Raw genomic sequence first — 69,692 nt, forward strand, 5'->3', positions numbered from 1 at the left:
GGTCGTGAGGGGAGAGCAGGCCGTTGGAGCTGGGGCTGAAGGTGGCGTCCTGGAGGGTCAGCGAGGAGGTGACGGGGAAGCTTCGGCCGCTGAAGGAGGCCGGGTGCTGGTAGGCCGACAGGGCCGAGGACGTGGGGAACGTTCCCGAACCCGGGATAGCGCCCGAGATGAACAACTCGGCCGGTCCGGGCGTGTGCATGGCTGAGGGGGTCGGAGGGAGAGAGAGAGAGAGAAAGGTGGGTGGGGGGGGTGGGGGTGTGGGTGGGGGGTGGGGGTGGGGGGGAGTGAGTAAGAGGTTGAAAGGTAAGCGACTAACAACGGCGTCAAACAGAGGCGTGTGCGCGTGCCTAACGTGTCGCCCTGTCCTGTCCCGCCCGGGAATCGAACCCGGGTCCTCCTCCTCCGAGCTACAGGGCTCGACTGCCCGGCCCTAATAATAGTAATAATAATAACAATAATAGTAATAATAATAGTAATAATAATAGTAATCGCATTCGACGCGGCGCCTCGCCACGTCGCCGAGACGTCTCAAAGCGCTTCGCAGGATGTACTGCCGAGTGTAGTGACCGTGTGTATTCGCCGGCGGTGGCTGCCGCGCCCCCTGCGCCCCCGCCCGCCCGCCAACCCCCCCCCCCACGCCCGGGTAACCAATTACCAACCTGTCTGCCAGGCCGGAGGCCGGAATTGGGAGAGGAGAGAGGAGGCGGTGGGCCCGGATTGCGGGGCCCGGGATTCCAGGGCGGAGATCAGGTTCATGACGGAGGCGTCGGGGGCGGCGGTGCCCGTGTGGTGCAGCCCAGTCTCAAACAGGCCGGAGAGACCTGGCAGGAGGGGCGAGGGGTGAGACGCCCGCTCTCGCTCGCTCGCCCGCCCGCGGGCGGGGGGCGCGCACGCACACGCTCGCTCACTCACACACACGCGCGCCCGCGCACTCTCGCGCTCACTCTCTCGCCCGCTCACGCCCACTCTCGCTCACTCACACACACGCGCTCGCTCACTCACACACACACACGCACTCGCGCGGGCGCACGCTCTGGCGCTCACTCTCTCACACGCACTCGCGCGCACGCACGCCCACTCTTGCTCACTCACACACGCACTCGCGCGCACGCGCGCACTCTCGCGCTCACTCTCCCGCTCGCTCACTCACTCTCGCGTAGACTCTCACTCACTCACTCTCTTTCTCACTCACTCTCGTTCACTCACACACACACTCTCTCTCACTCACTTTCTCACACACACACACACACTCTCTCTCACACACTCTCTCTCACTCTCGTTCACTCACACACTCTCTCACTCACTCTCACTCACTTTCACACACACACTCTCTCTCACTCTCACTCACTCCTCACACACACACACACACACACACACTCTCTCACTCACCTTCACACACACACTCTCTCGCACTCTCAACTCACTCCCGTTCACCTCTCACGCACTCTTCTCACTCACTCCCCCCTTCACACAGACACACACAAAGACCTCAGACGCGCACAGATGTGCACCCGCCCGAACAAGCCCGCGCGCGGGCACCCGTGCCAACGTAAACGCGCAAGGGCCCGCACGCGCGTTTGCACGTCCGCTTAACAATAGAACGTCAGGCGAATCAACACACGTGATAGGACTCGCGCACCGACGTGCGGCGTCTCAGACGCGGGCCTGCCTGCAGATTCGGGCAGACGGACGGACAGACACACCCGCGCGCACAAGCGCAACCGCGCGCGGCCGGACACGGGCGTGCGGGTAACGTGCGCGGTGGTTACCGGCGGGGTGGTGGTTGGTGGCGTAGCCCTGGAGGGGGTGAGCGGTGGCGTAGGCCTGGCGATGCAGGATGTCCGTGTCCGGGTGGGAACCTCGAGACCCTCCGTACACCAGGCTGGAGACAGAGAGATACGACACTGGGGGCAGTTAGTGGGGGGGGTGGTCCAGGCTGTTGGGTTCCCCCCCCTCCGACCCCCTGCCCGGCCCCACACGCACTCACACGCACTCACACGCGTCCCAGAGATGGGCAATACCGCGGCCTCATCGCGTCCTCGCGGACGCCTCGCAGAACAGACCCTCCAGTGAGCGCGTTTTGCGGGCGGAACGCGGCACCCGACTGCGTCCCGACAGGCAGCCGCGGATCGAAAAGGGACCAATTTATTATTATTATTTTTTGAGGGATTATTTACCGCCACTCCCCGGGAAAAGCGATCCGCCAATCGAGGGGACAACCGTGTTCCTACTTACTGCTGGTAAACAGGCGTGTGCGGGCGCGTGTGTGCGCGTGTGTGGGGGGTGGGGGGGGGGGGGAGTAAGGAAACTTGCGAGGATCATAATTATTATTATTACTACTATGGACTGTGTATTTCGTGGGCAGTACCACCCGTCGATACTATTGAGATCGACGAAGATAAGTCTCGCGTCAATTTTACTCTTCAGCGGCAGTTCAGCCGAGAGAACGGTTCTCCACCCGATCGATTGTCAATACAAATCCAACCCCACCCCACGCGCACAGGCGGCGCGCACACGCACACGCACACGCACGCGCTCCCCACCCCAGTCGCAACGCCGCTGTGCAAAGATCTCTCGTTTTTACGTTTGCGTCTGTGCGAACGGAGCAATCGGTGGGTCTCAGCGATCGTCTGAATCGTCGTGTACGTGTCCACATGTACAAAAGGTGCAACACGCGGAGAAACCCAGAGACGTACAGAGAAGTGCACACGTCCACAGAGGTACACAGGTCAGTATACACGTACACCGAGGTGCGTAATAAGAATAATTCTTGCATCTGATACAGCCTCATCACGGCATTGAGACTCTTCAGAGCGCTTCACGGAATATACTACAAAGTGGAGTGACTGTGTATCTTCTGGGCCAAGTGCACGTAGGCAGGTACACGCCTGGGCCACTCCGCGTGCGCTAGATCAAATGCAAGGATTATTATTATTATTAATATTATGTACCTCTTTGTATGTGTGTACCGACCTGTGTACTTCTCTGTGTGTGTGTGTGTGTGCATATGTAGACACAGATGTACACAGACAGACAGGCAGGCACACGCACACAGATACCCAGGCAATTACACACACACACACACACAGATACCCAGACAATTGCACACACATACACACACAGATACCCAGACAATTGCACACACACACAGATACCCAGACAATTACACACACACACACACACAGATACCCAGACAATTACACACACACACACACAGATACCCAGACAATTACACACACACACACACAGATACCCAGACAATTACACACACACAGACAGATACCCAGACAATTGCACCCACACACACACACAGATACCCAGACAATTGCACACACACACACACAGATACCCAGACAATTACACAACACACACACACAGATACCCAGACAATTGCACACACACACACAGATACCCAGACAATTACACACACACACACACAGATACCCAGACAATTGCACACACACACACACAGACAGATACCCAGACAATTACACACACACACACAGATACCCAGACAATTACACACACACACACACACAGATACCCAGACAATTGCACACACACACAGATACCCAGACAATTGCACAACACACACACACAGATACCCAGACAATTGCACACACACACACAGATACCCAGACAATTGCACAACACACACACACAGATACCCAGACAATTACACACACACACACACAGATACCCAGACAATTACACACACACACACACAGATACCCAGACAATTGCACACATACACACACAGATACCCAGACAATTGCACACACATACACACACAGATACCCAGACAATTACACACACACGCACACAGATACCCAGACAATTACACACACACACACACAGATACCCAGACAATTACACACACACACACACAGATACCCAGACAATTGCACACACACACACACACAGATACCCAGACAATTGCACACACACACACACACAGATACCCAGACAATTGCACACACACACACACAGATACCCAGACAATTACACACACACACGCGCACACAGACAGGTCACTGGCTTAGATATAGTGCGCAATGCTCTGGGCCTGACCGGCTGAACCGGCGCTTACCTGATGTTAAGATGAATTTGTTGCAGTGATTGCATTGGATTCAATGAGTGTATTAGTAAACCCGGAGCAGGAGATCCCACGTGAGCATTAATTGGATTTACACCAGAACTGTCCGACACAACAAAACAAACCCATTCACTTCCTACGACCCACTCCCTTCGACGCAGACTCCGGCGGACGAGGTGTTGAACCCACAGTCCAGGCTGATGCTCCAATGCAGCACTGGGGGGGGGGTGTGGGGGTGGGGGGTGGTGGGGGGTGTGGGGGTGTTGCACGGTTGGAGACGCCATCCTTCGGGCGGAGCGTTAAACCTCACTCCCCGTCTGCCGCGTTCGTTCGGGTGGACCTTCGAAAGATCTCCCGCGGCACTGATCGAAAAGAGGAGTCTCTCTCTCTCTCTCTCTCTCTCTCTCTCCCTCTCCTCGGAGCGTCCGGGCCGACGATCCCTCGGGAACCGAAACCGATTCGACTCAACTCCCGCGGCCGTCTGCGGGACGACGCCTCCGCCGCCGCCGCCGCCGCCGCGCGCAGAATCGGCCGCCGGGTGTCTCCCCACAAAAACACGCGGTCGCTTTCACCCCCGCGGCGTATCCTGTGAAGCGCTCTGGGACGTCCTCCTGACTAGAGAGGTGCTGTGTCGGCCGTAAGGATTATTATTATATTATATTATATTATTTTCTAGCGAACCAACTTTCTCCCTGGAACCCTCCCCCTCTCTCCCTCCCTCCCTTCCTCCCTCCCTCCCTCGACTCGTTGTCGGACCCCGACACTGTCGAGCTCTCCGGGGACCCCTCCCCGCCTCCTGATTCCCAACCCCCACCTCGGGTGAGGATCCCTGACTGCCCCCACATCCTCCTGACGCGAGAGGCGCTGTGCAAATGTCATTCGGCGCTGTTGCTGCTGTTGTAGCTGCTGTCGAACAGATAAAATCAGTCGGTCACTTCGCAGTGAGGAGGTCGCCGCGCGCAAACCGGCTGCGCGGCGCACGGTCACTACGCTTCAGGGTGAATTCCCGCGAAGCTCTTTTCGAGGCCTCCACCGGCTCGAACGCACAGGTCATGGTCGTCGCCTCTCAACGCCATCCGCGACTGAGCCAAACGTCTCTCATCCGCTCCAACGGCGGCAATAATAACCCGCGCCTTCGAACCCGGCGCCTCATCGCGTGGCCGCGGCGTCTCGGGAGCGCTCCGCGGGACGCGCCGCGAAGAGAGCCGACCCCGTACACGGTGTGGGCGAACGGCAATATATTCCTACGTACACCAACAGCGATCAGACTCCCCGGAACGACCTCCCGAAGCGCGCGGTCCGCGGGGACGACTGCGGAAACAAGACGGCGTGCGTCCACCGGCACCGCCGCGCGCCCGCCCTCCCCGCGCCCGCCCTCCCCTCCCGCGACGGTACCGCACGCTCGGAATAAAAGTATTTGGCAAAAAAACAAATAACCTCGCACGCACGCACGCGTGAATAAATCAATCCAACGAAAGCGAGATGCCTCCTACTCGCTGCCTCCCCGGAATAATACACACACGCACGCACACGCACCACACACACGCACACCACACACGCACACGCGCACGCACACGCCGACCAACAACACAGCTCGGCCGATTCAAACCATCTTCACATTCATTTTGAGTCGAAAGACGACGATGATAATAGTGACAATGATGAACCAGAAGGGCTTCCCGGACCGGGAACCCTCTCAGCGTTCATTTCCATTTGACACAGAGAGCCCCCACACACCCCCCCACCACCCCACACCCCCCCCGAGCGCGTCCTCGAGACGGCTCAAAAGCGCCGGCCCGGGCTACGTCCGGCGGGCGGCCAAAGTGGCTCGACCCGGGAGTGTTTTGTGGACGAAACGCGACCGCAAAATGGGGAGGGGGGTGTGTGGGGGGTGTGGGGGGGGGGGTGGGGGGGGGTGGGGGGAGAGAGAGAGAGAGAGGTGGGAAGGGGGAAAGGATAGTAATAATAAAAAGAAAATGCCCCTAAAAAAATATATCTCGCGGCGGAGATTTCCAGCCGGTGATCTGATTTGAGATTGGGGTGTGGGGGGGGGGGGGGGTGGGGGGTGGGGGGGGTCCCAAATAGAATAGAGAAAGGGGGTTTGGGGATGGGGGGTGTGGGGGGGGGTGCGCTGTGTGTGTGTGTGTGTGTCTGTGTCTGTGGGTGGGGGTGTGTGGGGTGTGGGTGGGGGGGGGGTGTGTGTATGTGGGGGGGTGGGGAGGGGGGGGAATCCCAAATAGAATAGATAAGGGGGTGGGGGGGGGGGTGCGCTGTGTGTGTGTCTGTGGGTGTGTGGTGTGGGGGTGTGTGTGTGGGGGGGGGTGGGGGGTGTGTGGGGGGGGTGTGTGTGTGGGGGGGGGTGTGTGGGGGTGTGTGTGTGGGGGGGGGGGGTGTGTGGGGGTGTGTGTGGGGGTGGGGGGGGGCGGGGTGTGGGGAGTGTGGGGAGTGGGAGGAATCCCAAATGGAATAGAGAAGAGGGTAGGGGGGGGATGCTCTGTGTGTGTGTGTGTGGGTGGGGTGGTGGTGTGGGTGGGGGTGTGTGTGGGTGTGTGGGTGGGGGGGGGTAGAGGAGGAAGAAGAGAGGTGGGTGGGGTGGGGGGGGGGAGAGGGAGAGAGAGAGAGAGAGAGGGGGTGAGAGGGTTTGGGAAAGTTCAGCAAATGGCAAATGCAAACACACACAGAGAGAGAGAGAGAGAAAAAAATATCTGGAGAGAGAGAGAGAGAGAGAGGAGAGGAGAGGAGAGGAAAGAGGAGAGAAGGAGAGGGAGAGAAGGAGAAGAAGGAGAGAAAGAAAGAGAGAAAGAAAGGAGAGAGAGAGAGAGAGAGAGAAAAAAGGACTTGAACAGCAGGATCATGCCATGGAGAGAGAGGAGTGTTAGCAGAGGGGAGGGGAGGGAGTGGGAGTGGGAGTGGGGAGGGTTTATTTTTATTTTTATTTTTCATTTGCAAAGGCATATTGAGGGGGTGAGTGAGTGAGAGAGTGAGAGGAGGAGAGAGAGAGGGAGAGAGAGAGAGGTTGCAATCTGGGCCTTATCAGTACACCAATCCCTGTAACATTTTGCTTTTTAAGGCCTTTGATCTATTTCAAACCCCAACAGAGAAGGAGAGAGAGAGAGAGAGAGAGAGGAATGGATTTTGCTACAATCCCTCACGACAATGTTTCCCCCTTTCTTTTTCTTTGCTACAACACACACACACACACACACACATATGTGTATATTATACACATATATATGCACTCACATATATATATTGTGCACAGATATATCATACACACACATATATGTTATACACACACACATATACATGTTATACACACACACACAACACACATACACTCACATATATATTATACACATATATATGTTATATATATTATACATATGTATGTTATACACATATATGTTATACATATTATACATATGTATGTTATACACATATATGTTATACATATTATACATATGTATGTCACACACAGATATGTTATGTTATACATATATAGTACATACATATACACTCATATATATATTATACACATATATACACTCACATATATATATATTATACACATATATACACACACAGACTCGTATATATAATATAAATATATGTGCATATGCATCAATAAAAAATAAGCATTTTTCTTCTCTCTCTCTCTCTCTCTCTCTCTCTAATCTCTCTTTCTTTCTCTCTAAAACCCCCTACACCCACATCTCTCTCTCTCTCTCTCTCCCTCACACACACTCACACACATCTGATCACTGTGTGTGTGACTGTCTGTGTTTTGCAGAGGACCCCCAAAAAAAACACAGGAACACTCACAAACCCAAACACAGGTCCCTGTGCATTTATTTATTGACCCCCAAAAAAATCTCTCTCTCTCTCTCTCTCTCTCAGCAAATCAATCCCACCCCCACACAACACCCCCCAACCCCCCCCAACCCCCCCCCCACACCCCCACCCCCAAAAAAATCTGCAACTTTGCAAATCCACTCCAAATGGAAAGGTAACCATTTTTCCTGTGAGAGAGAGAGAGAGTGAGAGAGAGAGAGAGTGAGAGAGAGAATACAGTGTTTCCACTTTACAGAGAGAGGAAACAAAGTGACTCTCTCTCTCTCTCTCTCTCCTCTCCACCACCATCACCACCATCATTATTATTATTATTATTATTGTTATTATGGTTATTAATTCCCTGGGGGGGTTACCTGGCTTTGACTCCTGATGCTGTCCTTTCGTAGCTCCATCCTTGTCCAGTGCCTAATGGGTCTCCAAAACCAGAGGCTGAATAATTCCTATCCATTAATTTCTGAAAAATTTGGGGCTTTTTTCTTCTCTTTCCTCCTCTTCTCTCTCTCTCTCTTCTTCTTCTTCTTCTTCTTCTTCTTCTCACATATATATATATATAATCAAAAAAAATATATATATATAAATCTACATATATATATATATAAATCAGATATATATATATATGTATATATATATATATAAATGAGATATATGTAAATATATATATAGATATATATTTATATATATATATATATGATTTTTTTTTCCCCCTCCAAAAAAAAAAGGGGGAAAGGGATCTTTCTTTCTTAATGGATTGCAGAGCCCAGGGGTTGGGGGGAGGGGTTGGGGGTCACTTGCCCTCAGGTGGGGGTCTGCAGAGGGCCCCTCTTGGCCCTGAGGCTGTGGTGGGTTTTGCAGCTATTTTTCCCCCTGTGTTGGGAGTCACAGTGCAGCCATTTCACTCTCTCTCTCTCTCTCTCTGTGTCTGTGATCTCAATACCCACAATACCTCTCAGATGCAGAGGGGGAGGGAGGGGGGGAGGGGGGAGTGAGGGGGGGGAGGGGGGGGGGGGAGGGGGAGTGAGGGGGGGGGAGGGGGAGGGACTCACTCACAGAGAGACAGAGAGAGACTCACACACACACACAGAGAAAGAGTCACAGAGAGAGAGACACAAACACACACTCACACACAGACTCACACACAGAGACACACAGAGAGACACAGACACACACACACACAGAAACTCACACACACAGAGACACACACAGACTGACACACACACAGAGACACACAGACTCAGAGACACACACACAGACTCACACACACAGAGACACAGACACACAGACTCACACACACAGAGAGACACAGACACACACAGACTCACACACACACAGAGACACAGACACACACAGACTCACACACACAGAGAGACACAGACACACACAGACTCACACACACAGAGAGACACAGACACACACAGACTCACACACACAGAGACACAGACACACAGACTCACACACACAGAGAGACACAGACACACACAGACTCACACACACAGAGAGACACAGACACACACAGACTCACACACACAGACACACACAGTGACACAGACACACACAGACTCACACACACAGAGAGACACAGACACACACAGACTCACACACACAGAGAGACACAGACACACACAGACTCACACACACAGAGACACAGACACACAGACTCACACACACAGAGAGACACAGACACACACACACTCACACACACAGAGAGACACAGACACACACAGACTCACACACACAGACACACACAGTGACACAGACACACACAGACTCACACACACAGACACACACACAGTGACACAGACACACACACAGAGACACAGACACACACAGACACACACACACACAGAGACTCACACAGACACACACACAGACTCACACACACAGACACACAGAGACACACACACACAGAGACTCACACACACAGACACAGAGACACACACACTCACACACACAGACACACAGAGACTCACACACACACAGACTGACACACAGACACACAGAGACTCACACACACAGAGACACACACAGACACACTCACACACAGAGACTCACACACACACAGAGACTCATACACACACACAGAGACTCACACACACACACAGACTCACACACAGACACACACAGAGACACACCCACAGACACACACAGAGACACCCACAGAGACACACACCCACACGCGCGCACACCGGGGGCGGAGGGAGGAAAGAGACATTTTAACATTGCAGCTTCAGTTCTTCGGAGAAATGCGCCCAAATTTGCCCACGAAAGACACAGTCACTACACTCCAGAGCGAAGCCTTCGAGACGTCCCCCCTGTATCGCGCGGCGCGGGTTGATTATCATTCCGGGCCGGACCGCGGGTGGGTGGGGGGTGCGGGTGGGTGGGGGGGGAGGGGGGGGTGGGGGGTGGGGGGGGGGGGTTGTGCGGTGGGAGAGCGAAGATTTGAGCTGAGGCCCATTGGGAGGGTCTTCCATTGGGTTACACGAGGGTTCTCCCTCCGTCCCCTCCGCTCGGCAGGCGCTGGCCTCGCCCCACCATCGGCAGTCAAGCCATCAACCTCTCTCCCCCCCCCACCCCCACACCCCCACCCCCACACCCCCCCACCCCCACACCCCCACCCGCCGCCGCCTCCCCTTCGGAACTCCATCCCAAAGTCCCTCGACCTCCTTCAAGGACCATCTCAAGACCCTCCTCTTCGACCCTCACCTTCCATCACCCTCCCGCCCCCCCCCCCCCCCCCCCCCCCCACCCCACCCCACCCCACCCCACCCTCCCGATTCCAACCCCCAGCTCAGGCCCTAATCCCTGACCGTCCGGCACTTTGGGACGTCCCACCCGACGGGAAAGGCGCTGCGTAGACGTCACGTGTCACGCGCGCGCTCTCTCTCTCTCTCTCTCTCTCGCTCTCTCGCTCGCTCTCTCTCGCTCTCTCTCGCTCGCTCCGTGGTGGGACAAGTCTCGCGAAGAGATTCCCGCGATCCGCGGAGAGCCCAAACCCCCAACGCGAAAAAAGAAGGTCCGCCGGTCAACCTCCACGACTCCCCTCTGATCTCCTTCCGGCCACGAGACCTCGCGCACCACGCACGCGCTTGCGCGCGCACCACACGCACGCACACGCGGGCGGCGCGCGCCCCCCCAGCAGCAAAGAAGCCATTGTAACCCCTTCCGGGAGATCCAGAGAGGAACTCTCTTTCCCAGTCCCTCCGAAACCTCATCCCAACCGCGCGGGGAAAGAAAATTCCACCTGCGTGTCGGCTGCTGGAGGGGCAACAATAATAATAATACTTCCACTTGATATCGGGGCCGTATCACACCGCCGAGACGTCGCAAAGCGCTTCGGGCGACACAACACCGTGAAGTGGAGTGACTCTCTTTGTTGGGCGGAACGGCACAGACCGGGAGGGCTGAGGGCCCGACCGCCGGTTGTGGAAGACCGTTCCCCGACTTCGCCTCTCGGACGTTGCCGCCGTCTCAACTTAAAAGCCAAAGCGAACGAGAGGGCGCCCCCGGCGCTCGCCGAGCGCGGCGGGGGGACGGGGGGCGGGGGACGGGGGACGGCGGGTTGAGGGAGAATGGGTTGACGGAGAGGGCGGAGAGACTTAAAGGCGTTATTGTCGTTCATTTTCTTAGCGTTGCGAAGCCCTTTGAAGAATAAATTGGGATTAAAAATACTTTTCTCTCTCTCTCTCTCTCTCTCTCACATTTCTCCGGACCGATTGCCACTCCTCGCTCGCCGTCAAGCGTCGCGGTTGGCGCGCTCGCAAGCGAGAGGACCCGGGTTCGATCCCCACCACCCCCCCTACCCCCCCCCACCCCACCCCACCACCCCCCAGACAGAGACCTCTCAAAGCGCTTCACGGGATATGCCGCAGAGTCGATCGAACGTACATTTCGTGGGCGAAAAAGAAATATCAACGTCAAATGTCGGGGCGGGTTCCCCCCCGACCCACACGAGGTGCGACCACGAGTTCTCACCCTCACCGTTCCGAACGGAATGAAATGTTTTGATTTTATTGCGAATTTGTTACGATACACGCAAACAACGTCCGTACCGGAGAGACGCACGGGCGAACTTGTCTTTCTTTTCCCCCTTAAAAGACATACCGAAAAAAAAATAAAACATGTCCCGACGCAGGGAAATCCGTTCGGGTCCTGAGTTTGGGCAGCGATCCTCCATCGCAGTGGTCTCCAACGTTGGCCGTTTCCCTGTTGGTGGGTGTGTGTATCGGGGGGTGCGCGCGTGTGTGTGTGTGTGGCGGTGGGGGGGTGTGTGTGTGCGCGCGGGTGGGGGTGTGTGTGGCGGTGGGAGTGTGTGTGGGAGTGTGGATGTGTCTGCGTCTGGGCGTGCGTGCGTGTGCGCGGGGGGTGGAGACGAGAGTTCCCCTTCTTAAACCGCGCACAGCAGCGATCGCCTTACAATTTCTCCCCCTCCCGCTGATCCCACACACCACCCGCACTCCCTCATCCATTCCACCCCTCCCTCCCTCCCTCCATCCCTCCCTCCGGCTTCCAACAAAAAAAAGGTGGACAAAAATAGCTGTCGGGGTCCCTTGTGTTCAGCGGCGCTGCTATACTCGTTGAGATCCACTAAAGAGAGAGAAGGAGAGAGAGAGAGAGAGAGAGAAAAAAAGAGTTGGTTACTCGCAGCTCAGGTTTGCTCTCTCACCACAGAGATACATTCATAAAAGATCCCCGAATTTATTCCTTTATTTATTTATGTGCCTCATTACGTCGTCGAGACGTCTTCGCATATATATATATATATACGGCAAAGTGAATTAACCGACGGGGTATCTCGTGGAGGGGAACCCGGGTCCTCTCGCTCGCGAGGCGAGTGCTCTAACCAATACCCTACAGGACTCCAGGGAAACAGAGGGGAGCGGAGTAAGGAAACTTGTCAAAGTTTTCCCCCCCTCCCACACCCCTGTCTGGGAATCGAACCCCGAGCCCTCTCGCTTGCGAGTCGAGCGCTCTAACCACCACTCTACTGGTCTCCACGGACGGTTGGACCCCGTTGCGATGCGGGGCTTTCGGGGGTCCGATAAAAAAGAACGCGGACCCCGATTTACAACGTGCTCTTTTTTTTTCCTATATAAAACGGACCCCAAAAGTGCTGCGTAAATCTACAGCGCACCGGAGAGGGTTACGCGGGCAGTGTCCTGAGAGAGTGCACGAGAGACACGGAGTGACACACACACACACACACACACACGCACAGGACTGAGAACGCGTGTGAGACACAGAGATGGAGACGTTCGCGCGCCCGCGCCCGCAGACACGCGTGCACAGGCAGCGACAGAGAGAGAGCGCGACAGAGAGCGATCCACAGAGACAGAGAGAGGGAGAGGAAGAGGGAGAGACAGACGAAGAGAGTTGATGAGGAGGTACTGACCCACGGTAAGGTGGGGGCATGGCATCGTGTTGGCCTGATCTCTCCAAGGCCTCCTCGTATGAGGGCAAACCGGGCGCGACGCTCTCCAGGGTAGTCAGTGGCACCTCTTCAGGCCTCGAGGCCACTGGCTGGTTCACTGGGGGAGGGCTGTGCTCCATGTAGACAGGCGGCCTGGGGCGCACAACACAGCACAACACGACACAGTCACACGAGGCTGTCACCATCACAGGCATCACCTCCCACAACAACAATAATAATAATTGCCACGTCTCGCCCCCGCTCGGGAATCGAACCCAGGTCCTCTGGCGTGCGAAGCGATTGCTGCAGGACTCCCACCCATCTCCCCCACTCCGCACCAAGACCGTTCCCCCCCCCCCCCACCCCAACCCCCAACCTTCCTCCCCACTAACTGGACACTAATGAGGATACTGACCTCGCCGACCGACTCACACACACACACACTCACACACACACAGGAGGGAGAACTGACCGACTCCCTCTGTCTCTCTCTCTCTCACACGCGCGCACCCACCCACCCACCCACCCACCCACTGACCGTCTCGGACACTAACCTCACTGACCGCTTTCCGCGTTGCTTGCAGAAGTAAATGACGACCAGGGTCATCAGGATGAGCAGGACAAAGGCCCCGATGAGCCCGGCCACCAGCCCGGCCACGTCAAAGGCCGGAGACTCTGTGGGTGGGGGGTGGGTGGGTGGGGGTGGGTGCAGAGATCGCAGACAGGTTAACACACATCACCTCTCGCTGCCCCCCCCCTCCTCACCCTGGCCTCCCCCTCATCCCAGCCCGTTCCTCCATCAGGACCAAGTGTACAGTCGTGTCATTTGACAGCAAAGCCCTTTGAGACGTCTCGAGGACGGGATAAGGCGCTACATCGAAATGCAAGGATTATTATTGTTGTTGTTGTGACTGATCTCAGCCCCACTCTGTGCTGAGGGGCTGATCTTTTACCCCAATCTCAGCCTGGAATCTTACTGATGGTCGGGACGATTGGGGAGAGAGAGGATTGCGGAAAGCGGAGGCACTGGGCGGAGTGGGGGAGAGAGGAGGGAGAAGAGGGAGGGAGAGAGGGAGGGAAAGAGAACCCACTGAAATAAAACTCACTCAGGAACACATCTGACACTTACCCGACTCGTGGTTGTTGGCCTTCACGTATTCGTTCTGCAACAAACACACTTGACCATCAGCAACAAACAACAGCAACGTGCACGCACGCAGCACCCCTCACGCGGGGCAGAGTCTCGGAGCGTTTAACGGTAGCGGAGCCGGGGGGGGGGGGCGCGGGGGTAGGAGGTGACCGTACGTACGGTCGAAGAGGATCGCCCTTCGGTCGCGATCGCCCACGAAACACAGTCAATTCACTTCACAGTATATTCCGTGAAGCGCTTTGAGACGTCTCAACGACGTGATAATAATAATAATAATAATAATATTATTAATAGTAATGCGTGCATTTGACCCGGCGCCTGATCACGTCTTCGAGACCTCTCAAAGCGCTTCACGGGATAGACGGTAAAGTGGAGTGACCGTGTGATTTGAGGAACGAAACGCGGCAGCCGATTGCGCACAGCAGCGTTCCCCCCCACAAACAGCAGTGGATCGAGTGAACGAGTTATAATTTGGTTTAAAATCAAACGCAAAGATGATTGTTACGAGGGTTTTGATTCCGGTGAAGACATGGGGAGGGTCCCGGGACGGTGGGTGGGAATTCGTTTCGGGAATCTCTCTCTCGGGTGTGAAACTTGCCGTCAATTCGACATTCTCGAAGCATTCGTTCGCTTCCTCGAAGTTGCAGACTTCCTCCTGACATTCCCGCTCCAGGTTACAAGGAATGAAGAGCTCAAAGTCCCAGTTATTGTAGAGAAGCTTTCGTTGCAGGAAACTCTTCGCCTGGTTCTCCTCCACAAACACTGAGACAGAGAGAGAGAGAGAGAGGGAGAGAGAGAGGGTCACAGAACGACTGGGTCAGAGAAAGAGAGCGAGAGAAGAGAGGGGGAGAAAGAAAAGAGAGAGGGTCAAAGAAAGACAGAGTGAGTCAGAGAGTCAAAGAGAGAGAGAGGGAGAGAGAGAGTGTGAGAGAGTCAGAGAAACACAGACAGAGTCGGGGAGACACGGAGAAAGAGAGAGAGAGAAAGAGAGAGAGAGACGTACGATAAGAGGGTACACGTAGCGATGTGGCAGATCGCTGTATGATAGGGACCCTGTGATGTACCTGAAGATGAGCTCCTCTCCACTGAGATCAGCGGTCGGGGGTTTGCACCCACAGCCCCTGCCCCAAATACCAGCAGCAGCCAGGGTCTCAGCATGGCGGGCGGACAGCACCTGGGTGGGGGGGGGGGGAGAGAGGGGAAAAGAGGGGGAAAGAGAGAAAAGAGGGAAAAAGAGAGAGGCGGGAGAGAGAGAGAGAGATGGGGGTAGGAGATAGATAGATATATATAGAGAGAGAGAGAGAGGGAAGTGAGAAATATAGGGGAGCGCGGTCGAGCAAGCGAGAAAGAGGGGGAGAGAAACAGAGAGAGAGAGAGAGAGAGAAGGAGGGAGGGGGGAAGAGAAAGAGGGGAGAGAGGGAAGAAGCACATATTTATCATCAGATCGTAGAATGAGACATTACAGCTCAGGAGACAGACACACTGTAAACCGCTGACCTTAAACAGTTTCCTCTCTCCATAGATGCTGCTTGACCCGCTGAGTGTGTCACCAGCGACTGCTGTACTCATTACGCAGCGCCCATCCCCAGACCTGGGGCTCACTCCCCCTCCCATACCCCATTCCTGTCTCAACCCCTTTAGCCTTCCTCCTCGAAAGCGGATCCAATCCCCGGTCAGTCCAACAACTACGACAGGTTGTAATCGCTGCTCTGTGGAGCGATATCAATCAATCAATCAATCAATCGATCGATCGATCGATCAATAAATAATCCTCGCATTTGATACAGAGCTCTTCACGTCTTCGAGGCGTCTCAAAGCGCTTCACGGAATAAGACTGTAAAGCGAATTCACTGTGTATTTTGTGGGCGAAACGCGGCGGCCGATTGCGCACAGTGACGTCCCCGCAAACAGTCGTGGATTGGAGTGACCGATTTACGGCAGTTTAGGAGACAAACCCCCTCCAGTCTCCTCGGGCTGAGGGCGGCTGCAGAAATCCCCCTATCCCCAACGTGTCTGTTCTTCCTCTCTCAGCCTCACACAAGATCAGTGTTGGCAGGAGATTCAGGTCGTGGTGGAGAAATCACAAGCGCACTCACACACACACACACACACACACACACAGTCAGACACCCAAACAGACACACAGATACTCACACCCAGACACACCCAGACACACAGACACACACAGACACCCACAGACACCCAGACACACACGGACACCCAGACACCCACAGACACCCAGACACACACACAGACACCCACGGACACCCATACACACACAGACACCCACAGACACCCAGACACACACACAGACACCCACGGACACCCATACACACACAGACACCCAGACACACACACAGACACCCACAGACACCCAGACACACACAGACACCCACAGACACCCAGACACACAGACACCCACAGACATCCAGACACACACCCAGACACACACATACACCCAGACACCCACAGACGAGACTGAGAGCGGGCAGTCAGTACAGAGTTGGGGGCGAGGGGGAGGGAGTCCTACCGGGGGAAAGGTGCAGCCTGTACCAACCGGGGGACCGACAGTGTGCGAGCGAGAATGGGGCTCAGACCCCGAGACCCAAGCCTCCGCTCAGCCCTGCTCAGTGCCACCAGCCACCGTACCTGTCAGTGAGTCACCCCCTCGCCCAGACCACGCCCCGACTGTGTAAACACCAGCGGAGTGACTCACACCACATTGAGTGCCCCAATTTGAGTGCTCCAGCACCCGCAGAGCCGGGGGCAAGAAATCCGGGCGACGGGAGAGGGGGAAGTTTGCGCTAAAAATGAGAGAGTCCAGGTTCGACCCCCCCCCCCCCCCCGCACACACACACGCATAGAACGCCACACACCCACCCACCCACCCACACACACACAGCGAATGGCAGCTTCTGCACGTTCAAGCTCCCACGCCAAGACCTGGAGTCACATAGTCTAAGCTGATGCTCCAGTGCAGCGCATGGGTGGGGGGGGGGGGGGGGGGTTGCACTGTCGGAGGTGCCGTCCTCTGGATGAGACATGAAACCAACAACGCATGGCATTTACTCGGCACCTTTCACGTCTCAGGAGGACGTCCCGGGGCGCTGGACAGTCAGGGACACGCACCCGAGCTGAGGGTAGAGATCAGGAGGGGGGTGGAGGGCAGGGGGTAGGAGGGTCACCGAAAGCACGGTCGAAGAGGAGGGTCTTGAGACAGGGTCGCGAAGGAAGCAAGAGGGAGGGGGGGGAGGTGGAGGGACTGCGGGATGGCGGCAGAGAGGGGCGGGCGAGGCTGGGCGACATGAAGCTGAGCGGAGGGAGTGGGCAGGGCGTTGGTAGAGGGTTAGGAGGTCACAGAGGTAGGGGCACGGAGGGCTTTGACGGTGAGGACCAGGATCTTGAGCGATGGGGAGCCAGTGGTGTCTGCTGTGGACCTTAAGGATCTGGTGTGTCATCACTTTGCGCACATCAGCTGTGTTTACCAACGATACGCGAGCCGTCGGACTTTCACGGTAAAAATCCTGCGAAGCCCTCTTTTGAGACGTTTAGGTGATGTGATAAATAACATAATCCCTGCGTTTAATTGTTATAATTATTATATTATATTCTATTCGCGGGTCTCGACGACCTGACAAGGAAAATTATTATTACGTGTAGCGCCGATGGCGTGGGCTGGCGGCGGCCAAAGGGATATCAGCCTCTCACTGAACTTTCAGGGTCTGGTGGAATAATAGCGGTGGCGGTGAACTTGTCAGTCGCACAATGAACATTTCCCCTTTAAGGAAATTCGTTAAAGGTTTCACCGACTCCTGGACTCTGCCCCAAAACCCACACACTCAACCTCACGCTCTCTCTCTCGCTCTCTCTCTCTCACACACACACACACGCGCACGCACACGCACGCACACGCTCACCCTCTCCCTCACGCTTCCCCAAACGTTCCACCCGCGCGCGCACCCCTCACAGTAATCAGATGCAAGGATTGCGTTATCCGGCGCCTTATCCACGTCCACTGGACGTCTCGAAAGACCTCACGGGATTTTTCGACCGTAAAGTCAATTGCAATAATAAAAGTGCAGTGAATTGTTACTGAAGCACCGACTTGGGCACTTGCAGCGGAAAGCAACAGCCGCGACCCGCGAACGGCCATGAGACGAACGAGCGATTTTACCTGGTGGGGATTGTCGGCCGGGACGCAGGAAGAGAAAACACCCTCCTCTTGTCCAATAGTGTTATGGGGGGGGGGTGCGGGGTGTTGGGTGGGGGGGGGGGGATCTTTAATGTTCACCTGAACGGGCACGGACCAGAACTCGGTTTAATATCTCACCCGAGGTGCCACCGGTCCCTCCGCACTTCGCTGGAGCGTCAGCTTACGGACTGAGGGCTCAAAGTCCCCGACATTGGGGCCCTCCGAACCTCCGTCTCAAAGGCGGGCGGGTGGGCGATTAAAAAAAAGAAAAGCCACAGAACCCACGGCTGTTCGCGGGGACGTGGCCGGGCGCACTCGCCCGCCCGCCCGCCCGCCCCGTTGCCCCCGCGAAGCGCACAGCCGCTCCGGTTTACGGTACAGCCTGAGACGGCTCGAAGACGCGATAAGGCGCTACGTCAAAAACGCGAGGATTATTATTATTATTATAAGTGACTCAACACCTTCACCTCCGCGTGCACAACCTCATTCCCCCCCTCACCCCCGCCCCCCCCCAACCACCCCACTTCATCAACCTCATCCTCCCCTCGCGTGCCCCTTTAATCCACGAGCGCCCGGCACTTTCCATCTTGCCTTGTGGTATCCCAGAGATATCTGTGTGTGTGTGTGTGTGTGAGTGTGTGAGTCTGTCTCTCACTCCATCTCTTCCGCCTCCTCCCACCAAATCCCGAGGGCCTCTCCACAACACCCTATCTGCGTCCGTTCAAAAAAAAAAACACTGCTCAAATCGGCAGCAGAATCAGGAGGGGAAGTGGAGTCCACACACACACACACAGAGAGAGAGAGAGAGATGATCCCTATCACCTCTTGAACGCCTCGAATAGAAGTAACGCTCAGGATTTATTTGTGTGCGTGTGTTCTTTTTAAAAAAAATAAAAAGGGAGTTCCTTTACAGCCTCGATTGCAAGTGACGTGAATGTGCAGTCTGCTGAAAAAAATCCCCTGCTCCCCCCACCCCTCTCTCTCTCTCTCTCTCTCTCTCTCGCTCGCTATCTCTCTCTCTCGTGTTGCCCCACGCGCGTCAAATTCACACTTTTCATGCCGTGTCCCGCGAAGCGCTTCGAGACCTCTCGGAAGTCTCAAGGAACGCGATGAGGCGCCGTACCAAGTGCATCAGCTAAACATTCTCACAATACCTCACAACAATCTATCCGGCAGACCGCCCGACCTGACCTACCTCCCTGTCCCGCCGCGGAGTCCTGCAGCATTTGTGGCGCGCACGCTCGCCTCGCTCGCCTCGCCTCGCAAGCGAGAGAACCTGGGTTCGATTCCCGGAAGGGGCAAAAATCATAGGCAGGTTTCCCCGACTGTGCGATCCCTCCGCCCGAGCCCAAAAAAAAAACCTCGGGTCGCTCGCTCGCTCAAAATTTTGGGGGCACTGCTGTGCGCGATGGGCTGCCGTGTTTCGCCCACAAACCACGCAGTCGACTCACTTCACAATGTATTCCACGAAGCGCTGTGAGACGAGGCGCTATGTCAAACGTAAGCCCTTCTCTCGCTCTCTCTCTCTGTCTGTCTGTCTGTCTCGTCCGGTTCCAGGGCTTGTGGGGGAAGGGGCAGCGGGGAAAGAAGAGTCAATTCAGAGCAGATATTTTTAAAAGTTAACTGGCTTTATTTCTGCATTCTGAAAGAAATAAAGAATGCAGAATGCAGAAATAAAGCCAGTTAACTTTTAATTGTCAGATTCCCTCCTTGTCAGATGTTACAACTCGTTGGCGACTTGACGCAATTGATTGAGAACCAGAATTTCTGGTTTAGCCGAAATCGACCCTGGGTGTGAATTTGGTTTCTCGGTTCACAGACTGACGTATATATATATATATATATATATATGTACATATGTGTATATATATATTTTGGGGGGTGTGTGTGAGAGAGAGAGAGAGAGAGAGAGAGGGAGAGAAAGAAAGAGAATAACATAAACAATTGCAAATATTACGTGGTAAAATTAATCCATATCTATGTATATATCAAATGCAAGGATTGTTATCATATATTATTATGTCTGTATAAATACTTGAATGCACGGAGGAAGGCGCGAGGAGTGGAAGAGAACAGAGCAGCGTTCCCGCCAGCGACCCGACTCCTGCTCTCTGCCCGGGGAAACGAACCGACCAGGAAGTTTTGATAGAAAACTCACCAACTCTGCGACCGTGTGGCTCCAGGTGAGGGCGAACACCGGTTAATCTGTATCCGCGGGCAAATCCGATCGACCCCGTCCCCCGTGACAAGCGTCCACGAGGAACCGCGCAACAGTGCTTTATTTTACCTTCCTGACAAGAGAGGAACACAGGTATATATATGTATACACACACACGCACGCACACATACACACAGGACAAAGCCAGACGCGAGCAAAAACACTCCCACAACCAATTCTCGGGCAATGGGCAAGTCACGTGCTGGAGAGCAGGTAACACACTTCAAAGCTTGCCAAGCAGACACTGTTAAAGGGGAAGCACACGCGCACACGCGCGCACACGCACGCACACGCGCGCAGAAACCGCCGGGCAGATTTTCCAACGCCGAGCCGCGTGCAATCGGCCGCCGCGTTTGGCCAACCCCGCGCGCGCGCGCGCGAAAAAACAAACAAAAAAAAAAACGCGCTCGGTTCCCCTTTGCGGCGCCGTTCCGAGCGAAGCGCTCCCGAGATGTTTCCGCCACGCGATAAGGCGCTGTGTCAAACGGAAAGGTATTTTCCTCCACCCCCTCAGGGCGCCTACGTCACCCCCCCCCACCCCCACCCGGCTCGACTCCGCAAACGCTCCGCCTTCCCGACCCCTCCCTCCACGGGCTGCGGATAATCCCGAACCCTGCAGCCCGTGTCCTCTCCCGCACCGAACTCCGTGACGCCATCTCCCCCACTCTCGCCCGACTCCACTGCCTCCCCGTCCTTCAGAGGATCCAGTTCAAGATCCTGGTCCTCGCCCACAAAGCCCTCCATGGCCCTCGCCCCCACCCTACCCCTGCCACCCCCTAACCCCCGTCAACCCGCCCGTTCCCTCCGCTCAGCCGGCTCCGGCTGCTCCGTGTCCCCCCGACCCACCCGTCCCACCATTGGCATTGGCGGGAGAGCCTTCAGCCACTCTGCCCCCGACCTCTGGAATTCCATCCCCCAGTCACTCCGCCTCGTCCCCTCCTTAGGCTCCGTCGAGTCCTGCCTCAAAACCCTCCTCTTCGACCGTGCCATCGGTCACCCCCTTCCCCTCCCCTCTCCCCCCCCCCCCCGAAATGCTGTACTCTGTCCAGCGCCTTGGGATGTCCTCCCGACGTGAAAGGTATTTTACGAATGTGATCTTATGGTTGTTTTATAGGGTACAGTATTATTATTATACATAATAAGATGGTTGACTGGTGGCACTCTCGCCTCTGAATCAGAGGGTTGTGGGTCCACGCCAGCGGGTTGAGCGACCAAACCATTATTTATTTGCTAAAAATGTCGTCGCTCACTCCGCGAGGCGTTTGTGGGGACGCCGCTGCGTGCCGTGGCCTCACCCGCAAAATACCCGGTCACTGCGCTTTACGGTATGTTCCGTGAAGTGCTTTTGAGACGTCTCACTGATCTGATATCAAACGCAAAGTGGTGTAAGCGCTATTCACGCCGAGGTGCGAATGAGCCTGGCGTGGTTAGTGTTAAGTGTTGGTGTTCATTCTCTCCCTCCCCCACCCCCCACACACACCCCCCAATTCCACAGCTCCAGGGGAGTTCATAAACTTGAAGTTCAATGGACAGAGTTTTACGGTCTTTAAACAGTTTGTTTAAACCCAACAGAACGAGGGTCAGAGTTTACAGGGTGAGGCGGTCGCTCCGGACACGCTCACCCGTGAGACAGTACCCTGCGCGAAAGGCGCTTGTATAAAATGCCAAGTTATTGTTGCTTTGCTTTACTCGAGTCTCTCGTGACGATGGGCCTGGTACTTCACTTGGTCAGCTGGGGGTCTTGACACACGTGGGAGCCGATCGCCTCGTGGAAGGGCTTCAAATACAACGTGCCACTCGCAGGTGGGAGTTTCCTCGCGTCAGGTTTTTTGCTACTCCTTCCTTCGCCGATCGCAAATGATTGCGATCCTTTCGCGGTTGACGCAGTCCTCGGGTCGTCGAGAGGCTCTCAAAGCGATTTGCTTCACTGCGCGTTCTGTGCAGTGAAGCCACTGTTGCGTCTTGCGGCCGAAACTGCAATCCAAATGAAGCGAAACTATAAATGAACCTGTAACCGAAAATGAAACGGGTGATTTTGACGGTACTGTGTGCAGTCGCGGTTGTACGGTGGTGGTGAGAGCACTCGCCTCGCAAGCAATTGGATCCAGGTTCGATTCCCGGCAAGTTTCCTCGTTCCCCTCACGCCTGTTTACATTGCAGTAAGTAGGAACCCGGTTGTTGGTCGATTGGCAAATTACTTTCCGGGGGTAATAATCCCTCTGCCTCACCCCCCCCCCACCACCCCAAAACAAAATGGTCACTCAATCCACGACTGCTATCCCCGTGTGCGCAATTGGCTGCCACGTTTCGCCCACGAAACACACAATCGATCCTCTTTACATTCTGTGAAGCGCTGTGAGACGTCGCGACGACGCGACGGGGCTCGACAGTAAATCAAGGTGGTTATCTTCACTCGCGACACGCGGGACAAGAACGACATACCAGCTGATGAGGTGTCTGCTCTGTTGCAGCCTGGATTGTGCCGACACATGCTGCAGCGTGTTTTGAGAGGCACGATACTGGGCGCAGCTACTTCCGGTGCTTCTTGCCTCTCTATCACCACACCGTCTGTCCTTAATAACAGTAATAAGCCTCGCATTTGATATGGCGCCTTATCACATCATTGAGACGTCTCAAAGCGCTTCACAGGATGTACAGTAAAGTGCGTTGACTGTATATTTTGGGGGTGAAACACAACAACCCACTGACTCGCTTAATAATAGACCCTTAATAATGATAATTACACCTGTTTTTGATACAGCACCTTGTCACGTAACACACGCCCAGCGCTGCTTCGGAGGGTCAGCTTAAGACCGTGTGATTCCATGTCCCGGTATGAAGGCTTGAACCCTGACTCGGAGGCGAGAGTTTTACTCTCTCCCCCCCCCCCAACCGGAGGGACGCACCTTCCTTCCTTCCTTCCCTAATTGAGGCTGACAGTGCCCACAGGTCAGGAGGGAATGACCATGTCTCACTAATCCCTTCCTCCTTGGTTGGGGGGTTAGCATTTTTGATTCAAACTGTCCACTCCCCACCTCACCTCACAAGTCCCCCCCACTTCCAGCCCCGTTATTCCACCCCTCCCCTCCTCAACCCCCTACAATCGCCAGTATCGCCAAGCGCTTTGACGCCTTCTCCCCGACGTGAAAAGGCGCGTTATGGAGGTGTACGTTCGCGGATCTGCAGCGGGAATCAGCAGCCGACTTTGGTGAAGTGAGTGGACCAGGTGGTGGCCTTCGGCGGAGCCGACACCGGACAAAGACGTCGCACGGTCACCGCTCTGAACGGCCTTCAAACCAAACGACTGGGAGTTCCGCACCGGAGGGACACCCTTCCCGTGTCTGGAATGGAATGGGATGTGCACACACTCTCCCCCCCCATTCACCCCCCCCCCCGCTCCCCGCTCCCTCCCCCCGGAATTCCAGAAACTATTAAGCGCGGGTTAGCGAGTGCGGGCGTCAGGGAGGGCGGTGTGGGGGGGGGTGGGGAGGTGTGGGGGGGGAGAATGGGAGGGGGAAGACGCGGATGCCAGGGTGACGGGGGATGTGGGGGTGGAGACGCAACGGGGAGGTGGGGGTGGGGCGGCGGACGGGAACGTGAGAGGAGTGCACGGAGCACGAGGGGGGGTGAGGGCTGGGGGGGAGGGGAGGGTGGGGGTGGGACTGGGGGGTTGGGGGCCTGAGTGGGGGGCTGAGGGGTGGGGGCGGAGGGGAGGGGGGGGCCTGGGGGGGGCTGAGGGGTGGGGGCTGAGGGGTGGGGGGGGAGGGGAGCGTGGGGGGGGTGAGGGATGGGGGCTGAGGGGTGGGGGGCCTGAGGGGGGGGGGGGGTGGGGGCTGAGGGATGGGGGCCTGGGGGGGGAGGGTGGGGGGGGCTGAGGGGTGGGGGTGGGGGGCCTGAGGGGGGAGGGAGAGGGTGGGGGAGTGTGGGGGGGGCTGAGGGGTGGGGGGCGGGTGAGGGGTGGTGGGGGCTGAGGCCTGGGGGTGGGGGAGGGGGAGGGTTCGAACAGCCGTTCAGGGTCAGACACACAGTCAGAGACGGGACCCAAACAAATACTCAGTCAGACAGACACCGGCGCACGTCACTGGGCGGGAAGACACGCACTTCCGGCGGTGCACCCGCTATCTCCTCCCCCCGAGCCCCGCCCCCCGAGCCCCGGAACTGCTGCTCTGACCCCGCGGAGGAGAGGGGGAGGGGTTTCGGTGCTGCGCACTTCCGGTGGAGTGAGATTACTGAGAGAGGTCAGTGAGAGAGAGAGAGAGTGAGGGGTTTAATACCCCGAACAGCGCTGTCACCCCCCAACTCCCCCCTGAACCCCCCAACTCCCCCCCAACTCCCCCCTGAACCCCCCAACTCCCCCCTGAACCCCCCAACTCCCCCCTGAACCCCCCAACTCCCCCCGAACTCCCCCCTGAACCCCCAACTCCCCCTGAATTCCCCAAATTCTTCCCTAAATCCCCCTGTTACCCCTGACCCCACCCCCTGACCCCACCCCTGACCCCACCCCAATTCTCCCTGTTACCCCCTAATTCTCCCCTAACTCCCCCCTTGAAACCCCCAACTCTCCCTAATTATCCCTGAACACCCCCCCCCCATCCCCCTGAAACCCATAACTATCCCTATTACCCCCTAATTCTCCCCCTAGCGCTCCCCTGGATACCCCCCCCCCAAAACCCCTAACCCTCTGTAATTCGCCCCCTCCCCCCCGTATCGGGTTTGATTCCCGGGTCGGGTTGGGGCGAAACCTCGGGCGAGTTTCCCTACTCCGCGCACACACAGACACACACACACACACACACAGGCGCCTCTGTCGACTGAGCAGTAAGTCGGAACCCGGTTGTTAGTCGATTGGCGGTTCGCTTTTCTGGGGGTAATAATCGCTTCAAAAACAATCACTCACTCACTCACTCAGTGTGTGTGTGCATAATGATTTGGTCACTCACCGCTAACTTGACTCCCTCGGCGAAGCGTCATCGCCATACACGGTTCTGGATTTCTTTCCTGACTGAACGAGATATTACGACTGTTGACAAGTGCGTAATCGGCTGCCCACAAAATACACAGTCACTCCACTGTGGAGTCCTGTGGCTCAGTGGTTAGAGCACTCGCTTTGCAAGTGAGATATCTGGGTTCAATTCCAGGCAGAGGGCGAAACCTCGGGCAAGTTTCCTTACTCCACACAGAGCCTAATAATAATCCCTTCAAAACCAAATTCACTTTACAGTGTGTTCTGTGAAGCGCTTTGGGACGTCCTCCCGACGTGAAAAGCGCTATATCAAATGCAAGGATTATTATTATTATTATTATTTACAGTGTGTATCCTGTGAGGCGCTTTGAGAGGTCTCGAGGGCGTGATCAGGCACTGTATCGAATGCCAGGATTATTTATACGTGAGGTGAATTAAAATACAGTGGACGAAATGACTGCCTGAATCAATGCAACTTTCTCCCTCCCCTGTTTTTCTCCCAATTCCTACAGGGATTCCTGCGCAATGACCCGGCACGGGAAGAACTGTACGGCCGGTGCGGTTTACACCTACTATGAGAAGAAGAAGGACACAGGTGCGAGAAAGAGAGCTTCTATCTTGGGATACAGTATATATTTATGTTTTACCTACCCTTCTATATCAGGGCATTTCACTCACATAGTACACAGTCAATTAACTTTACAGTATATTCTGTGAAGCGCTTTGAGACGTCACGACGACATGATCAGGCGCTGTATCAAACGCAAGGATTATTATTATTATTTCTATCCACGGATGAGCTGAGTTGCTTCTCTCTTCCAGCTGTCTCTGGATACGGCACACAGTCACTTCGCCTCAGCAAAGACGCCATCAAGGACTTCGACTGCTGCTGTCTGTCACTGCAGCCGTGCAAGAATCCCGTTGTGACGTGAGTCACTCTTAAAAATACTTCTCCTCTTTCCCACGTCGCTCCCCCCCCCCCCCCCACATCAACAACAACACTTGCAATTTATATAGCGCCCTTCGCTCGGGGTGAAATCCCCGGAACGCTTGTCAGAGGCGGAGTCCATGACTGTCGCGGGGAAGAGGGGAGAAATAAAGAAAAGGTTAACGGTCTGAGGTGACATTGTTTTTTCTTTCGTCCGTCTCCGTAGACCCGAAGGCTATTTGTACGAGAAAGAGGCAATTTTGGAATATATTTTGCACAAGAAAAACGAAATCATCAAGCAAGTGAAGGCAAGCGTTTTCAAAGTCTCCCCATCCTGCCCGCGCCTTTCCCTGCCCCCCCACCCCCCCCTTCTCTCCCCCCCCCCCCCACCCTCCGACTAATTACTCCGGAGGCACCTCAAAGCCCTTCATGGGACATACTGTGAAATGGAGCGACTGTGCGTATCTGTGGGCGAAACATAGCTGCACAATTGCGCACAGCACCGTGGGAAACCACACACAGTAACTTACAACAACAACAACAACTCACATTTATACACGGGGGCCCCCCGCGCAGTTTTACAGCGTCCCCAGAGCGCTTGAAGTTGGCGGAGCACTGTTTAACGTCCATCCGAACGACGGCGCCTGCAACAACGCGGCGATGATTGACAGCCTCTGTTGCCCTCTCTTCCAACCCAACTCTCCGCTTTTTTCCCCCTCCCGTCTCTCCCCCCCCCCCCACCCACCCACCCGGCGTGTGTGTTGCGTCAGGCTTACGAGAAGCAGAAGAACGTGAAGAAGACTGAGAAGGCGGAGTTGGCCAAGGCGGCGAAGGAGAGCAAGGTGGCGGCCTTCCTGGAGAAAGAATCGACCATCGTCAGCAAACCGCTGAATCCCTTCAGCAACAAAGCGGGTAAGAATCCCCCCCCCCCCCCCACTCCCCCCTGACCGTGAAGTGGCATACAATTGCGCGCAGCGACGTCCCACAAACAGCCGTGAAACGAGTGAGCGATTTTACTTTTCCTGTTCGATTTACCCCACTCCGACCCTCCCCCCCACCCCACACCCCTCCCCGCAGGTGAGCAACAGCCCGGCCCCAGCAAAGAGCCGCCCGCAGCAGTCAAGCCCAGGTCTCTGCCCAGTTTCTGGGTTCCCTCCCTCACCCCGGAGGCCAAGGCAGCCGACATCAAAAAACCCGTAAGCAACAAAATCGTAAATCGTGACAATAATGATGGTGTCAATAAGAGCAATTTATAATAATGGCAACAGTAATGGTACTAACGATTAATAATAGTAATTATTATTAACCATAGTCATTGTTAAGCCCATGCTCGGGGCCCCCCGACAGCTGACCGTTCAGCGCTTTGGGACGTCCTCCCGACGTGAAAGGCGCTCTATAAGCGTCATTTTGTTGTGGTGGTGGTTGTTATTAATAAGAATAATTATAACAAGTTAATAATAGTAATTATTAATAATGATGGCGATAATGATGATTAGTAAATACTAAAGTAATACTACGGATAAATAATAATCCTTGCACTTGATCAAGCGCCCTAGCACGTTGTTTCGACTTCTCAAAGCGCTTCACAGGATACTCTGTAAAGCGCAGTGACTGTGTATTTTGTGGGCGAAACACGGCAGCCACGTCCCACAAACAGGGCCAGGGGAACTTTAACGTCCACCTGAACAGGCAGATGAGGAGTGAAGTTTACCGTCTAATCCAAAGGACGGCACCTCCGACAATGCAGCACCTCCCCCAGCGCTGCTTGTGCTCTCAGCTGGTGGGGGTTCGAACCCACAACCTTCTGCCTGAGCGCTACCGACTGCGCCGGGCTGACAGGCGTAGGAAACTAGGAGCAGGACGAAAGGCATCGTGTCTCCGGCTGACACTGTCTGTCCCTGGCTCTGTGTGTGTGTAGAGTTCCCGTGTGTAGGGTTCCTATATAAATGCCGTTGGCTTGACGTGTCTCTCGCAGGACAAGACCGTCTACTGCCCGATGAGCGGGAAGCCCCTGAGGATGAAGGACCTGATCGCAGTCAGGTTCACGCCGGTGGATGAAAAGCTCGAGCGGATCCAGTTGATCACGAAACAGGAGCGTTACGTGTGTGCGGTCACCAGGGACGTCCTGGGCAATTCCCTGCCCTGTGCTGTGCTCCGACCCTCGTGAGTCCAGCCTTTTGAGTTATTCTTTATTCTCACCTTTATTCTCACCGAATCGCCTCGTGTTAATAATAATAACAATTATAATAATCCTCGCCTTGACGTCTGCCTCTGCGCCCTGCTCCCTCCTTGGCTAAGCATCTGTGCAGAGTTGCGCCGCTGAAAGGGGAAACTGTCCCCGGGCTGGAAGGATATCTCGGTCTCTCGGTCAAGGGGGCGGGGGTTGGGGAGGGAGGGGTTGTGGTTGCTGTTGCTCTGGCTCCCTGAAGCTGTGACTGGACCTGACCAGGCTGTTGTCTGGTTTACAGAGGGGCTGTGGTCACCATGGACTGTGTGGAGAGGCTGATCAAACCTGACATGCTGGATCCTATCACTGAGCAGAGGCTGACCGAGAAAGACATCATCCAACTGCAGAGGGTGAGAGACCATCAGTGTGTGTGTGTGTGTGTATATCCGTGTGTCCTTGTGTGTCTCTGTGTACGTGTGCGTATGTATCATTGTGTGTGTGCGTGTGGACTTGATTCCGACATTCCATTGCCAAGCACATTATCTCGGAGCCAGTTCAGCTCCGTGGAGACCCCCCGCTTCCCTGCCCGCACCCACCCCACGGAGGAGAGTCACTAACTCGTTGGTCGGGTGGGTGGTGGGGGGTGTGTGGTAGGGAGCAACAAATTAAGGAAAGCGAGTGACATGATTCGGATGTGCTGTGTTGCTTGGGAGTGGGGGTGGGTGGGGGTGGGGGGGGGGAGGGTGGTGGGGGGGTGGGGGAATTGAGGCTGCCATGATTTCAGACCGAACAATGTGCTGATGGCGCGCAGGGCGGAACTGGATTTGCGGGATCCGGAGTGAAACTGGAAGCAAAGGAATCGAGACCCGTGATGCAAGCGTGACGGACACCCCTCGTCACCCCCACTCGTGGCTGCGGAAACCTGTCCCTGTGGTCAAGGTGGGATAAAGTTTGTTCATATTCTGTCTCCCCCCCCCCCCCCCCATGCATTTGATATGATACTGCCTCCTTTTTAGTTGTAAATATCTGTGTGTTTAATAAACGGATCGCTTTCTGACATCTTCTACTGCTGTTGAAATAATCCTTGGATTTGACACGGCGCCTTATCACGCCTTCCAGAAGTTTCAAAGCGCTTCACAGGACACGCCGCAAAGCGAAGTGACTGGTGTATTTTGTGGGCAAAACGCGGCAGCCGTGGATTGAATGACTAAATTATTATTTTCTTAAGGTACCATTACCCCCTAGAAAAGCGACCCACCAATCGACTAACAACCGGGTTCCTACTAACTACTTGGTAAACAGAGGCACGTGTGTGGAGTAAGAAAACTTGCCTAACATTTTGCCCGGGAATCGAACCCGGGTCCTCTCGCTTGCGAGATGGTACGGGGTACGCCACGATTCCACGAACTAATCGGATCTGCAGAGGTGAGACATGACGCCGTTAATTTATCCTTTTAATACAAAGTTTTTTTTTATTATCAAATGAGCTTGATTGTTGCAGGCACAAAGACTGAGCTTATGGGCAATAAGTGGTCACAGACCCACAGACTCTTCTATCCGTTTCACAAGGTACGCAGTTTAGCAACAGAATTCAACCCAGCAGCAATGAACAGGGGGAATACATACGCATGATAGAACTCTTTTGTTTCACTTATAGCCCCAACGTTCTCAACCACACTCTCAGTTCAACTGCAGCGTGGGTTAGAGGCAGAGCAAAGCTCAATCTACCACCATGCGTTCACACTCCCAGGTCCAGGTGAGAGACAGAGTAAAGCTCCCTCTACATTGTGGGCTCGGAGGCCTTTGCAATCCTTCTGGGCTGATTCTTGAGGTAAGAGCACTATGCTTCCCTTTCCCTTTGCATCCCCTTGTTCGTTCACTGCCATCACCGTCCCTGATATTGAATCCAGATAGAGATCGTGTGTGTGAACGCAAAAAGGCACCTGGGTTGAATGCAAGCCTGACTATTGCACATTTAATCCTGCTCTGGATTGCCTGACAGATAGCGACAGCTGAGTGAGTGAGAGAGATGTCTCTCTCTTGCTCTCTCTCTAACCCTCTTGCTTTACGGAGGCATTGTAAAACACTGAGGGGTTGCACTGGAAAAATTATCTACCAATTCCCTCCCTCCCGCACACAAAAGAGTTGTCCAGCTCCTTTGCCCTTGAAAGTAGGGACCTTTCCACAACTTGCCCCGATATGACGCAAGAGCATTAACAGTGAGCATCAGCGGAGGGAATCAAAAGTCTAACTTGCCTACTTCGGGGGCCGGTGTGATGGGGTGGAGGGGGGAGAGGTAGGTGGGGGTTATTGCCGGCAGTGCGAGCAGGGCGTGGGGAGGTGGGAACCCAGCGAGTGAGCGAGCACGTGTGCTAAAACTCGTCGTGCGCGACCATCAGTTCTCCGAAATCGGTCAGTGAGCTGCTCGCAAACTTGGTGTAATTCTCCAAGAATTCCTCTTTATTGAGCTGCCCGTCCTGAGGGCGAGAGAGAAGGAGGGAGGGAGAGAGAGGAGTGAGAGAGAGAGAGAGAGAGAGAGTCGGGGTTCAGGTTAGAGAGAGGACAGGCCAGCTGCCCCCCCCCCCAAACACCAAACCCCACCCACTCTCCCACGATCGAGGCTAAACAGGTGCGTGGTTTGTTTTCAGGACAAACACTAAAGGCTTAAAGCCCTGGGAGGTGTAAGTACACTTTGCCCACAAAACACACAGTCACTCCACTTTATGCTGTGAAGGGCTTTGAGACGTCTCGACCAAGTGATAAGGCGCTGTATCAAATGCAAGGATTATTATTACTATTATTATTACTGAATTGACTGCGTGTTTTGTGGGCGAAACCCGGCAGCCAACAGCGACAGTCGTGGATTGAGTGACTTTTTTGTATAACAACAAGATTACATTTGTATAGCGCCTTTCACGTCGGGAGAATTATTATAATAAAGGGATTATTAACCTCTGAAAAGCGATCCCCCAATCGACTAACAAGCGGGTTCCTTGTTAGGTAAACAGAGGGGTGCCCGGGTATTGAACCCGGGTCCTCTGGCTTGCGAGTCGAACGCTCTTACCACTACGCCACGGGAAGTTCCACGCGTGACATTTGTCACGCCGTAAAGTGGAGTGACTTGTGCGTTTTGCGGTCGAAACGCGGCAGCCAGTTGCGCACGGCGGCGGATTACAGCGGGGAGTGGGTTCTCACGATGGGGTTCCTCTTAGCAAAGCGTGGCTCAGTGCTTTGCTGCGGCTTCTCCCAGGGTGGTCCCAGGTCGGCAAGACCCTCCCTCTCCCCCCTCTCCCCCCACCCCGGGGCTCCTAGACCCCGATGCAAGGTACAAAGCCTTCGCACGTCGGAGGCAAGAGGCAGTGAGTGAGTGTGCGCACACGTTCAATCTGTGGTTGTTTCCCTGTGTAACTCCTGTCCTTTCACTTAATATTAAAATCAAGACAAACCCCGACTTAGAATCTGATGACCAGTCGCTAAAGTGAATCAAAAGAGGACTGGGTTTCTGTCAATCTCTCTCTCCCTCTCTCCCATTCCCCCCCCCCCCTCTCTCGCTCTCTCTCTCATCCGGCCCTCGCAAGAAGAACAGCAAGAAAACACTCGGGTTTAACCCAGAGCTGCTGATGCTGTTGCTGCGCAGACATGTTACTCGGCTTTGAGCTGCTCTCACTCACTCTCTCACTGTAACACAGATGTGCAGCAACTCCTGCGAGCTTGTACTCATGGCTCTCTCTCTCTCTCTCTCTCCCTCAATATATCCCTCCCTCCCACCCTCTCTCCTTCCTTCCCTCCCTCTCTTCTTCCATCCCTCTCCTTCCTTCTCTTGCTCCCCTCTTTCTCGCACTCCCTCCACCGCCCTCCCATCTCTCCCTCCCTCTCCCCTCTCCCTATCTCCCATCTCTCTCCCTCTACCTACCTACCTCCCTCCCACTCCCTCTTCCCCTCCCTCCCACTGCCTCTCCCCCTCCCTTCCTCGCAGAAAAAATAGAATCATCCAAAGCTTAAAATAAATCCCTAAAACGAATCACAACCACCCCCCGCCCCCCCCCCCCCCCACAAACGCAGGCCCCCACGAGAGTCAAGAGATGCAACATGCAATTTCTCCGCACGTCTCCCAGAAACTCAGGTCTTGACGTGATCGAGTAAAGTTTCTCTCCTGGTTTTTGAAGAGATAATTCGACCGAAACAGCCGATCACGTCAAGACCCATCGCTCTGAGACGTCGTGGCAGGTTTTGAGGACTGAGGTACCCGCTCGGAATTTAGAAAACAAATTAGAAGAATCGGGTTACGGTGCGAAAATAACTCCCCCCCCCCCCCCCCCCACACCCCACCCCCCCTCCCCTCCCCACCCCGATCGAAAATTTTCTACCAAATCGTGATTCGGGATCTGCATGGTGTGTGTTTTCCGTGTTTAACGTGCATTGCGTGTGTGCTTAGCGTGTGTTCAGTATGTGTGTGGTGTGCACTTTGTGTGTGTGTGAGTGCGCACTGTGTGTGTGTGTGTGTGTGTACACACTGGAATATTTTCCCCATGACCTATGCTCTCCCCCCTCCCGTCCACACGGACTGTCAGACACTGTGACCCACACCCCACTGTATGTGTGTGTGAGTGTGTGTGTGTGTATGTATGTGTGGGGGGGAAGGGGGGGGGAAAAGGGAAGGACACATCTATCTGTACCCCAATCCTCAAAACAAAAATCGATTGATCTAAAATAAATACAATTAAAGTCATGATCACAATTAAGATAAAAGCGAATCATCCGTGATTTGTCGAGATTGGGGTCGGAGGATTCCTCGGTGATTTGGCGGAATTCGGGTGATTTTTGTCAGATTGCGGGTGATTTGGGCAAATTCGGGTGGATTCGGACGATTCGAGAATCACAGCTCGTCGTGTTTCCTGGTGAGATCTTCCCCGTAGTTGGTGACCTGGCTCCCCACAAACATACTCCAGTTCTCTAATATCTCAGCTTTCGTCATTTTGTTATCCTGTAATCACACACACACAGACACACATAGACGGACAGACACACACACACACACACGCACACAGACGCAGGTACACACACACATAGAGTGAGAGACACAGCATGAGCGAGGCGGAGAGCTACACACGCGCGTGCGCGCGCGCACTCGCTCGCAGCAATGTTAAACCAGCTGCTTTACGGTTTTCCTGCAAATCTCCCGCTGGGGATTAACGGGTTAAACCGGACAGCCGCCTGAACTAACAGAGGAGATAGTGCGGGATAAAGAGAGAGAGAGAGAGAGAGGGACACATACACACACACACACACACAGAATGAGACGCACACACACAGATTGAGACACACACACACAGAATGACAGAGAAAGACACACACAGAGGAGAGGAAGACAGACGGACAGACAGACAGACACACAGATGAGCACAGAATGAGAAAGACCGAGAGAGAATAATCCTCGGTTTGATAATAGCGCCTCATCATGTCGTCGAGTCGTCTCAAAGCGCTTCGCGGGGCTGCGTGGCTGTAAAGTGGAGTGACTGTATACTTTTGGGGCGCAACGCGGCAGCCAATTGCGCACAGCGGCGTCCCCAGAAACAGTCGAAGACGTGATGAGGCGCTGTGTCAAATCCAAGAACGATTAGGATTGTAAATAGACCAGTGGGAGTCTGACAGACACAGAAACCTCCGCTGCGTGTAAGTCCCTCAAGTCCTGAGCGCGTTCCTGACCTTGTTCATGTCCGACTCGTAGATTAGATGTCGAGATTCTGACTCCGCGTGATCGTATTCCCCCGGGAGGATCCACTGCGTGACCTCCTGCCTGTCCAGCTTCCCGTCCTTATTCGTATCCCGGATCTCCCGGAATTGCTGGCGTTCCGTCTTCACCCATTCCGGCTCCGGCTCCTCAGCCTCGGGATTGTACATGTCGTCTGTCGGGAAGAGAACAGGACAGAAATCGGACACAGCGGCAGCCACAGCTTTACTGCGCCTCTCGCCCTGACCTGGGAGTGTGGACGGACGAGATGGCCGGAGCAGTAAAGAAATATTTGATGAGAGAGAGAGATACATTCATTAACTCACAGATAAATTCATCCATATCCACAAAACCATCGCCATTCCTATCGATGTCCTCCATGGTTTCCTGTGGATAGAGACGGGATTAGAACCAGTACAAGGTTCCTATTAGTTACAGTCTACCCCTCTCCCCAAAGCCCACGATTGTGTGTGTGTGTGTGTGTGTGAGATAGATTCACCCCTTCAACCACCGACAACCCGTCTCAAACACAGTTACCTTTTTGCCTGCGCTGTGGCCCGTTATATTCATCATAATAATCCTGGCATTCGATACGGCGCCTTATCACGCTGTTGAGACGTCTCAAAGCGCCCCACGGGATATCTTGCAAAGTGCAGTGACTTGTGTATGTCGTGGGTGAAACTCGGCAGCACCGGAGCGACCCCTCAAACGTTTAACGGTGGATCGAGGGACCGAGTTCTTATTTTTTTGGAAGGATTATTACACCCGGAAAGCGATCCGCCAATTGACTTAACAACCGAGGTCCTACTTCCTGCTGCGTACACAGAGCCGTGTGTGTGTGTGTGTGTGGAGTAAGGAAACTTGCCTAAGGTTTTGCCCTGCCCGGCCGGGAATGGAATCGAACCCGGATCCTCTCTCTTTCGCGCGCTCTAACCACTACGCTAAGGGGCTTTGAACCCACACCCTTTCCGACTTGAGAGGTGAGAGCGCGCCGGGGTCGACGGGAGATTGCGCGGTGAGCTTTGGCCACCGACCGACCGTAACAATGACGTCCTTCATGTAGTCAAACTCCTCCGGGTGCAGGAAAGCGGTGAACTCCTCCCGGGTAGCGATCAGATCGCCGTCCTTGTCCGCCATCTTGAACCTGCGCTCGTCACGGGACTGCATCTTTACGTAGCTGGCCTTGTCGTCCACGTCGTTGAACTCCTCGTTCTCTGCAAACGCAAACGCAAACGCTCCCTGTGACGTCGTGGCCCTATTGCCGGAGCGCCCCGGAGCCCCATCCTTTTATGCGTCACACCCCATCACCGCACCGAAGAGTCTCCAAACCAAGACGTTGACCGGGAATTCCGTGCCTCCCTTCGGACATCCCAGAGATGACGATGGTATTGTAGTAAATACTAATGAATAACCCTTGCATCGGATACCGCGCCTTACCGCGTCTCAAGGCGCTTCGCGGAACATACCGTAGAGTGTAGTGACTGTGTGTTGGGCACAGCAACAGCAGCGGCACGATCACATTGCTCTCGCGCCTTCTCACGTCGGGAGGACGTCCCGCAAACAAACCGTCGCGGATTGAGCGGCCAAACTATCACCGGGTTCCTACTCGGCCCCGAGTCAGCGGGCGCGTGGGTTGGAGTGAGGAAACTCGCCCGAGGTTGCGCCCCGCCCCGGGCATCGGACCCAGGACCCCGCAAGCCCTCCGCCTCGGAGGCCAGAGATCTCGCGACCGAGCCCCACCCGTCTACGTCGGTCGCAACGAATGTCATCGATCGAATGGGTGGGAGGGTGGGGGGCGGCTGATCGGTTGCGCTATACCACTATCGGCCACGGGAGGACGACATTATCAGCCCCCAACCCCCCCCCATCCCCTCCCCAAGTGGCTGTTTCTGGCCACTGCAAGAGGTGAAACCGATTGATTTGGGGGAAAAAACATGTGGATTCTTAAACTGCGGCTTTTAAGTGTGAAATTTCGCAACAGCTCAAACGGTTATCACGAGGGGGCGTCAACCGCAAGATTTGTGCAACGAATGCTCCCCCTTCTCGCTCACAGTTTGGCCGTGGGGGGCCGGGGGCGGCGGGTGGGGGGGGTGGGTGGGGAGGGAGGTGTTGAATGTTTCTCCGGTGCAGGGGAGTGAGGCCAGTGTGTAGTTTCGCTCGAGTTAATTAATAACCCTCGCATTCGATACAGCGCCTTATCAATGTGGCTGCGCCGTCTCAAAGCGCTTCACGGGATACCCTGTAAGGAAGAGTGACCGTCTATTTGCGGGCGAAAGGCCGGAGCTGTCCCACAAACAGTCGTGGATCGATTGATCCAATTAGTATTAGTATTCTTATAATGTAATGTAATGCAATGAATTGAATGCAACATAATGAGTAAAATATAATGAGAACAACAACTTGCTACCACTCTGGGTGGGGTGGGGGGGGGGGCGCTGTGTAAATGCACGTTGTTGTTGATGTTGGTTGCCCGCTGCTCTCTGGGGACTTACCCTTATAGTAACCGTACGTGGTGTTCTTGTATTCCTCCCACGACACTTTGTCGTCTTTGTTCAGGTCGTATTCCTTCCAGTGCTTCTTCACGTTCTCGTCAATGAAACGGTTCTGCGTCCGCTTGATCCACTCCACCAGCTCCTCGTGGGTCACAAACCCGTCCTTGTTCTTGTCGATCCGGTCCACGATCTTCCTGAGAGAGCAGAGCCAGAGGAGGGGGTGAGAGAGGAGAGGCGGGAGAGAGCGAGAGCAGAGTACGGAGAGGGTGAGAGTGAGTGAGAGAGAGGGTGAGAGTGAGCGTGAGTGAGAAAATGGTGAGCAGGGAAAGGGGCAGAGGGTGAGAGAAAAGGTGAGAGTAGGAGAGGGTGGGAGGGGGGGAGTGAGAAGGTGAGAGCGTGTTTGTGGGATCACTGCGGCGTGCAATTAATTGGCTGTCGCGTTCCGCCCACAAACACGCACAGTCGCTCCACCTTACAGTATATTCTGCGAAGCGCTGTTGAGGTGTTGAGGATGGGACGGTAGTCGCACGCGACAGACTCCAGGTCCAGTCTCCCGTGAAAGGGAAAGACAATTTTTACAAAAATTGCTCATTAAGAGTTCCCTTCCCATTCCATTTAGAGACACAAGAACATGAGAACTTGCTCGATAAAAGGAGACCAAGGTCCACCCAGTTCGCCTTCCGCCCTCCTGGCAGTTGCTTGACATGTCGCGTCCCAGACTAGACACCGTTATTCCCCGAGATATTATTTCCTCAAAGAAACCTATCTGATTTAACTGGTCTCCACTGTTTAAACCAGATGTTAAACCGGGAAAAGTAAAGCGCCCTCCAAAACCCTTGACGCTAAATAAGGGTAACTTTTGAAAGGAAATAATAATAGTCGTTGCAGTTAACGTTACTCTTGTCGCCTACTCTATCTGTGCAGATCTCTCGTTGGGCAGTTAACTGTTACTTGTCTGTTTCTCTCACTCGCCACGTGTACAGATCAGCCACAAGGTTCTCATTTCAACCACATCGGGAGAGGAGGGGAGGTGGTGGGGGGGGGGGGGGAGTGGGATGTGTTGCCAGCTCAGCAAACAGAGCGAGAGAGAGAGAGAGAGTGAGAGAGCAATGTAGGGATGAGCAAGGGAGAAAAAACAATCTCGCAGTTTCTGCTGCGTTACAATTGCTAAACAAGTGGAGAGTGGCCCTTTTACGGCGACAAGTGACATTTACACAGCGTCTTTCACGTCGGGAGGACCTCCCAAGGCGCTGGACAGTCAAAGATTTGGACCTTAACCCATTCCACCCTTGCATTTGATAACAACCCCTCTCTCCCTCAACACTCACTCACTCTCACTCAGTCACCTCCCTCCTCTCTCTCACTCCCCCCCTCTCTCTCTCTCTCTCTCAAATAATCCATGACTGCCCACAAAATACAGTCAACTCACTTTTACAGTGTATCCTGTGAAGCGCTTTGAGACGTCTCAAGGACGCTGTATCAAATGCAAGCATTATCATTAGTAGTGATAATAGTAGTCCTTGCATTTGATAGATGAATATCTTATATTTTAGTCTATATTATTAATAGTAGTAGTGTCAGAGTTACGGGAGTGAGTGTTAGTGTCACAATTACCCCAGCCTCTTTTTGCTCTCCTCTGTGGACAACGTATCGAAGGTTTCGGCCGTCTCTTTGCCCAGGAAGGCTTCGTGGTCGTACTGAAATCCCTCCGTTTCCTCGGGGTGTCTCTCCTCCAGGTCCTTGGCGTGATGAACCCGGTCTTTCTTCTCCGAGGTGGGTTTGCCAGTGACCGCGAGCCAGGCACAGAGAGACAGCAGGCAGAGCGAGGTCAACAGCTTCATGGCTGGAAAATTAACAAGACCCTGTGCGGGGCGAGAATAACGACGACAACAAGAACAAGTTACACTCAACACAGCGACTTTCATGTTGGCAATAAAAAAAAATATCCCGAGGATATCCCAAGGCCCCGGACGGTAAGGGATTTGGAAATAACACCTGATCGGCGTTAAGCATCAAACTGAAGTTGACCAAACGTGCCCACGACGCGCGCCACCAGCGGAGATCATTTGAGCCACACCTCGGAAGCTTTTAACGCGAGGGTTTCAAGCAAATCTAGCGGCTACATCTGGAGCTTTACTCTGATCAGTCACAGCAGACGGGCAATCAAAGGTACCTTTAAATCTTTAAAGCCGAGCAAGCGAGACGGACAGAGAGAGAGAGCGAGAGAGAGAGAGAGAGAGAGAGAGAGAGACGCGCACACTGAATGCCAGTGGCTTTGAGTGTGGGTCTGTGTCAGTCAGTCTGTCGGTTAGTCGAACCTGGCTCGGTTTAGAGAGAAACGTGGCGTTAACACTGTTGGGAGGAGTTTGAGGGATGTCTCAACCACAGCTTTTCTCCTCGATGTTGCAAGGCTCGCTGTGTGTTTTTTTTATTTTGTGGCTTTTTAAAACTGCCTTCGGCTGCCATGTCTCGCCAACAAAACACACAGTCAGTTTGCTTTACAGTTCATCCTAGGAAGCGCTTTGAGACATCTCAACGATGTGCTGGTGACATTTACTACCCTTGCATTTGATATAGTGCTCGAAGGCGCTGTATCAAATGCAAGGATTATTACTAATGTTATTATTTAACCTTTTGAGAAATCAGCCGCTGTACAAAAAAATTCTGCCCAAACCTCAACTGCAACCAAAGAGTCGTTAACAACAATAATAAAATAATAACAATAATCCTTGCATTTGATATAGCGCTTTTCACGTCGGGAGGACGTCCCAAAGCGCTTCACAGAATATACTGTAAAGTGAATTGACTGTATATTCGTGGGCGAACGCGGCGGCCGATTGCGCACAGCGATGTCTCACAAACAGTCGTAGGGTAAGTGACTAGTTATCCAGAGTGGCGAGTCAGGCATACGTGTGACACACGCACAAAAGTAAGTGGAATATTGATGGCATTGCGACTTAAGTGGTCAGTGATAAGTTTAAGTCAAGGTTGAGTTATCAGCATTTCTCTCTCTCTGCTTCCTGAAAATTGTTAATTATTAGAAATTTTTTCAGGGCGGTTCTGTGGTTATGTTTCCCGGACTGAATCACTCACGGGAGGAAATTAAACTCGTCCCCAAACGAGGGAACAGCCTTATTTCAACCTTCAGAATCCGTCCCACGCGAGAACACAGTGTTTCCTCGGGGTGGGGAGGGGGAAAAAAAGGAAAACGTTTAAGTTTTAACACTCATAATATTGTTGTCCTTCCATCCTTTCATCGAGGTAAACGATCAACATTTGTGGGCGAACCATCAACAGTCTTTTGAATGTTTAAACAAATCACAGTAACCTTTGTTTTATTATATATATATATATATATTTATATAATAAAAAAAACACAATGTGGAAAACTCCCCAAACAAAATTCCTCAAATGTTACCAAACTGCTCTGTGGCCCCACGCAAAAAGTTTCTTCTCTTTTTGTGCGCGGGGGGTGGTGGTGGTGGGTGGGGGGGGTGGTGGGGGGCGGGAAAGCGGTCGCTCACACATATATTTAAACGGATCGACGAGATCACCGTTAGCATTTGAGGTGATCGATTGACACGGTTTGCGGAGCGCGCGACTGTCCGCCTCCTTTCGCCCGCAAAACGCACAACCGATTGGCTTTACGGTACAATACAATACAATAATATAGTAATAATATAGTAACAATAATCCTAGCGCTCTCTCTCTCTCTCTATATATATATGTAGATATATCCTGTGAAGCGCTTTGAGACGTCTCAACGACGCGATAAGGCTCTGCATTCAAAGGCAGGGACCGTGATTATTAAATAACAAAATGCACAATCAATTCGCTTTACGGTACAATACAATAATATAGTAATAATATAGTAACAATAATCCTAGCGCTCTCTCTCTCTCTATATAGATATATCCTGTGAAGCGCTTTGAGACGTCTCAACGAAGCGATAAGGCTCTACATTTCCATTAAATAACAATTATGAAGAATATCTATATATATATATCTATATATATAATCTCTATGTACACATTTAAAGTTGCTATTGACCCACTGAAACGATTAATGATCACACGTGTGAACAGAAGCAGCTCATCAACTGGATCCTGTGGTGTTCGGTCGAAGGCAATAAAAGATATAGGTCGTTATCTTGAGAAATAAATCGATAAATCACTCACTCACTCACTCACCATCAAAAAAAAAAGTTGCTCGAGATTTGTGAATGGGGGTCAGCGGTTGTGACAGTCACTGTATCGCTCTGTGGCCGATCCACCCACGTCACTCGGTTTGTTTTAAAAAAAAGAGGCGGGAAAGGTCACGCCCGTTCAAACCCGCCAATCGCGAGCCCGCTTTCATCCGCGGCCGACCGCCGCCCGGCTGCAACGAGCGCTCCGATTGGTCCTGGGCGGGCTGTGGCGCTCTCCCATTGGCACCCGAGCGCCACGTTGACAGGACGCGGCGGGGCGGGGCCACTGGAGGGTGGGGGAGAGTGCGCCTGCGCGCAGCGAGAGGCTGGGCGAGGGCTGGCAGTCTTGACGCGTGACGTCGACGGAGGCGTGCGTCCCTGATTGACAGCCGGCGCGCCCAATGGGAGTCGCGGTGCCGCGTCGATGACGTCGGCGGCCGCGCGTGGGACGGTGGCGCTGGTGCTGGTGGGCGGGGGCGGGGGGGGGAAGGGGGCGGCACCCTGTCTGTCGACCAATCAGAGGCCGGCGGCGGGCGCGCTGATTGGCTGCCCGGGGTTTGGGCGGGAAAGGGCTGGGGCCGGCGCGAGGGCTGCTGTCCGCCCGGAGCCTCGGCAGCGCGCGCGGCCCCGGAGAGGGCGTCGAGCGTCGCCTGGATGAGGCGTTTCTTCGGAGCTTTCTGCTAGGCCGTACCCCCCCCCCCCCCACACACACAGACACCCCCACACACAGACACCCCCACACACAGACACCCTCCCCCCCCCCCACACACACACCCCACACACCCCACAGACACCTCCCTCCCCCACACACCCCCACAGACACCCCCACACACACCCACAGACACCCCTCCCCCCACACAGACACCCTCCCCACAGACACCCCTCCCCCCCACACACCCCACAGACACCCCCTCCCCCCCACACAGACACCCTCCCCACAGACACCCCCCCCCCCACACACCCCCACAGACACCCCCTCCCCCCACACACCCCCACAGACACCCCCTCCCCCCCACACACCCCCACAGACACCCCCTCCCCCCACACAGACACCCTCCCCCACAGACACCCCTCCCCCACAGACACCCCACAGACACCCCTCCCCCCCACACAGACACCCTCCCTCCCCCCACACACACACATCCCCCCACACACCCTCACACCCCCCCACAGACACCCTCCCTCCCCCCCACACCCCACAGACACCCTCCCCCCACACACTCCCCCACAGACACTCCCTCCCCCCTCACACACACCCACAGACACCCCCACACACCCCCACACACACCCACAGACACCCCCCCCCCCCCTCAGCTGACCGAGGCCTGGAGGTGAGGGAGGGAGAGGCTGTGGCACCTCGAGGGCCTTTTGCGCCATCACAATCTTTACATTCGACGCAGCGCCGTATCCCGTCGTCGAGACGTTCTCGTGGCGCTTCGGGCAGGCGGCGGGGGGGGGGGGAGTGTAGTGACTGTGTGTGTGTCTGTCTGTGTGTGTCGGTGTGTGTGTCTGTCTCTGTGTGTGTCTCTGTGTGTGTGTGTGTCTGTCTCTGTGTCTGTCTCTCTGTGTGTCTCTGTGTCTCTGTGTGTGTGTCTGTCTCTGTGTGTCTTTGTGTGTGTCTGTCTGTCTGTGTGTGTGTGTCTGTGTCTCTGTGTGTGTCTGTCTCTGTGTGTGTCTGTGTGTCTGTCTCTGTGTGTGTCTGTCTCTGTGTGTGTCTGTCTGTGTGTCTCTGTGTGTCTGTGTGTGTGATTTGTGTTTTGTGTGTGATTTATATTCGCTTGTGAGGTGAATTATATACTGTATATACACTGCCTTTATAAATATATATATGTGTGTGTGTGTGTTGGGTGAATTTTATATAATAATTCTTGCATTCGATATCATGCCTTATAATGTTGTTGAGACGTTTCAAAATGCTTTACAGAATATACTGTGTATTGTGGGTGAAACGTGAATTATATACAATTGTGTGTGTATATATATACACACACACACCCACACACGCGCGGGACAAGTCTCGCAGACTTGCTCCTTTTTTTGGGGGGGGGAAAAAGTCAAATGTTACCATAATTTTAGGAAAGGGAGAAGGGAATAGAAGGCTATAGGGGAAGAAATGAGGAGCAGGAGAGGCTTATGTAGAGTTTAAACCCTGACTTGGCCTATTTGAGCCGTAAAAGTCGATGTACCTGACGTGAAAGGCACTATACAAATGTAATTTTGTTGTTGTTGTTGTGATTCTGTGTGTTGTTTTGCCCCCAGAATCCAATCCCCCTACACTTTCAAGCTTGATAGATTTTATTGAGCTGTAGGAATCTTTAACGCCTGTCTGATGTGTATATTTGACGTAAGTGCGCTTAACGTCTCTCGTTTGTTTTGTTTTTATCGGGAGTGTGTGTTTCCTTTGCAAACAATAGATGAAGCCAACGGAGGGAGACGAGACACCGCTGAGGATAAATGCGTTCACCGTCATTCCAAAACAGAAATATCGAAGAAGTTGCAGGCATCTGCCACCCAAGAAAGATGACGACGGGCTGGAAAGTCTCCACCTACAGAATAGCTGCGGCTACTTCCAGATAATGCCGCTGGAGATTTTTCACAAAGTCTTGTGCTATCTCTCAGGTGTGTAGTTTGTGCAACTTCTGTTGTCACAAGTAATCGGGAATGTTTTTAACCGGCGTAGCAATAAGTCATTCGCTCAGGTAGTAGGACTCTGTGAGTCAAATGGTGTGTGTTGAAGGCCGAGTTTAAGATCATAGCTGGCACACCGCATTGTGGGTTAAACACAGTGTTGTTCGAGGTGCTATGTTTTGGATGAGATGTTAAACCGAATGAGCAATGAATCAAGACACTGGGGAAGCNCCCCCCCAACCCCACTCCCTCTTTTCCAATAGCCTTGTTGTTTTGATAAAAGCGACTGACATTTTTGTCAACGTGTTGTTGTTTTTTTGTTTTTCAGTGAGCGATATCAGCGTTCTGAGCATGACGTCAAAAGTGGTCAGCACTCTCGTGGTGGGTTACATTGCCACTAACTCCGGGATCACACGACTTTTACTGCAGGGGTTTCACTCGACAGACATTTCGAAGAAATCGCTCGTCATCAAACACTACAGATCATTAGGTAACACCATGTTTTAGAGGGGCTTTTTTCCCCCTTCCACATTCCCTCCCCCTCCTTCCCCAATCTGCATGTCAAGTAGTTTTCTGCTCTTCCAGTTTCCGTGATGCTTTCCTCTTTTTCAAATCCCGCCTGAAAACCTTCCTCTTCAACTGTGTGGAGGGTGGTATATAAATGCAAGTTGTTGGTCAATACTTTTGCACTTAATCTGTGTGCGACTGGTTCAACAGCTTAACAACGTTTGGTTTCTTCCCCTTCAGGCTTGCTATTTAAGAGATGTACCCTCCTGTTGCCCACTAAGCAGAGACTAAAGTTTGCACATAACCAGTTGTTCAAGGTAAGACAGCACAACTGCAAAGATTTGCCCTCAAAATGCAGTCAGTTCACTTTACAGTGTATTCTGTGAAGAGTTTTGAGACTCACGAAGAAATGATAATGCGCTCTATCAAATGCAAGGATTATTATTTGTTAAGATACATTTTATTCTAATGTGTGATTTAAAAAGTGTATAAATTGAATTACAAACTAAAATCCTGGTATAAGCATTCTGAATTATCTGAGGAAATTCAGCATGTTATACCTCTAGTAGTAGTTGAGCAGAACAAATGCTAAGTAGGATAGCTCCGTTATTCTCGGGCTAATGAGCCTGGGTTTATATTTAAACATTCTGGATCGCTTGTTTGGTTGAGTGGGGGTATTGGCGTAGAAGGACATGTTTTCAAACCATAGCTTGAGTTATAGGATACTAAAGTCTCAGGTATTTTGTGTGTATTAATATTGTTTCTTAAATGCATTTTTTTTTGTTGCTATCAGAATCCATGCTTCAGGATAGGCGGCTGTACCACGCTTGTAGAATGTTCTGGATTTGCCTGTTTTGGAACATTATTACAGGTAAGGTTCATATTGGGATCAATAAGGCTGGTGGCGGGTTCTGGCCAACTGCTTGTCCCTTGTGCCCTCAGTTCCACCATGGTGGCCAGCCCCGAATTTCTTGAACTCTCTTCCTCTATCCCTCCGCCTTGCCCCATCCTTCCCCATCTTGCGCTTGAAGACCTTCCTCCTCGACCGTGCTTACGGTCACCTCCCCCTGGCGTGGAGTTGTGCTCCGCCACCGTCTTCAGTTGCTACCCAGCGTGAGAGGCGCGATATACATGCGAGTTGTTGTCGCAGTACACTCGGTGGCTGCGCTTGTGATACAGCAGATTACACTCGCTTCGTTTGGGGGTTCACAATTCCAATAGGGCGGGAAGGAAGGAGGGAAAATATGCAAACCCAATTTTTTTTTATTTATTTTTTTTGACAGACCCTGATCGCAGGCTGGGACGAGCTCGAATGCAATCGCGTGTTTAACTTTCTGAACGAAACCGCGAATCTACCACGGAAAATGCAAAGCGTCGTATGCAGCAGGCCAGGTAAATTGATAGAAGCACAACACAAAGCCATAGTGTGCCCGACCAGCTAAGTGAACGGAAACACAAGGTGAAACGTGGTGCACAGCACAGCACGTCAGGTAAATTGATATAAACTTAGAAGTGAAATTAAGTGTCTTAGTTTCGCAGGTCCGCTGCCGTCTGGAGTGAGGTAAGTCGGTTGTATGCCATTCCAAGCCACCACCGGTTGATGTTTCAGCAGTCACTGTGCGTGTGCGCGGAGAGACAGCTGACTCCGTCAGTGCTTCAAAACTCCCTTCACGCCCAGGGTGAGAAACCGATGACGTGCCACTCCTGCCAACATCTCTTCCACGGAATGCCCTATGGGGATAACAACAGCAAATACTCTTTGAAAACAAAATTTAACCTTCAGAAATGGAAAGGATAAAGACCCTGCACTGCATTCTTAATTGCTTGAAGCTTTTTTTTTAGGGAGGAGGTTCTGATGAAGAAAACATTCATTTCCTGAGCGTCTTGGGTCGAGACGCTTCTCTCTCTCTTTAAGTGGGGTCTCCAAACTAAATAGGTTTTGCTGTGTGGTTGTACACAGCTTCTAAACACTAAGCATTTTGCTTACGTTCCTGGGGAAGCTCATGAGCATACGAATACAGGATTTATATTTTTTAAATGGATCGCCATTTGGAGATGCACTGATTATATCCAACCACCAGAGGTTGCTGGTGGAGTGTCCGAAGTTTATTTGGTTTATTTAGCAAGCAATAAGAACTTCAGAGTCCTGTCGTGTGTGACCATGATAACGCGGTGCTCGTTCAGACAGAAAAGAGGTTGCGCTTGCCTTGATAATGTTGGGTGACATGGCAGCAACTTACCAGTCGCTTCCTGGGGTTAATAACCCCTTCAAAACAATAGATAAACATAATAATAATAATAATAATAATCCTTGCAGTTGGTATGGCACTTTTCACGTCTTCCAGACGTCTCAAAGCGCTTCACAGAATATGCTGTAATGTGAATCGACTATACTTGTGAGCAAAATACGTCTGTATAAAATGATAATAATTTGGTCGTTCAAAACACGACCGTTTGTCGGTCAGTGCTGTGCGCAATTGGCCGCCTCGTTTCGCCCAATCCTCAGTTTGGTTTGATACTCTTAAGCACCGCTTGCGTCGGACACCCGGTGGCCCCCTCCCCCAAAAAGGGAATACTGTGCGATCTTAAGTGGTAATTAAGAGAAAATTGTACTGTATAAAATAAGTTACAGTGTGGACTTAACGGACAAGCAAATGGTGAAATGGAGTACTGTTTGAGAGTTTAGGAAGCGAAGTATCATTCTGTTGCAGTGGCGTTTGCAGGGAGAGATAAAACAAGCTTGAGAGTTCCGATGTTCGTATTTCACAGGTGAAAAGAACATACCCACGCCTTTTTTTTTCCTTTGCAAGTGAAACGGGCTCTGTCCTCTAGGCTCCCAGTTATCATAGGCAGCTTCGCATTTCTCTGAACATTCGCAAGCCAGCGTGGTACTTGCACGCACGCGTTCCCGCAGTCTCGTTAATTTTCTTCGTGTCCATTCGTGTTTCATCACTTTGCTGCAGGAGTGTTTCCTTTTTTTTCACTTTGCTTCTCCCCAATTCTTCCCCCCCCCCCCCCCCCCGCCCTCCCGGCCCCCCCTCCCCCCCCCAAGCACGCAGACCGCCATTCTTATGTTATAATGTTATACATTATAAAATTTTCTCCCTATCTTTAGGTTTTCCCTGCGCCACACTCCTGGCCCAGAGGGTGTCAAGGTGGCTAGGCGACCTACTCCCAGGCTTCTGACAATGCTGCTCTTGAGCCGGATGTTAAGAGGTGAGGAGAGAGCAACTTGAGGGGGTTTGGGGGTAAGAAGCCCCTGCAAACTATTCCTCTCTTCCCTGCGGGGTCAGGAAGAGTTTGGTGTTATCTCTGCTAGTGGCGTGGCTTAGGTCAGCAGTTTATTAGGGAAACGCGCTCTTAATTTCCTCTCACCTCTAAAAGAGACCATGGGATTTTATATTATAGCCTCTCCCATTCATACCCCATGGACACGAGAATACTAATCACTGCAACCCTGTAGCACTATGGATATTTTTAAATCTAGACTGAACAGTAGGGGGCATTGGGTTGCTAAGTGAAGGTGATATAATGTTTAGAATGGTTAAATAGCTTCAAATGCTAAGAGAATTTGGTCCAGGATTGTGCAACAGAACCATTCTTTTGTGATGTTTATGAAGGTGTTTAAGCTGCTTTGACTTGCCATTTTCACTCGTTTGCATTTTTCCTTTTGCAAAAAATAATGTCATGTATAGATTACTTGTTTCGTCCACAATATGTACAGTCAATTTACTTTACAGAAGAATATTTTGTGAAAGCACTTTGAGACATCTCGACGACGTGATAAGGCGCTATATCAAATGCAAGGATTATTATTATTACAGCAAGGCTCCCGGCTAATGCTTGCTTCGTCTCGGTCTTTGTGTGCAACTTATGAAATCCTGCAGGTCCCCAAATTCAATGCAGTCTAACAAATAAGGCATTAGAAACCTCCTGATTGTGGTGTGACTTGTGTGAGGTTTATTGTACAGTGTATAGATTCTAGGGGTCTAGATTTCCCTCATAAAACATACACGATAGCGATGATCTGCAATTTTCTTTATGTGTTTGAAACAGGTGCGACCAAGAAACTGGAGTTGCAGGTCCGGCTATTCTACCGACGAGTTCTCTTAGATCACTGGGAGCATCAGCATGATACGGCTTTCTGGCTAACCCGCATCCTAAAGCCATGGCCAATAGTCAACCAAGCAAGACTGCTGTATTTACTCTATGGGCCTATGTTCATTACTGATGGTGGTAATAATACTGATAATAATCCTTGCACTCGATATGGCGCCTTATCACACCTTTGAGACGTATTGAAGCTCTTCACAGAATATACTGTAAAGCGGATATACCAATTTTTTTTTTTTTTGAAGGCGTTATTACCCCCCGGAAAAGCAATTCATCTGCCAATCGACTAACGACAAGGTTCCTACTTACTGCTAGGTAAACAGAGGCGGGTGGTTGCTCACTCGCTCACCGTTTTGCCCTGCCGGGAATCAAACCCAGGTTCTCTTGCTTGCAAGGCGAGTCCTCTAACAACTGAGCTTCAGGACTCCTTTGATCCACGTTTCCCTTGTGTATGAGAATTAGGTGAAAATCAACACACTTGACTGGTTCCGGCCTGCCTCTTGCTTGTCCCTCGTCCCTTCCTTTCTACCATTGTTAGCTGCGTTTTCAGCCAATACACTTCAAAACTATCCCTCCGCCTTGCCCCCTCTTTCCCCATCTTCAGGTCGTGTCTTTGACCTTACCTATTTGTCCATGAATTGTGTTCGATTGAGACTTGGAGCAGATCCAGTTGTTTTACATCATCCGTTTTTGCACACGTTAGCGTTGGATGGAAGGAACCGATTCAATTTTAACGTTTAAACTTACATTCTCAGGTCAGATTCAGTGGCATCAGATGACTCAAATACCCGCCAATGAGGAAAGCGTGAAGGATTTGGCGGTGGCAGTCAGACTGCTGCATGAACACAAAAAGGAATGGACAGCTGATGACATCTTCACCCTGTTGGAGGAATTAGCAGGTATTTGAGATTTCGGGACCTACAACTTTGAGCTGCACCCGATTTAGAATCATAGTATCTTACAGCACAGAAGGAGGTCATTCGGCCCATCGTGCCTATGCTGACTGTTTGAAAGCACTACCAACTAGTCCCATTTCCCCCTCTCGCCCCATAGCCCTGTACATGTTTTCCTCTTTAAGTACCATTGAAAGTATCTATTCCCTCTTTTGAAAGTTATCATTGAATCACCCTTCCAGGCAGTGCGTTCCAGGCCGTAACAACTCTGGGAGTAAAAAAAAGAAGTCTTCCCTCTGGTCCTTTTGCCAATTATCTTAATTCTGGTTACCACCCGCCAGAGGTATTAACAGATTCAAGCCCCCACGTCGCGTCTTGGAATCACATAGTCTTCGCTGATGCTCGAATGTGGTGCTGGGGATGGGTTGCAGTGTCAGAGGTTGAGTTAAACAGATTGGTTGGCTGTGATAGATTTTGTAGATTTTGTGTTAATTCTAGGTTTCCCTCAAGAGTGGCTCCTGGAGAATTGTGCCCGGCTTCTGATATGTTGTGGCAACAACATGTGTTTTACTTTTCTGGCCAATAAAGCTGTGAATGGGAGGCTAAATGAGCTGGCCACACTCATCGTTTTCCTGTCTTTGGTGAGTAGTAAGACAAAGAGCTGCATTTTGAGGTTCAGCCATCTCAGTCATGGGTGTACGTACCAAAGCTGATTGTTTAAATGTTCAAGCCTGGCTTGTCATGGAAATGTTGGCGGATTGCTTTTCCGGGAGTAATAATTCCTCCAAAAAAATAAATAATCTGGTCGCTCACTCCATGACTGTTTGTGGGACACTGCTGTGTGCAATTGGCTGCCACGTTTCGCCCAGCAAAACAGACACTTTACAGGATATTCTCTGAAGCGCTTTGTGACGTCTTGACGATGTGATATATCAAGTGCTGTTATTATTATGATTATTATCAACTCAATAACTTCGACATTGTGGTATTTTATATGGGTCAACGCTTTCACTTTGATTATTTTGGTGCAGGTATGTGAAAAGGATGGTTACTGCATGGACTGGGCTGTAAAAATGGTGCAGAGAATCTGTAAGGTGATAGCTAACAGTGAAAGCAGGTGGAACTTTCTACAGGCAATCGAGAAGGTCTATGCTCGGGTGACCATAGACATGATCGAGTCCATATTGTTTAGTGAGTAATGTTTGTGCGCTTAATGTTCGTGCGCTTCTGTGTGTTTTTAAGTCATGTTGGAAGAGGCTGACTGTGTCAAGATAAGTGCGTGCATGTGAGTGTGTGTGCAGTCAAGTAAGTGCGTTACACCTTTATTTTTAAGGAGGCCGTTGAAGCAGGTACCAAATATTATCTGTCTGTTGCGATAACCAAATCATATCTTGGTTTGAGACCAGAAAAGGAGCGGTATTTTTGGAGAGTTGCTATTTTGCGAGGGGGTTGGTTTGGGTGGGGAAAGTAAATAGATTCTGCAGGCGAAACAGGTTCCCAAAATCAGACAGTTCCCCTCCTTCATTCCCCCCCCCCCCACCTCCCGCCAGTTCTGCTGCAAAGGGGTATCCGGGGGAATTTAAAATGTAAGTAGACTGCTGGAAACCATACAATGGTAAGAATCCTGCCCCGAACGTATGTGTTTTTCGAAGTCTTGTTTCATTCTCGAACCCTTGTCATCTTACGCCCTCGAACGAGTGCAGAGTAGAAAAAGCCAGTTGCTGCCATGACAGTAATGTGTTGTGACAGCTCCCTCTCCCTCCAACGCAGCCTCCCAGCCTTCCCTTAACGTAAAACAAACGACAGAAAAATATGATAGCAATTATGACAATCGGCTTAATAAACTGTGTTCGAGGAGAAGTGGCACGATTCTTCAAGTGATTGCACACACGTAGAACATCTTTTACACTAGAATTCACCCAATGATTTATTGCTGGAACAGAGAAGATCAAAATGAACAAAGGCATCTTGAAGTTGATTGTTATTATTTGTTCTGTTTACTCCATACCCCCATCATACCAGGTCTGGTCAGGTTGAACCGGCTCCCTTTCCCCGAGCAAATCTTCGCACCCTGATACCTCCCTACCTCTCTGACCTGCTTACTCCCCAACCTCACTGCTCGCTGGCTCCGGCCTCCTGCATGTCCCTCGTGCCCTCCGTTCCACCATCGGTGGCCGCGCTTTCAGCCACTACGCCCTAAACTCTGGCGCACTCTTCCTCTCTCTCTCCGCCTTGCCACTTCCTTCCCCATCTTCAAGTCGCGCCTGAAGACCTTTCACTTCGACCGTCTGTGCGGTCACCCCCCCCCCCCCCCCCCGGATCGGCAGTGTGCTCAGCCACTCTCAAGCGTTCTGGGACGTTACCCTTTATGAGGGGCGCAATTTGTTGCTTATAATTGTATTAACAAGGGTTACTGATCGTGAAACAGCCAAGTTGCTGCTGTGCTGTTTGTGTGTTTCAGGTGGCCTCGAAGGGGATGAAGGCATCACCTACAACATGTACAACATGGTGAATGCCCAAGCTGAGTTTCACAAAGAGATCATGCTTCGTGCCTTCAACAACGTACTCACATGAAAGGCATTTTGGGAACAGCAATCACTGCCTTAATACACATGTACACACTCGCATATATTATACAGCACCTACGTTGTGGTCGAATTGAACCAGCTTCTGTTTTGTTTGCTTTTCACAAGAGATCGAATAACCAAAGATTATTGGGTTTATGGTCTTTTAGACGCAGAGAGAGAAAAACAATCCCCACACACTGACTGTTACAGAAACCGTGCTCGGGTTGACTACAGAAACAAAGTTTGTAGACTGAACAGACCACCAGCTGCTATACCCCCAGTAAACCCACACACAAGGTAGATACCAATTCACGGTCTCTAGAGGCACCGATTTATGCATTTATTCCTTTTGAAAGGAGCCTAGTTTTGATTAACTAATTTCCCTGTCCTATTTTTTATTAATTCTCACCATCTCTCCTTTGATACCACCCACACACGCCATTGCCTAGCTAAGAGTGGGAGAGAGAGAGAGGTGGTGGCGGTGTTTGCAACCTGCTTCTAGGCTCCCACCAATACATTGGCTCAAGATGTCCGATAGGAGCAAGTCCAGCTTGACTTTTCCCTCCCATCGTCCCTTGACTTCTGCTCACCATTTTTCCCATGAATTAATACGGCTGAAATCAGGACCTTGTTGGATGAGAAATCAAAGCCACGCAGTCTGTAGTAGAGCTTCAAAGCATCGCTTCACCACAACACCAAATACATTTATTAGTCCTGTCATTTTCCCAGTCAAATCAAATTTAATAATTAATGCTTTCACTTAACTGAGCCCCAGTTAACTCGTCTCTTGTTTGGGAGAAATTGCAACTGTGCTTTTGTCAGCAGTCTTTATTGTTTTTGCTGCTGTTGGTTTCCGTACATCGCGGGAAACTAGAAAACGTCAGAGGACTTATCCTGAAATTGTACTCTTCCAACAATATCGTTCAGCCACACCGCAGTTGGGTTCTCATTGCGTTAATTGCCAACTGGGATAAGAAAAATCTAAAATGTTTCTAGATTTTCATGTACTTGCAGTCGACCTGTAAATAAGTGACTTGACTTGCTGATCACAGCCGTCTCGTCTCGGGTAATTAATTAATAGCTTCTCTTAGGTGAGTGCGAAACTTGGTCTCTCATACACTGTACAAATGTTTTCGCGTTGAAACACCCAAGTAACACTGAATTCCCAGCGATATTCTCGGTTCCACGTACTGAGTCTGACATACCTCTTCTCTTCGCCCTCTCCCCACACCCCCCCCACCCCCCACCCTCCCACCCATCTCTCGCTATTCCATTCTTACGATCTAGAGTTGCAAAGAATTCCGATTCATTTGTGTTCCTGTTTACTTATTTCTGTTGGTTTTAAAGAGAAAGAATATTTTTTGTCGCACACTGAACGCCGGTGGCACGGGAAGGGATCGACAGGCAGCTGGGTGTCCGACACGGCAAGGGAAGTGAACGCACACAGTTTTGGGTGCAGTATTTCCTTCCGGCTGATGTACGTACGTACGCAAAATATTCCCACGAACAAATTCAATGATAAAGTTGACCATTATTCTTAGCAGCAGTTTAATTTTAGAGAGCTGTAGTAGATGAGTTTCCTCTGCAAAGAGATACACACACGAGGACTAATTGCACAAACGTATTATCCATAAAAATCCGCCTTGAAACCGAATATTTCAACGCCGCTGCATTATTTATTTGTTGGTGTCTTTCCACAAAGCAATGATCGCGCGCGATAATTCTGATAATTTATATTATTTAAAAGTGTTGGAAGGTGACGTGCCGAAATAAATTCAATAATTTAATTGTGAATAGATTTGAGATTGTGTTTCCGTGTTTGTTGCTGTGAGGGACATTAAAGCTTAAAGCCTTTGAGAGGACTTCAGTGTTCTGTCTCGGCTGTGCGGTTGCTGAAACGAAGCGCTTGCAATCTTCGGCTTCGTCTTCTTGCCTCAGAGCAGCCGAACCCTCTGCCTACGACTAACTCCCGATAAGCCATCGTACTACTGTTCAACTAACAGTGCGTTGGCAGTGTCGTATATGCAGTCAATTCACTTTACGGTGTGTTCTGTGAAGCGCTTTGGGACGTCCTCTCCCGACGTGAAAAGCGCTATATCAAATGCAAAGATTATTATTATTATGTCGGTGTCCCATGACAGTCTGAGCCCAACAAAACCTTTTTTCGCCCACGCCAGCACATAACAACCCTCCGGCGTGTAACCCTCGCCCCGGACGTATAATAATACTAATGTATTCCGATGCAGCGCCTTATCACGTCGTCTCAAAGCGCTCTACCGAATATATTCGGGCAGCGAGGTGTGCTTTGTTGACGTCCTCTCCTTGCTAACGATGTATTTCCAGTGGCTCGTTCTTCCTGATCGCTAGGCAAACATTGTGCGTGCCCCTTCCAAGACGGGACACTGGGCGAGGGCGGGTGACAAGGGGAGTTGAGGCACGGATCGCCCATGATGTTGTCGGATGAGCGGAACGGGCTCCGTGGGGCTGAATGGCCTCCTCCTGTTCCCGTTCCGTCGCAGTGCTGCGCGCCGACGCCTTACAGTTGCAGTTCCCTATCGACGCTTTTTTAGGTGAGAATGATCGAGCCGTCTGGCGCGAAGGGGGCGATATAAGTTGTTGATGTGAGTCGGTGTCTTCAGAACACACACACAGAGAGAGAGAGAGAGAGAGAGAGAGACGGGTGAATTGGATGGAAAATGTACAATCTGACGGCAGGACTCGCCATTCGTGTCGGCGCCGACGGGAGTCCTGCAATTCCGTCAGGCGAAGAGGTCGCGTCGGCCGCTTTTATCGATCGCTGGAGCCGACGAGAAAATAACGAGGGGAGTTAAAGAAAAAAAGGGGACTCGCGAGCATTTCGTTTTGTTTCCCGCGGCCCTCGATGCGGAGGAAGGGACTTGGGGTGCGCGTTAGCGCCGCCCGCCCGAGAATCGAAACGGTCACGCATCTGCAAAGCCCTCCTTCGGTCAGCCTCGTCCTTCCATCATTCATTGCCCTCTCGATTGGGTAGGACAGCCCCAATGTGCAGCCGTTATTCCTTCATCAATTCCCCCCCTCCACCCACCCACCCACCCCCTCGCACGCACACGCACACACGCACACGCACACACAGGCACACGCACGCGCGCGCACAAAAGCAGATTAAAAGCAGCCTTGACATGATTCCCTTAAGCAGCCAAAGATGGCATCTGACAGATTTTATTTGCAATTTGTATAACCATTTACGCAGCAGTTTCGATCGTCTTTAACGTATAGAGAGAGAGAGAGAGAGAGAGAGGGTAATAGAGGGTTAGCAGTGAGATGCGTGTCAGTAATTCTGACGCTACTGTTGTCGTACTCTGTTCGCAGGGACGGCTTAAGTGAACTGCACTGCGAGTGAACAGCGCGCAATACCCCACCGATTAAACCACAGCAATCAGGAGCTTAACGCAATGATCATTACTGCCTTAAAGTCACTCCCAGCTATTTATTATTCTTTAGAGTGTACGGTGCACTGGTTTTGAAAATAGATTTTGCCTTTTGTTTTGTTTTTTCTGAACTGCTACGCATCAGGGATTAGAGTACACTAGAGGCGATGCTGGTTCGTTTGAAAGAAGTGTTGTGGAATCATAAGGTACCTGTCACCGCTATGCAATAATGTACTATAAATATGAGTTTGTATGTAGAAAGCAGCAAATTGCCACGACATAAACACGCCTTAGCAGCACTGGAATCCACGTACATCGCTCAATCAGCACATAAACTGGAAAGCGTACAAAAAAAAATAGTACGCTTAGTACTAATAGTACCGAGCGATACCGAGAAATTAGATGGAAGCAAAGGATCCAACGTTTATTGGGGTTGAACCGTTGAGATGTCTCAAAGCTCTTCGCAGAATATAGCGTCAAGTAAATTGACTGCACTCCGCCGGCAAAACACAGCGGCCAACTGCTCACGGCGGCGTCCCACAAAGAGTCGCGGATCGAGTGGCCGCATTATGATTATTATTTTTTTTTGGAAGGGATGGTTACCCCCGGAAAAGCGATCTGCCGATCCACCAGCAACGGGGTTCCTGCTTAGCTAAGCAGAGGTGCGGAGTGAGAAAACTTGCCTTGGATTTCGCGCTGCGCGAGAATCGAACCCGGGGTCCTCCTCTCGCTTTGCGAGGCGAGTGCGCAAAACCACTGAGAGCTACAGGATTCCTTTCCGTCTTCCCTCTACCTCAGTAGACGTTCCTCTACAATAGAAGCATCGGCTTTTCTCCACAATCCACGTTTGGTAGCGGGTCGAGTGGACTTTGTTGGCGAAGGAAAAGGAAGTGGTGTCAATGAACTTTTTATTTTTTGCAGTCTTAACCGTTTTACTTTCTGCTCCGACGCTCTGCATCCTTCCTTATTTTAGACCAAAGCAGATCGGAGGTGACAGGCGTCCCGTTCCAACCAAATTAGAGGCCTGATCGGTTGTGAAATATTGTCGCTTTTTGTCGGTATAGCTGTTCAAAAGAGTTTATGGATGTGAATTTCCGTTACATTGCGTACAGGAGTGGTATGTAAGTGAGTAATGCGCTTTAAAGAAAGACGACACTTAACTGATAACCAGTGACCTCTTGTACAAAAGGAAAGATTTGCCCTGATAGAAAGCTTAGAACGAAACTAAGTTTTCCAGGTTTGGCACTGAGGAAACCTGAGTGCTTCCATTGACGCACTGTTTTTTTTTGCTTAAAGGATGAGATTTGCCATCTGTGTCCGCTTTTACAAATCAAAGAGGTTGAATAAGCATTGCCCTGCTGCTCGCGAGCTGTACCTTTTCATTCAGGGCGCGTCCTCCTTCCCGAAATGCTGCTGTCGTGTTATTTTTCGACCGCCGCTAAGCGTTACTTTCAGAATTATTTGTGGAGTCCTCAGTGGTTAGAGCACTCGCTTTGCGAGTGAGAGACCTGAGTTCAATTCCAGGCAGAGGGCGAAACCTCGGGCAAGTTTCCTTACTCCACACAGAGCCTAATAATAAACCCTCCAAAACCAAAAACAATGATAAATTGATCATTTTCAATCGACGACTGTCTGTGGGACATTGCTGTGCGCAATTGGCCGCCGCGTTCGCCCACAAATATACAGTCAATTCACTTTACAGTGTGTTCTGTGAAGCGCTTTGGGACGTCCTCCCGACGTGAAAAGCGCTATGTCAAATGCAAGGATTATTCTTATTATTATTATTACCTCGGAAACAATTAAAGTTAAATCTTTTCGGATTAAAGTGCGGCGCATTAGAGTTTCGGATCGTGCCCGCGGTGCCAGGTCTCGTTGATGTCGTTGCTCTTCTTCTGCGGCGTTCTGGGGCATCCTTTCCCGAGCCCTGTCGGTCTACGGTTTGACTCGTCCCGGCCGACCAGCCAGTGTGGGCCTGAGACAGAATGCGTTAGGGTCAGACTTTGTCTCTCGGACAGCGAGTCTCCCTGTTAATCCTGAAAACCCTAATGGGTCCCGGTGCGCCCTTTGCTGTGGAAACGGCCCGACGCAGTGACCATTGTGGGTCCGGCTTCACGCAAACAAAAGCGTAAGCGCGATGAGGATGAGGGCGAGGATGGGTCGCAAACGTGACCGGCCCAAATTGATCATGTATGGTCACTGTGGAATTCTGCTTCAGTCTCTGTGAGCTGCCCCCCCCCAGCGACCCTCGCTTTTTACTCAGCCGCTCGTTAGGCACGAACGATGTGCACGTTATCTTGCATTAGCGCACGACTGTCGTTTATCCGTCGCTCCGTCCTCTTTTCCTGCGTTACCTGGTGAGCTGTGGTCAATCGAGCTCTCCGCTCACGCGCCTCGCCAGCGAGAGGACCCGGGTTCGATTCCCGGGACAGGGCGAAACGTTGGGCAAGTTTCCTTACTCCACACACGCACACACGGCTCTGTATACCCAGCAGTAAATAGAAACCCGGTTGTTAGCCGATTGTCCGATCGCTTTGCCGAGGGTAATAATCCCTTCAAAACAAATAATAATTTGGTCACTCAACCCACGACTGTGTGTGGGGACGCTGCCGGGCGCCATTGGCCGTCGGGTTTCGCCCACAAAATATATTGTGGGCGAAATTTGGTTATGTCTGTGGTGAATCCGCGCACAGCACAGTAGTTTTTACAAATTATTGTCACGATGCCTCCAGAAATAATGAACTAATTTCGTGCCATTTCTTCAAACTCTGCTCCACACGCCACGGGCCAGGGTTCTGCTAAAGCGGTGGTAGCTTTTTTTTTTTGGAAGGACCAGTGGTCTGCAATATCGCTAGATATTGAGGTGGGCTCGAGATTTCCCAAGAGGAGAGTCTTGAGACGGACCTTGAAGGAGGCAAGGGAGGGAGTGGGGCGGAGGGACCGTGGGCTGGAGTTCCAAAGGGTTTTTATACGTCATAAATTAATCGACAGACACACCCACGTACGCACCGTCAGCAGAAGAAAGAGCACCAACTCTTTGACTGTTACCTTTCTCCGAACAAAACCCGGGCCAACGTCAGTCACCCGAATGGTTGTTGCAGTAGTACTAATAATCATAATAATAATCCTTGCATTTGATATAGCTCCTTATCCCGACATCTCGACGTCTCAAAGCACTTCACGGTATATACTGTAACGTGAATTGACTTGAGTGCTATTTTTTTTGTGGGAGTTAAATGTAATAAAAAAAATACATAACGCTGCTTCCTATTCCAGCGACGGAAAACTTGGGGCTCGGGATTTGGTGGGGGGTGGGGGGGGGGTTGAAAAGCTCGTTGGGTTGCGGAGAAAAAAACCACACACATAACGTACAACTTAAAATAAAAAGAACCACGACTCCCGGACCGATGTATTAGCTGTGACAGTAATGAAGTGTAGCCCGAGGCTGTTCACACATGAGTCAATCTGTGTAGGGTTTTGTTAATTGATACGATCTGATGTACAGTAGATTTCACTTTGGTGTTTTATGTACTCAATAAATATGCTAAAAAAGAGACCAGATCCTTTCCCCACCCCCCGCCGCCCCCAACGCAGACATTTTTTTTTGCCTTTAAACCTCTTTCACTCCCCACTCTTTCCCACCCCTTGTTGCGGGAAGCCACACATTGTTGTGGTGAAGAGTGTGGTGATGTGAAGGAGGCCTGGGATTTCCTTCCTACCTCATCACAACCTGACTGCTCCCTCAGCTCAGCGGGCTCGGGGCTAGTCCACGTCCTCCCCGCGCCCGACTCGCCCCACCATCTGCGGTCGGGCCTTCAGCCTCTCTGCCCCCACCCTTTGGAACTCCATCCTACCATTCCCTTCACCTCCCTCCCTCTCCTCCTTCAAGGCACGTCTCGAGATCCTCCTCTTTGACCACGACTTCGGCCACCCTCCTACCCCCCCCCCCCGGCCCTCCCCTGATCCCAAACCCCCCTTCCCACAACTTGGATCCAAATCCTTGACTGTCCAGCACCTTGGGATGTCCTCTCAAAGTGAGAGGCGCTATACAAATGTAATACTGCATTGTATTTTGAGCTGCGACACAATGGAGATGCCGATGAACGAACGTGGTCCACCAAATCATGTGGTAATGACTAGTTAGAGAGGGACCGACACTTCGTTCCGGTGGATAATAATAATAATAATCCTTGCATTTGACACAGCGCCTTATTCGAGACGCTGCAAAGTGAATTGACCGTATATTTTGTGGGCGAAACCCAGCAGCCAATTGCACACAGCAGTGTCCTACACACGGTCTTGGATTGAGTGGCCATATTTTTTGGGGGAGAGTTTATTATCCCCGGAAAGCGATCCACCGATCGACTAAGAACTGGGTTCCTACTGACAGAGGTGTGTGGAGTAATGAAACCTGCCTAAGATTTTGCCGTGCCCGGGAATCAAACCCAGATCCTACAGACTTGTGAGGCGAGTACTCTAACCACTGAGCTGCAGAACTTCGCAATATTAAACTATATTTTAAGTGCTCTAATTTTGGGCTACTTTTATTTTGTCTCAGTCAAGGCTGATAATCCCTTCCGAAGTTCTGCTTCTTTAAAGTTTACCGCCTGTGACAAGTTTCGGACCAAATCCTTTTGCACTTTCAACAGTAAAAGTTTCATTGAACCTGTCACCGAATATTATTCCTTGCTTAAGGCCCCTAAAGGGTGAATCATTCAGCCACTGCTCAAAGAATGGTATCTAATTAAGTGTCACATTCCATAGATTGAGATAACAAATGTCTAAGTGTTCTCCCTACTCTTTGGTTTCCTTGAGATAAGTTTCCAGCGCTGTTCTTAACTTGTTTCTGTCCAGGCAATAGTCCTGCACAGGGGCACTAGATGAGGACTAGGCTCCAGGCGATGTATTACAATGGCAGAGTGATGCTAAGCAAGTAATTGCCTTATAGCGACAAGAAAAAAAAAGCCCTACATTATCGTAAGGTTTTAGGGCTTATGACTGGGGACGTTACAGTCTGTCTGATTTTCAAACACCTCTCTCGATAGGAACGTAAGTATTTCTTAGACGAAAGAAGACCAAGGTCCATCCGGTTCACCTTCCATGATCAAGACTGAGGCGGATGGATATTTGTTAGGTCAGGGTATCAAAGGATATAGGGTCAAGGGCGGGTAACTGGAGTTGAGGTACAGATCGGCCATGATCTTACAGAATGGCTCGAGGGGCTGAATGGCCTCCTCCTGATCCTGTCCTGGCAGTCGCAGGCATGCATCTGTCGTGTCCCAGACACTGTATCCCAAGATATTATTTCCCGAAAGAAATCAATCTGAAATCAAGGGTGAAACGATCAACTCTTTCTGCTTCGCCCGTCTCCCCAGGGAGCCTCTTCCATACACGTACCCCTCGTTCACCCAAATAGTCTTTTGACTTTACCCCCAATTTACAGTCTATACATTCCCGTGAAAGCATTTTCAGATGTCCTCCTGACTCGAAGGATGCCATACCAAATGCAAGGATTATTATTATTTTTACTGCTATTACCATTACAGGCTTCAAAAGCCTAACCACAACAGAGACTGACTGTCAAGCTACTTTGAATTGATTAAACTGACCCGAGTAGACTGGAGACGAGAGGAATGCTTTTGATATAATTAAAGCAATTCAGGGAAATATTGTCCACACACTGAACCCAATGCCAAGGAGCCTTATGCCGAGAGTTTTAAAGTGTCCCGATCCGAATTGTCCCCTCCAATGATAATGTCACATCACGTTATCCGGATTGTGAATTGGTCTGAGGAATAATAAAATTTTTTTTTTAATGATTTGGTCCAGTTTCAAGGGAAGGGAGAGCTTACCTCTGTGGACTGTGCGAAAACATCAGGCGTACCGGCACATCTGGAACTAAAGCAGAGGGTTACAACACGTCTGCAGTTGTGTGGTTCGTGTCCTACCTGGTTGTTAATTTGTGGAGTCTCGGAGCATAGTGGTTAGTTATTGCGCTCGTCTTGTTAGTCGATTGGTGAATTAACTGTATATTTTGTGGGCCCAACAGTCTCCCACAAACAGAGTGGATTGAGTGACCAAATTATGTATTTTTTTTGAAGGGATTATTGCCCCCGGAAAGCGATCCGCAGATCGACTAACAACCAGGTTCCTACTGATTGCTGGTAAACAGAGACGTGTGTGTGTGTGTGTGTGTGTGTGGGGGGTGGGGGGGGGTGGTGGGGTGGGTGGGGAGAGTAAGGAAACTTCCCTAAGGCTTCGCCCCGACCTGACCCGCCCGGGAATCGAACCCGGCTCCTCTGGCTTTGCGAGGCGAGCTCTCCGACCACCGAGCGGCCAGGGACTCCGAATCGTCTTTAACCGTCCGTCTTGAACAGCCGAGATGGGAGTTGGGATCAATGTCTATCCGGAGGATGGCACCTCCAACGATTGCAACGAAGTCGTGGCACTGCAGCTGGAGTGTCAGTCTGGATTATGAGCTCCGGTGCTGTGTGTAGGTCTAGAACCCGCAACCTCTTCACCCAGAGGCGATAGTATGAGTGCGTACGTGCGAGGCATAGAGATGCGTCGCGATGTCAGGTTGGGTTGCGAGTCGTCTCTTATCCGCTCGGATCGGTTCCTCGCGACTCAAACGGACTGGGGAATTGGGTTCTGTTTTGGATGCCTGAATGGCTTCCGGTCACAGCCTCTGTTTGCTTGTAAACGGGATCAGATTGTGTGCGCGCGCGAGTGCGTGTGCGTGCGTGCGTGCGGGTGGGTGGGTGTGCGTCGGGGTGGGGTGGGGTGGCGAGGTAACGAAAACCGAGGAAGCGGTCTTCTTTTTCAATAACGTACAGGTTCAATCTTCCTTTGCGAGGCCAGTGCTCCGACCACTACACTTCGAGACTCCATTGTAACGCTTAACCCGTGGGATACGGAAAAGCCTCAAGAAAGTCGCCCTTTCTCAAGGTTGATGCCACCGTCTCTCTGTCACCGTCTCTCTGTCACCGTCGCTCTGTCACCGTCGCTCTGTCTCTCTGTCACCGTCTCTCTGTCACCGTCTCTCTGTCACCGTCGCTCTGTCACCGTCGCTCTGTCTCTCTGTCACCGTCTCTCTGTCACCGTCTCTCTGTCACCGTCGCTCTGTCTCTCTGTCACCGTCTCTCTGTCACCGTCTCTCTGTCACCGTCGCTCTGTCTCTCTGTCACCGTCTCTCTGTCACCGTCGCTCTGTCTCTCTGTCACCGTCTCTCTGTCACCGTCTCTCTGTCACCGTCTCTCTGTCACCGTCGCTCTGTCTCTCTGTCACCGTCTCTCTGTCACCGTCGCTCTGTCTCTCTGTCACCGTCTCTCTGTCACCGTCGCTCTGTCACCGTCGCTCTGTCTCTCTGTCACCGTCTCTCTGTCACCGTCGCTCTGTCTCTCTGTCACTGTCTCTCCGTCTCTCTGTCTCTGTCTCTCTGGTCCTTCATTTCGTGTGTTTTTTACCCCTTCATTGTATCATCTCCGAAGCCGAACCCCCACACCGGTACACCTACCAGTTTACCTACAGCCTAACGTTTCCCGTCGCTCCCTCACTTACTGCAAAACTGCCAGTGTTCCGTATGTATTATTTAAACGGTGTTAATATTCAAAATCGGGTATTTATATTTTATTATTAAAAGTTAAATATGTATTATTATTATTTAAACAGCTTTTAAGTAGTGTACGGCATCAAAGTCTGAATATTAATCCACTGCTCACAACCGCCTTTTACCAGATATTATACTTTGAAAGTTTGAGAATTTAGTTTAATGCTAAAACTCTGTTATACCGTTTGTATTTACAGATATATATATATACATATCTATGCAGATTTTGCCCACAAAATACACGGTCAATTCACTTTATATGTATATTCTGCGAAGTGCTTTACAGATATATATATATATATACACAATAATAAATATGTACATAGAACAATCCCTTAAAAACAAAAGAAACACAAATAATAGTCACTCGATCCACGACTGTTTGTGGCACAATTGGTCCCCGTACTCCGCCCGCGAAATATACAGTCAATTTGCTTTACGCTCTACCCTGCGAAGCGCTTTGAGACGTCTCGACGACGTGATAGGGCGCTATGTCAAATCCGAGGACTGTTGCTCAGAGTAATAATCATCGTCACCACTTGCACTTCGGACAGCGCCTCATCACGTCAGGAGAACGACCCGAAGTGCTTTAAATTGTGTTTAGGTTGTAACTCCCTCCCTCCCTCCTCTTCCTCCTCTCCCCCCCACCGCCCCCCACCCCCGGCTTTGGCATCGTCCTGTTCCGACACACCGTCAAGTGCTCCGTGACTCCGCTCTGCGCGAGAGGCGCTGTATAAATAAACGCAAGTTGTTGTGGCGGTCGTCGTAATTGTACGAACGGAAAGGGAGGAGGTGGTGGAGGAGGAGGTGATGGAGGCTGCGAATTTGCACCAGAATAGATGCTTTTTTTTTTTTTTTTTTCGTGTGCGTGTGTGTGTTTGCTCGATAAGAATTCCGTGCTCTTTCGCCACGTTGTAGGTCGAGCTCATTAAAATATCCGTGCCCTCCGGACGTCGCCTGCGAGTTGCGTTTGTTTTACATCTGATTTTTCTTGGCTGCACACAGCCAAAAACCCTTTGCAAAGCATGCCTGAGTGCGTGCCGTGGCGTGTTGTGTCATTGCCTCTGGTCAGAGAAAGAATTGAGATGTTTGTGTGCCAGAGAGCGAGAGGGAGAGAGAGAGAGAGAGATTGAACGAGAGAGAACAAGAGATAGAGATAGAGAGAGAGAGAGAGAGACGCGGAGAAAATGGGGAGATTGTCAGATGGAATCTAACGCGTGTTGTTTGAAATGAATCCGTATGTGTCAAGCAACTCATAAATTATGAAGCCACTCTTCTCGAAAGGCTACCTTGGCCTCGGAGACAGGGAGCGGACGTCTTGGGTTGCGTTCGAGATCCTCGTCCGCACCTTTGAGGCCACCCATGGCCTCGCCCCCTCCGAACCCCTCTGACCTGCCCGCTCCCTACCAACCCCCTGCCCGCTCCCTCCGCTCATCGGGCTCCGTTCTGCTCCATCTCTCCCGCCCGACCCGCCCTACCGTCGGTGGCCGGGCTTTCAGCCTCTCTGGGACTCCATCCCACGGTCCCTTGGCCTCGCTTCAAGGCCGATCTCAAGACCCTCCTCTTCGACCGTGTCTTCGATCTCCCTCCCACCTCTCTGCCTTCCCTCACCCCCACTCATCCATGCTCGGGGCCCGACCCCTGACTGTCCACCGCTCGAAGAGGAAGGTCTTCAGGCCCGACCTGAAAATGGGGAAGGAAGGGGGGAAGAGAGAGGCGGAGAGGGAGAGAGGGAGGGAGTTTCCAGAGTTTCGGGGCGAAGTGGCTGAAAGTGCGGCCACCGACGGTGGAACGGAGGGCACGAGGGGCTTCGCCTTTTGTCGTTACGTCTCTCTTTTTAAGATACATATATCTCCCCCTCACTTCTCTTTCTATCTTTCTTTCCCTCCTTGTCACGGGGGGTCCCGCGGCTCAGAGGTGCAACCCTCTCGCCTCGTCAGCGAGGGGACCCAGGTTCGATTCCCACACTGCCGTGCGCCCGCAACAACACGCAGTCCATTCACTTTACGGTATACTCCGGGAAGCGCTTTGAGACGTCTCAACTCTATATCGGGTGCAAGGATTATTATTATTATTATTAATATTCTCTCACACTCCCTCCTCCCAATCTCCATCCTTTTCTCACTTCTGCCCTTTCCCTCTCTCTCTCTCTCTCTCTTTCTCTCTCTTCCCTCCCTCCCTTTCTCTCTCTCTCTCTCTCTCTCGCTCTCTGGCTCTCTCGCTCTGCGCGCGTGTGTGTCCCTCGACTTCATAGCCCAAATCTCCCTCCTCCTTGTAGCCCAGAGAGTGGTTTCCGGGAATACTTTGTGGACATTTTTTTCTCTCTCTCTCCCTCTCTCTTCCTCTCTCGCTCTCTCTCTCTCTCTCTCTCTCTCTCTCTCTCCTCCTTTTGATGTACGCACTTGGACAGGCTGACCCCTCCGATCATGCCACTGTTTGTCGAAAACACGCAACTTTTGTAAGACACAAGGCGTTGACTCGAAGTGACAAGCCTGCCACAAATGTTCCAAGTGATCTTTTCAGGCAGCCTAGCGTACATGATACCTCTCGACTCCTGCAGCCCCAATCTGGGGAATTAAGTTCAAAGTTGACATTAATGTTAAGAACAAATGTCACAAAGACTCATCTCCCCCTTTCCGTACCTTCCAGAAGTTATTTATTCATACGCGCTTCGTACTTAGAGGCAGTCTCGCACGACCAGTGTTGTAGAGCGAAGATTATCTCCACAGGACTATCTACCTTATCCCGCACGGCTTCAGGCTAAGTATGACTATCTCTCGTTATATTTTTTCGAGGGGTGGGGAAGGGGGAGAGGAGAGAGGAGAGAGGAGAGGGGGTAAATCATTTGTACACGTATATCTGATGTATATTTTTTTAAATAAAAGCAAATAATATCGAGTTATTTCAAAAGGAGACGTGATCGAACCACCTTTACGCCGCCCGCCCGCCCGCCCGCCCGCCCCCACCACCACCTGCGCCGCCGAAAAAAAAGTAATTGCGATTTAGACGTCACCCATAAAAGCCGTCTGTCAATCGCAAGTTGCGACGGAGAGTAAAATGACGGAGTGAGAACCTGTGTTTGTTTTCGGTTATCATTGAAAGGTTCGTAAAATATTTGGGTCAACTGCGCGAGGGGTAGAGAAGCTATTGCCCACAAAGTACGCAGTCAATTTACTGCGAAGCACTTTGAGACGTCTCTGGAAAATGTGATGTCAAATGAGAGGATTGTTGTTAATATTATTATTAATATTATTATTATTATTATTGTTGTGCGCTCTCTCTCTCTCTCTTCAAGTCTTCCTGAAGTCTTCCGTCTTGTAGCACGGAAATGTTAGGTTTGTAAATTTTTTGGGGGGGTGGTGGGGTGGGGGTGGGGGGGGTGGTGGGTGTGGGGGGGGAACACGGTGAGCGAGGAGAATCGTATTGATTATTATTTATCCCTCTTCGTTTGCGGCACGATGGCAAATTTGAGATGAATCTTATACATTATTGTAGATGATACAGATGAACATCAGGTGTTGTGTGTGTGTGTGCGTGCGTGCGTGTGTATATGTTTGCGTGTGTGTGCGTGTGCGCGCGTGTGCGTTGGGGGTGGGGGTGGGGGGGGGGGGGGGGGGACCTCTATAGAAACGTAGCCCTTTATATAACGTCTGAGCATTTTGACAATGGTTCGCTGTCGGCTCCAAGTTGTCCTCTCAATGCGGAGGCAGCGGAGGGCTTGAGTCCTGCACAGGTACGTGACTTTTGAAAGGATAGTGAACTATATCAAATGCAAAGGATTATTATCATTACCATCATTATTATTATTATTATTATTATTATTACTATTCCGATATTTTTATTTGCCCCGGTGTCCCGGAACCCACCCCGGACCCTTATTCCAATAAGAATAATTTCCTTGCATTTTCACTCCACGTTGCGCTTTGCCACGTCGCTCGAGATGTCTCCAAGGACGTCCCGTGAAGTGGAGTGACTGTGTATTTTGTGGGAAGAAACACGGCGGCCAATGGCCCGCAGAAAACAGCCGCGGATCGGAGCGATCGAGAGAGAGAGAGAGAGAGAGAGAGAGTGAGAGAGACCAGTTTTATTCGGGTACAGATCTCGGTCTTGATCCCGTATTGTTTCTGATCCCAACTAAATCCCGACGCCTACTTATTTAGCTCCCGACGGATTGGGATTCACAAGCCAGGAGGGGAAGGAAGCTTCTGCGTTGGAACGTTGATCAGCTTTTATTTTTATTATTGGGACGCCGAGAGAGCGAGAAAAGCCGGTCTTACAGCTCGGGCGACGGTTTTAATAGGAATTTATTCTTGAACAGCAGTAATAATAATCCTCGTGTTTGATGCAGCGCCTTATCGCGTCCCCGAGACGTCTCAAAGCGCTTCACCGACCGTCAAGTGGGATTGACTGTATTTTTTTTGTGGGCGAAAAATAGGGATATTATCTTTTGTGGCTGTTGTAGTTATTCCGAGAGGCGGTGGGATCATTAACTGGTACTTTTGAACTGGAATTCTTTGGAAGTTGATGGGAACGTTGCTTTGTAATAGTTTTTTATTGATCCCGAGAGCACATTGTTTTAATAACTCTTATCAATCGTTGGGGTTCAGGCTGTGGGGATGTCAAGTCTCAATGCTTTTCAGTACGTTCTGTGCAGTATATTTATTTTGCGTTGTTCTAGATATTCGGGGGAATAGTTTTACGTGAAGTAAAATTGTACTGTCTATTTTTCTTTTTTTTAATGCGCAAAAAAAATCAGCGTTTTAGAAATAATAGCATTCGGGAACCGCCCTTAAGGTTCCGCATCGATAATTATTATTATAATAATCATTGCATTTGATACAGCGCCTTATTATCATGCGGTTGAGACGTCTCAAAGCGCTTCACGGGATACACTGTCAGATTAATGGCACTTTCTCACCTGTTTCGCCTCAATTTACTGTATAGTGACGTCCGTGAGGCTCTTTGCGACGTCTCGAAGACGTGATCAGGCGCTATGTCAATCGCGAGGATCATTATTTTTATTCTTCTTATTATTCTACCTTGAGCTGCTGCGTTTCCCTAACAAACAAAACAGTCACTACACGCTCGATCGCAATTGCTTGCCCTGACATTGCCTGACCCACCCGTGTATTTTGCGGGAGAAACATACCAAGCGGAAACACGCAGTTGATTTTTTTTTAACCAATGACTGGAACGGCAACGGAGGCGGTGATTTTTTTCTGGAGCGAAAAAAAACGCGCAGAGGGGAAAAATAATGGGGGGGGGTCGTTGTGTGGAACAGACGCCCCCCCCCCCACCCCCCCTCGTTCACGACAAAAACAACGCACGCTAACTGTTGACTAACTGCTTGACCAAAACGGACTCGATGTGTTAAAACCCACTCGGTCACGGTTTAAAAATGGACAAGTAAAATCCTCGGTTACTTCACACGCGCACACGCACACGCACACGCACACGCGCACGCACGCAGTCGCTAGGCTTCACAGTAAAATCCTGCGCAGCGCCGTGTGAGATAATAATAATAATAATCCTTGCATTTGATATAGCGCTTTTCACGTCGGGAGAACGTCCCAAAGCGCTTCACAGAACACACTGTAAAGTGAATTGACTGTATATTTGTGGGCGAACGCGGCAGCCAATTGCGCACAGCAATGTCCCAAACAGTCGTAGATTGAAAATGACCAATTTATTATTGTTTTGTTTTGGAGGGATTATTATTAGGCTCTATGTGGAGTAAGGAAACTTGCCCGAGGTTTCGCCCTCTGCCTGGGATTGAGCTCAGGTCTCTCACTCGCAAAGCGAGTGCTCTAACCACTGAGCTCCGATGTCTCGACGGCGTGAGAAGGCGCTGTGTGAAATGCGAGGATTATTATTATTATTTATCACCCAATAGAGGTTTTCAGCACGGAAAGCAAGCCACCAGCCCGGCCGGTCTGTGCCACTGTTCCCTATTTCTCTACGTCCACCTTTTTTTTTCCCCCATCCGTCCGTCTCAATCTTTCGCCGTCCTCGGAAGCAAACCATTTTTTTTCCCCAACTGCAGCTCTCTCTCTCCTGGAAAAGGCTGTGCGCGGATGCCGGATCCGGTCGGGTTTTCAAGACCGAGGTGGACGGGTGTTTTTGTTAGGTCGAGGTATTTCGCCGGCAAATATCCGGTCAATTCGCTTTACGGTCTGTGCTGTGTGAAGCGCTTTGAGACGTCGAGAAGACGTGAAAAGAAAGCGCTCTATCACATGAAGGATCGTTACTGTTATATTATGACGGGGAGAGGGTCCCAGAGCACTCGTATGGGGCAAAGGCGGGTGATTGGAGTCGAGGTTCCGATCGGCCACGACCGAATAAAATGGCAGGAACAGGCTCGAGGGGCTGAATGGCCTCCTCCTGTTCCTATATTCCTAATCCCGCACCTCCTAAGCCTCTTGACAGGTGCAAAACCTTGTGGAATTCTTGCAAGTAGACGGATTCCTCTGGACAATCCTGTCTAACCCAAAGATTTGCAATAACTTTTGACCCCTCACTCTCGTTGGGCGACTGATTATAGCCTCTTGAGTTAAACATTGATAGCATCCTAAATAAATGCTTACCACGC

At 51.7% G+C, this 69,692-nt stretch overlaps 5 protein-coding genes across 11 annotated transcripts in view; 2 read left to right on the forward strand and 3 right to left on the reverse strand.

Annotated features, from left to right (window-relative positions):
• The window catches only part of prr12b (proline rich 12b), a 21,096-nt gene extending 12,634 nt beyond the window's left edge, over positions 1 to 8,462 (reverse strand). Inside the window, exons 1-4 of the mRNA XM_042345149.1 lie at positions 8,302 to 8,462; positions 1,770 to 1,882; positions 660 to 821; positions 1 to 201 (exon numbers count right to left, since the gene is read on the reverse strand). The exon at positions 1 to 201 is cut by the window's left edge and continues 3,308 nt beyond it. Of these exons, the coding sequence (XP_042201083.1) occupies positions 1 to 201; positions 660 to 821; positions 1,770 to 1,882; positions 8,302 to 8,396 (571 nt within the window). The 5' untranslated portion in view covers positions 8,397 to 8,462. The remainder of the gene's footprint in view (positions 202 to 659; positions 822 to 1,769; positions 1,883 to 8,301) is intronic.
• A 3,987-nt stretch (positions 8,463 to 12,449) lies between these two features.
• Positions 12,450 to 21,138, reverse strand: LOC121851304 (transmembrane gamma-carboxyglutamic acid protein 4-like). 3 transcript variants are annotated; one of them, XM_042345145.1, is made up of 7 exons: positions 20,856 to 21,138; positions 15,570 to 15,679; positions 15,104 to 15,267; positions 14,485 to 14,518; positions 13,910 to 14,030; positions 13,338 to 13,508; positions 12,450 to 12,532 (listed from the first exon to the last, which is right to left on the reverse strand). In XM_042345145.1, exons 2-7 carry the CDS (start codon positions 15,661 to 15,663, stop codon positions 12,514 to 12,516), a joined length of 603 nt encoding a protein of 200 aa, XP_042201079.1. In that variant the 5' UTR covers positions 15,664 to 15,679; positions 20,856 to 21,138; the 3' UTR covers positions 12,450 to 12,513. The 3 variants fall into 3 exon arrangements, with proteins under 3 accessions (XP_042201079.1, XP_042201078.1, XP_042201080.1); XM_042345144.1 differs by lacking the exon at positions 20,856 to 21,138 and adding an exon at positions 19,353 to 19,459; XM_042345146.1 differs by lacking the exon at positions 20,856 to 21,138 and adding an exon at positions 17,155 to 17,170.
• A 3,940-nt stretch (positions 21,139 to 25,078) lies between these two features.
• Positions 25,079 to 30,039, forward strand: LOC103191082 (nitric oxide synthase interacting protein). The gene is made up of 9 exons (XM_042345141.1): positions 25,079 to 25,153; positions 26,391 to 26,473; positions 26,701 to 26,806; positions 27,033 to 27,114; positions 27,577 to 27,718; positions 27,884 to 28,002; positions 28,782 to 28,969; positions 29,275 to 29,383; positions 29,785 to 30,039. Exons 2-9 carry the CDS (start codon positions 26,404 to 26,406, stop codon positions 29,854 to 29,856), a joined length of 888 nt encoding a protein of 295 aa, XP_042201075.1. The 5' UTR covers positions 25,079 to 25,153; positions 26,391 to 26,403; the 3' UTR covers positions 29,857 to 30,039.
• A 379-nt stretch (positions 30,040 to 30,418) lies between these two features.
• Positions 30,419 to 41,474, reverse strand: rcn3 (reticulocalbin 3, EF-hand calcium binding domain). Of its 5 annotated transcripts, none has more exons than XM_007912038.2 (7): positions 41,387 to 41,474; positions 38,811 to 39,058; positions 37,197 to 37,390; positions 35,743 to 35,918; positions 35,031 to 35,091; positions 34,680 to 34,879; positions 33,316 to 33,957 (listed from the first exon to the last, which is right to left on the reverse strand). In XM_007912038.2, exons 1-7 carry the CDS (start codon positions 41,387 to 41,389, stop codon positions 33,850 to 33,852), a joined length of 990 nt encoding a protein of 329 aa, XP_007910229.1. In that variant the 5' UTR covers positions 41,390 to 41,474; the 3' UTR covers positions 33,316 to 33,849. The 5 variants fall into 5 exon arrangements, with proteins under 5 accessions (XP_007910227.2, XP_007910229.1, XP_007910230.1 ...); XM_007912039.2 differs by lacking the exon at positions 41,387 to 41,474 and adding an exon at positions 39,370 to 39,555; XM_007912037.2 differs by lacking the exon at positions 41,387 to 41,474 and adding an exon at positions 39,192 to 39,224.
• On the forward strand, positions 39,311 to 53,329 carry LOC103191084 (F-box only protein 47). The gene is made up of 11 exons (XM_042345138.1): positions 39,311 to 39,365; positions 43,797 to 44,001; positions 44,339 to 44,500; positions 44,758 to 44,834; positions 45,311 to 45,388; positions 45,801 to 45,909; positions 48,574 to 48,753; positions 49,386 to 49,529; positions 50,022 to 50,164; positions 50,555 to 50,714; positions 51,985 to 53,329. The coding sequence occupies exons 2-11, from the start codon at positions 43,797 to 43,799 to the stop codon at positions 52,095 to 52,097; spliced, it is 1,371 nt and encodes a 456-aa protein (XP_042201072.1). The 5' UTR covers positions 39,311 to 39,365; the 3' UTR covers positions 52,098 to 53,329.
• The last annotated feature ends 16,363 nt before the right edge of the window (positions 53,330 to 69,692 follow it).

The sequence above is a fragment of the Callorhinchus milii genome, unplaced genomic scaffold (genome assembly GCF_018977255.1).
Source record: "Callorhinchus milii isolate IMCB2004 unplaced genomic scaffold, IMCB_Cmil_1.0 Scaffold31, whole genome shotgun sequence".
Lineage (NCBI taxonomy): Eukaryota > Metazoa > Chordata > Chondrichthyes > Chimaeriformes > Callorhinchidae > Callorhinchus > Callorhinchus milii.

What these genes read in the sequence shown, in the direction of transcription:
- LOC121851304 (XM_042345144.1), bottom strand. An exon ending in GGAGAGGAGCTCATCTTCAG is followed by an intron (nt 15,268 to 15,569) that starts GTACATCACAGG and finishes TCTCTGTCTCAG; the next exon opens with TGTTTGTGGAGGAGAACCAG. An exon ending in GGCCAACAACCACGAGTCGG is followed by an intron (nt 14,031 to 14,484) that starts GTAAGTGTCAGA and finishes CCCCACCCACAG; the next exon opens with AGTCTCCGGCCTTTGACGTG.
- LOC103191082 (XM_042345141.1), top strand. Translation starts at nt 26,404, where the DNA reads ATGACCCGGCACGGGAAGAACTGTACGGCCGGTGCGGTTTACACCTAC. An exon ending in CAGCCGACATCAAAAAACCC is followed by an intron (nt 28,003 to 28,781) that starts GTAAGCAACAAA and finishes TGTCTCTCGCAG; the next exon opens with GACAAGACCGTCTACTGCCC. An exon ending in ACATCATCCAACTGCAGAGG is followed by an intron (nt 29,384 to 29,784) that starts GTGAGAGACCAT and finishes GATGGCGCGCAG; the next exon opens with GGCGGAACTGGATTTGCGGG.
- rcn3 (XM_007912035.2), bottom strand. Translation starts at nt 39,121, where the DNA reads ATGAAAGTCGCTGTGTTGAGTGTAACTTGTTCTTGTTGTCGTCGTTAT. An exon ending in CACGTACGGTTACTATAAGG is followed by an intron (nt 35,919 to 37,196) that starts GTAAGTCCCCAG and finishes TTGCGTTTGCAG; the next exon opens with AGAACGAGGAGTTCAACGAC. An exon ending in TGAAGGACGTCATTGTTACG is followed by an intron (nt 35,092 to 35,742) that starts GTCGGTCGGTGG and finishes CTCTATCCACAG; the next exon opens with GAAACCATGGAGGACATCGA.
- LOC103191084 (XM_042345138.1), top strand. Translation starts at nt 43,797, where the DNA reads ATGAAGCCAACGGAGGGAGACGAGACACCGCTGAGGATAAATGCGTTC. An exon ending in CAAACACTACAGATCATTAG is followed by an intron (nt 44,501 to 44,757) that starts GTAACACCATGT and finishes CTTCCCCTTCAG; the next exon opens with GCTTGCTATTTAAGAGATGT. An exon ending in TCATCGTTTTCCTGTCTTTG is followed by an intron (nt 50,165 to 50,554) that starts GTGAGTAGTAAG and finishes ATTTTGGTGCAG; the next exon opens with GTATGTGAAAAGGATGGTTA.